The 61,621-nt window shown below is 40.0% G+C and overlaps 5 protein-coding genes across 5 annotated transcripts in view; 1 reads left to right on the forward strand and 4 right to left on the reverse strand.

Moving 5' to 3' along the window:
• Positions 1 to 88, reverse strand: part of LOC129728107 (presenilins-associated rhomboid-like protein, mitochondrial) — a 1,496-nt gene extending 1,408 nt beyond the window's left edge. Inside the window, exon 1 of the mRNA XM_055686499.1 lies at positions 1 to 88. This exon is cut by the window's left edge and continues 120 nt beyond it. The gene's annotated coding sequence lies outside the window, so the exon portion shown is untranslated.
• Positions 89 to 3,915: 3,827 nt separating this feature from the next.
• On the forward strand, positions 3,916 to 35,657 carry LOC129726847 (uncharacterized). The gene is made up of 6 exons (XM_055683995.1): positions 3,916 to 5,062; positions 19,350 to 19,459; positions 19,530 to 19,662; positions 19,734 to 19,929; positions 20,143 to 20,361; positions 22,262 to 35,657. The coding sequence occupies exons 1-6, from the start codon at positions 4,551 to 4,553 to the stop codon at positions 24,737 to 24,739; spliced, it is 3,648 nt and encodes a 1,215-aa protein (XP_055539970.1). The 5' UTR covers positions 3,916 to 4,550; the 3' UTR covers positions 24,740 to 35,657.
• Positions 28,918 to 30,159, reverse strand: LOC129729146 (uncharacterized). The gene has a single exon (XM_055687630.1). The coding sequence runs from the start codon at positions 30,157 to 30,159 to the stop codon at positions 28,918 to 28,920; it is 1,242 nt and encodes a 413-aa protein (XP_055543605.1).
• On the reverse strand, positions 31,106 to 32,529 carry LOC129729147 (uncharacterized). Its single transcript, XM_055687631.1, has 2 exons — positions 31,522 to 32,529; positions 31,106 to 31,474 (listed from the first exon to the last, which is right to left on the reverse strand). The coding sequence occupies exons 1-2, from the start codon at positions 32,527 to 32,529 to the stop codon at positions 31,106 to 31,108; spliced, it is 1,377 nt and encodes a 458-aa protein (XP_055543606.1).
• A 7,060-nt stretch (positions 35,658 to 42,717) lies between the features above and the next one.
• Positions 42,718 to 60,042, reverse strand: LOC129731869 (uncharacterized). Its single transcript, XM_055692228.1, has 3 exons — positions 59,276 to 60,042; positions 43,449 to 43,861; positions 42,718 to 43,392 (listed from the first exon to the last, which is right to left on the reverse strand). The coding sequence occupies exons 1-3, from the start codon at positions 59,476 to 59,478 to the stop codon at positions 42,824 to 42,826; spliced, it is 1,185 nt and encodes a 394-aa protein (XP_055548203.1). The 5' UTR covers positions 59,479 to 60,042; the 3' UTR covers positions 42,718 to 42,823.
• Positions 60,043 to 61,621: the final 1,579 nt, after the last annotated feature.

A 61,621-nucleotide genomic window follows, 5' to 3' on the forward strand; every position in this document is an offset into this window, starting at 1 on the left:
GAACATTTTGATTGCACAAGAATCGAATATGTTTACGTTCTTTCTGTTGTCCCGTCGACCCCGACGACTAAAGGGGATGCTGTTAACTGACAGTTGCCATTTTTTTGTTACAGTCCTAAATGTCATTTAACAGGGTTCATCGTGTTCATTTTTTTTAAACCAATGCAATCGCTAGAGGTCGAATACCAATTAGTCGAATTCAAAATGCATTGATTAGTGATTATTCCATAACTTTTTTCACAGCTATCAGCTATTTCCAAGTTTTGTGCCTTCGAAAATTTGAAGTGATGGCTCGAAATCAGCCATTTCTGGCTTCTCGATAGTTTTACCACAGACTAAAAGACATAACACTTCGAACAAAATTTCAATGAAATCATCGTTCGGATGATTCCAGTACTTTACGTTAGTAACACTAGCACCATCTGCTGCCGTGTTCGCGCAGCTTTATGTATTTCGATAGCAGCGCTAGCGTTACTGCATGTGTCAAATGGGGAACCACAAAATATGTATAAGATTGATGATGATGAATGAATGATCGTTTTTTGGGGCGATGGAGCTAGGTTCCAGTGTTACGTCTGTAAGTCTGTGGTTTCACCTTAAAAAGAACTGTACATGGGGTATTGGAGTCGATTCCTCGATTAGCTGAAACCAGGGATACCAGATGTGCAGATTTGTCTGCAAAACGCAGATTTTTAGAGTTCGTGTGCAGATTTTTATTGATTTGCAGATATTCACAGACTTTCCATAATTTCTGCAGATTTTTGTCAGAGTCTCCTTATATTTGCGCAGTTTTTCTCAAAATGTATGCAGATTTTTACAGACTTTTACCAGCGCGAGCGAAATTTTTTCGAATCACGAATAGATTTTTTTTCAGATTTCAAGCAGATTTTTCCGGTTTTTTTAGCAGTTGCAGACATTTTTCAAAAACATCTGGCATCTCTGGCTGAAACTGATTTTTGATATGAAACTTGTATTACTTATATGCTTGGCAGACACATCAGAGCGTATTGAAAAAAGCAAATTAAAGTCATCAGTAGGAACACAGTGTTTGTTGTGTGTATATTTTCATACTCTTACCCTTACGCTAGTTCCCCGTTGTTTTAAGCGAATTGTGCTCAGGCCAAGAAAACAACACGTATCGATGTGTGAGTGGTATATATTCTTTCATATATCGTATACAACAATCCTGTACCGGGTAGTTTTTGCAAACTCTTTGTACTCATTTCAGTGTTGGCGATAAGAAAATCGAAATAATTTTCTATTCGTAGGTTTTAACTGGAATAAATGGTGCGTCGGTTCTCCCAAGCAACCAACAGTGTACTTTCAAAATCAGTGCCCATTGATTGTGCACAGAAATTACGTCATTCTCCTTGTTCTTCGCGTGTACACGAGTGTTAAAAATTTCACGCGAAGAAAGAAAAATAGCAAACTCTGCATAAAGCATGCTCACACAACACAGTTTTGAGTAGTCAATATTGTCCGCGTCTGAGTTTTATACTATTTTATTCGAAAATAAATAAATTTTACTATATGGGCATCTTGATAAAATGAAAGATTTCAATTATTTTTTATGATAATTTTGTAAATTTACACACTTAAAAATTTTAGCCGAATCTCGGTAATTTTTTGCCGAGAACGGCACCACTGAGTGCTCAGTAATGATCTTGGTAAAAGAATAATTACCGAGACACTCGGTTTGAAACGAAAATGACAGCTGTTGCATTTTTTCGTAAATCTCGGTTTTACCTAACTGAAGTTTCGGCATGAAATATCCGAAATCTCGGTATTTAATGTAAACATTCAGATGAGATCTAACCGAAATTCAGCAAAGTTTGATAGATCTTGGTAGTCGCAAACTGATTATTCGGTATCATAGCAACCGTAATCTCGGCGAAATGTAAAAAGTACCGTATAAAACCAGCCGAGATTTCAGAAATATTTTTTGCTCATAAATGATTGTTGGGATAAACGAAGAGCAGATTTCAATTTTTTTACGCATTCCCGCATATTCAATAACCATAAAATGTGCCTAACAACTCGTTCGGGTTATAGCCCCAACTGTATGGGGTATCGTTAAACCATATGGATTATCATCCGTTTATGGTTATTGATTATGCGGGCTGTTTATTCCAATGTTACTTCAACAAAGTTGAGAAAAAAAATAACAAAACTTAGACTATTTATATGAGCACTTATTGAACTAATTAAGATTAATCCTTATACTAATAACAATGAAATTTAATCGAAAACAAAACAAGGAAAATTTAAGTTTAAAACGATTATCAATTTAATTGACTGAGAAACTTATTGCCAGTTGTACTCAGAGAACCGATTTTGAAGCAGTATGCGTAGAAGAACGAATAGAAAAGCTTATCAGATGGGCGACATTTTACGTTGCATACAACAAATGTTTGCAGCAACAGAACGAAAGCATTTAGAAGATCCGACCCCACAGGTACTACGATGTCTCTCCACACAATATTGCAATCACCAACGTCAAATGACGCTGCCAATGCAACGATGATTAGAAAATCGGGCTGTGGTAGTTCCATTCCCTGCTGTAAAAAAGAAGAAATATATACTAAATTTATCGGCATTGCACTCTTTTTTCACCACACGTATTTTTTGCACTATTCTTCGCGGCGCGTTCAATATTTTCAAAGCAATGAAAATGGCGGGTGACAGCTACAAAACCGGGTCTCGGAACAGAACGAACAGAAAAACCAAATTTCGGTATGTCACATAACCGATCTCGCAAAAAATCTCCTTACGTTGGCACTCGGTAAACTCTTTTGCTGAAACTTCGATAAAATGAGCAAACCACTGAAATTTCGGTATACAGTGATGCTGAATCATGGTTTTTATTATTTTTTTGCTGAATTCTCGGTAAAATTAAGTTGAACCGTGGTGGCTCGGTAATATGCATTACCGAGGTCGAGAATCATTTTTAAGTGTGTATATATTTTATAAATTTATAAAAAAATTTTTCTTGTTTTGTAACGACAATCTGATAGGGTCAGATGCACCGTCTTACAAATTTGAATGACTTTGTTAAGCTCGTTGAATGCTTATATGAACTTTTGAGTGTTTTGATTTTCAAACAAACAGTATTTCACAGACTAACAGACGTAACACTGAAACCTAGCTGCACAGACTAACAGACATAACACGTCGAACAAATATTCAATAAAATCATCGTTTGGATGATTCCAGTACTTTACGTTAGTAACACTAGCACCATCTGCTGTCGTGCTCGCGCTGCGTCATGTATTTCGACATCAGCGCCAGCTTTACTGCATGTGTCAAATGGTGAACTACAAAATATGTATGAGATTGCATAACAGCGCCCCAGACGACGTTTTCGCGCGATGACTGTTATTCGATTGAAAATTTGAAACGAACGTTTTTTGTGGCGATGGAGCTAGGTTCCAGTGTTACGTCTGTTAGTCTGTGCTAGCTCCATCGCCACAAAAAACGATCATTTCAAATTTCCAATCGAATAACAGTCATCGCGCAACTCCGTCTGGGGCGCTGTCATAAAATCTCATACATATTTTCTAGTTCCCTATTCGACACATGCAGTAACGCTAGCGCTGATATTGAAAAACAAGCCGTTGTGCGAACGAAGAGGGACAAACAATTATCTTTGACCAAACTTTTATCTGTCAAAAAGTGACAAATATTTGACACTAAGTCCAAGTCTTGGTCAAAGAGTGTAATACAGCCTTATGTTTTGTGAAACTTCCATAATCCATTGCGTATAATTTTTAAGCTTTTCCAATCTGCTGCAATTCGGCCCACACAGACCGATCCCCACCATACGTCAAGTTCATTCATAAAATTCATTCATACTGTTACTGCGCGATTCATTCTCGCTGTCATGTCATTCCCCATTTCCATCCAAAGCACGATCTATTCCGTGTTGTCTGGCAAGTTTGTCAGTCGCGAATTCGTGCGATTGTTCGCATCTGTTTCGGTTTCTCATAATCATCACTCTGTTTTTGAAGTTCTTCTACTATTTCGTCTTCTTTTCTGCCTGTTCGTGTGGTTCCAGAAAGTTTATCGTTCGCTGCGGGTTTCTAACGTATCGCTGAATATTCATCGGATAATGTAGTGGATGAAGCAGAAATTTGACTATCCATAAAAATATGTGACGTATTTTATCGAAAATTGATTGTGTCGAATAGTTTTTTTTTTTTGTCTCAAAAAGTTTTCTCGCCATCACGGCTTCAAAAGTGCGATGTAGCTTCTGACCCTAGTGTAGTCAAAGTTGAGAAAAGTTCTTTCTGCATATTCTTGTTGGTCAATATTTGCTCGAGCTCTTATTGGCAGGCAGGGGGTTATGACAAGGAGCCTTCATCTCATTTGCACATAAAAAAGGTGCAAAAATTAAGTTTTGTGAGTGTTCAAAATGTAAATGTGTAAGCGGAGTTGAAGTTAAAGCAGTCCGGTGAGTTCGAGTTGAAGAAAGAAGAGTGGAGAAAAAGAGTGGATGGTTTTTGGTGCAATACTCACTCAAGGCCAAAGTTTTGTGCAGTGGTTCGTGGGAAATGTCCCAACCCAATCATTTTCAACCGTGGAAGCAGGGTCGGCCGTTGGGCATGCCAATGCCAAATCCGGCTACTATCAGTTCTCATGGAAAACTACCAGCCGCAGCTCATCAAAATTTACATTCAATCCAGTTGCCACAGTCATCTTCCGGGCTTCACGGTCACCAAACCCTTCCGCGAGGTCCTCCGGTAGGACTTGCACCTCCCTTGGCTGTCCAAACAGCAGCGGCGTCCTCATCGACATCAACGATTTCTTCATCCACCGGTTCCTTTGGGCCTGGTGGAGGAATCAGTGGAATGAGTGATTTTCTTTCCCAACTTGGTGCTGACAAGCTGATGCTCAGCAAACTCAGTGCCAGCTACGGACTTACGAATCTGGCGATCGGAGATCAGCTGGTAAGCGGACAACAGCAACTACAGCAGCAGCAACAGCAACACTCACCGCTAGATGATTGTGCCAATGACAAGGAGCGAGAGCTTCGTATTCAGCAGATCTTCGAGAATGCTATCGGGTGAGTGTGATTTTTTTGTCGATACAATATCGTTTTAATGGTGAAATAGTGTCGCACATTGCAGCGGCCACCGCGACGTCGTGTCATTGAAAATGGTTATAATTCGTTTTTTGTTTTGAATTTTTTTCAGACACTTTTATTTTTCTTTTGCATCAGTTTACCGTTTTCGTGCCCATTGTGAACTTTTCAAACTTTGGATGGAATAACTTTTTTCACTTTTTTTGTTGACTACATTCTAGACTACATTCAATTTTGAAGATGTAAATTTGAACTTCTCTCGCATTACATTAAATATTACATTAAAGGGTTGAGTTTCGATGAAACGGGTTTTCATTTTTACCTTTTATTTTCAAACGGAAAGGTTATATATAAATTATGAGGGATTCTTTACGTTGATTAAACCACTTTTTGAATAATAACCAGACCCCAACCGAAACAGCAAAACAATAAAAACAATCCGAACAACGTTGACATTTTTGTATTAGGGTTAACATTTTTGTATCTTCGATATCATACGCCGTCAAATGTACAGCGAAGGATAGAAAAAGGTATCCATCCTTAAGAGAGATGAAATGTCCAGGGTCCATGCAAAATTATCAGAATTTCGATGACCGAAAGCGGGTCAAAATCGTCATAAACCTGTCCACGTGAAATGTGGATGGCCCATTTCAATTTTAGATCAATTGGTATCGGGAGTTCTTTGTCGATAAATTATTTGAATACTCAATACCAGAAAGGTACAGAAAAACATGTCAAGGAAGCAGAGGCCGCTCTTGGTATTTAAATCTATGAGCAGTTCCACAAAAAATGTCCCAGTTTTATTTTAACTGTCATTCGTGTAACCGTGACCAACATATATGGTTTGTTTTGGTTTTTGCCATTTCGTTCAAACTAAAATTTAATGTAATTGGAACGTTCTTTTTTGGCAGAACTCGATATATCGCGAAAAACTTTCATTAATGAATGTGAAATTTTGTAACAGTAACCTGTGTTTGGCGAAAAGTGATGAAGTTTTATCGACACACAGGTTATTTATCAAACGTCATGAGTTGATCTGCGATAACGCACACATATATGTAATTTGACAGCAGTAAATCCCCCCTGGCTGTTCATTAACCTACGACAAGAATCTCGCCCAATCGCTCGCGTTGGCGTTTAGCACGTTTCAGACCTTACAGTCTAAACAGTTTGTTCGATTGGCATAGTGTCTTTGGTAAAGTTGTAGATAATATTTTTTTCTTTTCAAAAAAATATTCCTTGTAGAAAAAAAAAATTATTTTTTTTCAAAAAACAATAACTTTTTTCCCTGATTTCTTCATTATCGGACAGTTTCCATGTTTAGGTAATCTTTTTTAGTTTTAATATTTTGTATACAGGTCGGACTCGATTATCCGGAGACTCGATTATCCGGGGGCTCGATTATCCGGAGAAAATGGTTCGATTATCCGGAGTATTTTTTGTTTCTGTATTTCTACAACGTACTTTTGTCTTCCGGGTCATTGGAAGGTTCGGTGTTGTTCATAATTTTAGCGGTACAAGCCCCGTTCCGCTTAGGCAGTTCGTTTTTGGCAGCTTTCTCGTCGTTCCTTCAACCAATTCTCACTCAATAACCTCCAAAATCAAGATATTATGGTTTTTTGTTGCCAATGAGGACTACCGCTGTTGGTAAACCGGTTTCGGAATTTTGGTAGGAACATATTCCTGTAATATAATGGCCATGAACATTGCAGTACTTAGAACCGCAAGCAGGCCTGTCCCGGTTCTGTTCCGGATACTCTCGGATTATTGAACCAAAACTCATCAAGCGAAATAAATAACGACTTGATATCCGCAAAGTAGTCCATATCGAGTGTTTAGGTCGTTATAGATCACTCAAGAAATGGAAAAAAACATGAGTGTTTGTTTTTACATCTTCGAGATAATCAATATAACATAATTTATTATTACGTATATATGTATAACAAATGCCGACAAACAGTCTAAAGACAATTTTCTATTTTTTTCGTCGGCACATGCATTCTATACAATTTATTATAATAGAAAACTGACTGTTCTAGATGACAGATATTAAAAATTTAAATAAAAAAATGGCTCGATTATCCGGAAGGTTCGATTATCCGGAGCGAAATGTTTTTCAAAACTCCGGATAATCGATTCCGATCTGTATTCGTATATTTTTTTTCGGTAATATGAAATTATTATCTACAACTTTTCCGAAGACGTCAAAAATGAGTCGTGTTCCAAAAAATAAAACCAATAGCACAAAAAAGCATCGTTTGCCCACAGAAACGCCTATGCAAAGTTTCAGTCAAATCAAAAGTGGTCGATTAAATTGGTTGTGGAATTGCACTAGTGTACTGATCTGCCACCGCTTCAAATGTTCTGCGGACACTGTCCACGTCATCCACAAAGCAGATTTATTGACCGAGTTTAACGAAAATCGTGCTCCGGATGTCTATTCCCAGTCGACTCACAACATTCTCTAGCGCAATATTGAACCGCAGGCAGGAAAGACCATCACCTTGTCGAAGTCTCCTGTGGGATCCGAATAGGTCGGATAGACCACACGAAATTCTCACACAACACTGCACATCCTCTATCGTAGCCTCTATCAGTCTGGTAAGCTTCCCGGGGAAAGCCGTTCTCGTCGAGTATTCTCCACAGCTTTCGTGGTAATCGTGTCATAGGCATCGATGAAGAGATGATGCGCAGTGACTTTGTATCCGCGGTTTTTCTGAAAGATCTGCCACAGAGTAAAGATCTGGTCCGTTGTCGACCAACCCTCCATTAAGCCGGCCTTGTAACCTCCCACAAATCTGTTGGTTAGTGGTGACGGTCGCTGGGAAATTATTTGGAATATCAACACAATCTAGCTTGTCGCCTTTCTTGTAGATGGGGCAAATAGCCCCATCCTTATACTCCTCCGGTAGGCATTTCGTTTCCCAAATCTTGACAATCAGCCGAGGCATCTTGAGAAGCTACGTTCCGATACCGTCCTTTCCAGCTACCGTGTTGTTTTCAAGCCGCTGGATAGCATAATTAACTTTGCCTTACTGATGAGGGTGGCACGTCTCCGTTGTTTGCCGCAGAGACAGAGTTTCCTGCGTCGCTGCTTTGGTCTCCTACCTGTACCCCATTCAGATGTTCTTCAAAGTGCTGTCTCCACCTTTCGATCACCTCACGATCATCTGTGAAGATACTCTCATTCTCATCCCTGCACGCTACGGCTCGCGGAACGCGTAGTTTCGGCGAGTATCCAATCGAAACCCGTAACACCTGTGAAAATCAGCACCCATACCTAAATAATTCATATCTCGATGGTTGTTTGACGGATTTCCGATCTTCGGGAATGTGGACATCTTTGAAAACTCAGAATGAGTTTATTAGCAACATATGAACCTAAAAAAACAAGATGTCAGAAAAAGTTATACGCGTTGTGAAAATGTACATTTGGATATATAGGTACTCCCAAAATACAAAACATTGCCGGTGTCCGCTGGTCACGTCAAGTTCTTAAGTAATACTTTCATCGGAATCGGCCATTTAGAAATTAACAATTTTTTGACTGCCTCAATCATTTTATCTACCCTCTGTATATGAAATTCCCCTGGGCGTACAAGGGTTATCTCTGACATCAACACGAATGTTGTAAAGTTGTATTTGATATTTTTGTTTATTGATTGATGTTATGCAACCCGACGTGGATAAGGTCGAGAACGTTATACCCTACAAGTCGCAAATTTATAAAAACAAGCAGCATTATTTCTCAGTTACCGTGTAGCGCCCCTATTTCTTGCACTTCGCATCAAACTGAACAAATCATCAAATAAATCAAGTAAAAAGGATGTTCTTATTATTATTTGCCATCCTGTGAACCTTTTTAGCGTTTTATTTCACGCAATGCCATGAAAGAAAAAGAAAACCACAATACGATCGACGATTTTTGAGTTTAACCTTCAAGCAAGTGTGTTGAGAACGCACCTAAAATACAACGGATGGTTTTACCTATAGAATATTTCGGTAAAAATTTTTTTGAATGTTTTTCCAAAATCTGGTTTGAAATTGCATGGTTTTTTAATGTTTTAATGATAAATTTCCCAATTTTCCGTTAGAAATATTGCGTCAATTCGAAAATCCGCGTAACAAAACCGCGTTAATTCAAAAATCTGCGTGAAGTAAACCACTAAGAAAAGCTTTCGAAAAAACCCAGGACGCTCTACCACCAGTATTCGAAATTGTCCTCTTTGACGGTCGTTTCGGATCTTTCGGAGGGCGCAGGGTTTTTTTACTAAGCCCTAAGCTTTGAGCCTCGAATGGTATTGAAATTTTAGTGATTTTTACAGTTGCATAAAATTACACACTTAAAATTTATTGCCGGGTCTCGGTAATTTATTGCCGAGAACGGCACCACTGAGTGCTGTCACATTTTTCCGTAAATTTCGGCTCACCGAACTGAAAATTCGACACACAATATCCGAAATCCGAGATTTCAGTTAGGTTGAACCGAGATTTACGAAAAAATATGACAGCTGTCATTTTTTCTTTATTTTCGACCTTTTCAAACACGAACCCGAAATTTTTTTCCACCCAACCCGAGCCCGACCCGTACTCGACACCTTCAAAAATTTTCAAAACCAAACCCGACACGAGCCCGACACTCAAAAATTTTCAAACCGAGCCCGACCCAAACCTAATAAGGGGCCGTTCAATATTTACGTTAGCAAATAGGGGGAAGGGGGGGTATGCAATATTCTTACGTTATCTTACAGGGGAGGGAGGGGGAGAATTGATTATCTTACGTAAGAAAAATATTGTTATTGCAGCTGTTCAAATACCCATGTTCATGAAAGTGTGGACGGTAAAATTCATGAAAGGAAATTACGGAATTACTCGAATAAAGGACAGGAGAGGAAACGAAGTACTGTGCTTGCTTTATAATGATAAAACTAAAATAAAAAAAACTATACATGCTGGCAGTAAGATCTTACTATGGGGGAGGGGGAGTATCAAAAAATCTTACGATGTCTTACAATGGGGGGAGGGAGGGTCCAAAAAGTTGAAAAATATGCTTACGTAATTATTGAACGGCCCCTAAGTACGGGTCGGGTTCGGGTTTTCAAACAATCTCTATTTGCGTACGTAATACAACAAAGTTGTGTTAAATCCCAGCGAGTACTCTGGAGGAGAGACGAAACATTCGGTATCATAATAAAACAGTTGAAAAGCCGCCCGTTTTTTCTCGAACGTAGAAAATGAAATCGAAAAAAAGGTGACAAACGTGGTTAGAGCAGGATTCCCCATTACAAATATCCATTGCTCAATATGTAAAAGCACTACAAATTGAGGACCCTTTCACGGATGGTGTTCTTGGCAAGAAGTGGGTAAGTGGTTTCATTGTATATCGTCACCCAAACGTATCTAAGAAAATTGTCAGTGCGTTATCTAAACAAAGACCTGCTGTAAATGAGTAATTACTTTCAAGAGGTGCAGGATTATCTCGTTAGCTTAGCTTAGCTTAGGTAGACTGCTCGTAGTTGCACTTTGTGATTGGTCGAACCAACAAAATTGCAAAAAGAACCAGATGTACGCTGCTTGGGACTAGCACTACATTCCCGTTGGGCAATTTTTACTGATTCACAATACTTTCACCATGACTCGAACCATAATAGTTAGAGGAATAAATGAAACTGTGTACTTATTTGTAGATAGCACCGAGACCCACGTCGCACAGCAGATTTTTTCCAGGGAAGCAGCACACCTAGAACGATGATCCTGCTTCACGAACTAACTCTTGGTACATACTACCAAAAACTTGAACCTTGGAAGCGTATTAGGAGCTAAGCACAATGCACTCCGCTACCGAAGTGCAGGATTATCTTGTTAACGAAAAATTGATGCAGGCAATTGAAACATCCATACAGAAATTTTCAACAGGCGCGAGTCAGAACCATTCCAACCAGAAAAATGATACTAGGAGGAATTTATTTGAAAAAAGTAAACTTTTCAAAATGCTTTTTGGAAACAATCATATTTTTGCCGACGCGGGGAATTAGGAGCCTCAATATACGGAATTTGGACTCTTCTCCGCACAGTGCACGGAACTGTGATCTAACAAATTCATCAAGTTAGCTCTTTTTATTATCCTTCATTGAATAGACAGTTGTGATTAGGGTTTGCAATGGAATCGATTTCCCGGGAAACGGGAATAAAAAATCACATTTCCCGGGAATTCCCGGGAACCGGGAACAGACAATTTTTTTAGCAAAATGAGATTTTTAATGAAGTTGATTAGTAAAAGGTAACAAAAAATTGTTTAAATTTAATTCTCAATTCGCATGAAAAACAAATGAAATACAAAACATATTCAAGTTAACATCAAAAATTCGTGAAGGATTTTTGTAGCATATTTTTGCAGAAGAGGAAAATTAAAGGACTTCATGTCGTCAAACAATCGCTTCAGATCCGCTGACAATTTTCCGTTAAGCTCAAAAAAATTATTTCCTTCTGTAAAACTTTGCTCAAGTCTGCTGAATCACCACTGATGTAGAATACTTTCGAATCACCGATTACAGCTTTTGCTACACTTAATTGAAAACTAGTGTCCAATTCTTTCAGTTTGTTGAAGAGAAAACTAAGTGTTAGGCAGGCATTGGACGCGGAAAATATTTGCTATATTCGGTACGGACTTTTTTAGCAAAATGTTTTTTACACTCCAGTAAATATTTACTGTTTACTTGAGCGGTGGCAATCCTATTCGCTTTTTTTTTTTTATTTAAATATATTTGCTATGCTATTGTTTTTTTTTTTAAATAAACTGCGTTTTAAATCTAGTTTTCATTGACAGAACAACATTTCAAACCCTTTTGGAGTTTATATCACTATTGATTAGAACGTAAGATTTCGGAGAAGAATTTTGGTTAATTAACTACGTTATTTCGTTATTTCGCCGTTCGGTGGTTTTCTGTGACCGAGACAAACCGGAAGGAAACGATAGAATACTAAATAATCAGTTCAATACGAGTCAAAATAGGTCAGTCTTAGAGCATTTGAAGGTTTGAAATTAACATGCAAAGATGATTTTTACGTTGAAATACTATACTGACTTTAAGTTTTATGAAATGATTTATTTCAGGTCGCACCACTTTGACGTATTTAATTTTATTGCAAAATTGCATAAGAAACTATAGTGAATCATACAAAATTTTTCGCGGAAGTCGGGAATCCCGGGATCCCGGGAATTAATATTTTTGTTCCCGGGATCCGGAAATCTCGGGAAAAGCTATTTCCCGGGAAATCGTTCCCGGGATTGCAAACCCTGGTTGTGATATTTTCCCTTGAAATAATACGAAATATGCTAACTAGTGTAAGGGACGGTGTTTTCGGCCGCGTTTAAAATAGAATTTCGTAGGAACAACCTACGAAACTAATTTTTTGCAGTGAGGTACATTGAGATGAGAAGAAGCTTCGTAGGTTGTTCCTAACCACTGAGATTCTATTTAATCACTACCGAAAATACCGCCCCTTGCCATAAATTATTTTCAGCATTATAAATACGATAAAATATTTGAAATTTTGACAGTTTCTAGAACTTTGATCTTTTCTAACTGCACGAAATTTGTGTGAATTTGCGTTTAAAAGCTTGTCAGGTACCGTGCTGGATCGAAATCCGTACACCTAAGCACATGATAATCTTCGACGGTCAATGTAAAATCAAGAAATCACATATTGCTATAAACTGACATGTTTAGTTATAGGTCTACTTATATTTCATCACTATTTTCCAGCAAAATGATTAAAATCACTCCGAAACTCGAAAAAATCATGTTTAAATAGAACATGTTTTGAATCGAAATCCGTACACAGTTTTTTGTCTGAATCAAAACCCGTACACTTCTGAATCGAAATCCGTACACACGTGATATAGACTGGATCAAAGTCCATACAACAATAAATCATACTCCGTATAGATGAAGAAGTACAAAAATGAACATCTTTTATTTATAATTTATCTTTAAATTACCGAATAAGTATATTTTGAGGATCAACTGGCTCCTAAAATTTCACACGGTTTTCTAATTTTTGATATCAGCTGAAATAGTGCAATTTTCGTAGCGTTTCGTAGTAACTGGAACGCTGGAACCTCTCGAAGCTTCCCGGCACGACTTTCCCTTGCGCACCTCAGTCACAGCTCGTTTAAAATTGTTTGCCGTATATTTATACTTGTTTTCTTCCATTATTTGCTGAAAACAAGAAGAAAGTTCAACAATATATGCATGATACCAGTGCTGATAAAAGTCATTTTCCCCAAAAAAATTCTTCGAAAATTACAGCCAATCATTTTCAATTTTCACTTCCAATGATAGCAGCACTCTTTCAGATACACTAGATTTTCGTCCTAGTAACGTGCTGTTATACTCATATGAAAAAGATCGCGCGCATCGTTCACGGTTACGGAATAAAATTTAACGACAAATCCAACCAAATGATCTTCACTTCAAAGTGAAAAAGAAAAACAAACAGTCCACTCAACCAAAATGAACCTCACCGAAACACTTTTTCACTGACACTAACCGATGCCTTGACAATCTTCGTTAACTGATAAACTGATTTTGTTGTCTTGCTTTCATCACATGAAATATGATGAGGTGTTTTGACAGTTCACTTCCATGCAAAAAGCGGGAAGGGAGAACTCTGAAAGGATTGTAAAAAAAATAATGTTTATGGAGGCTTTTTTTCATCTTCACTCAAGAGTGTCAACAAAATCAACCCTGCATGATACACACGCTGTACGAATTTCGATTCAAGCAAATAACAAGAATCAAAATCCGTACGGCACAGTTTTTGTTGAATAAATACAGCTTACACTATTTATTAGACAATATACAGCTCGAAAATAACAAAGACTTACCTTTTCCATCAATTTTAAAAAGATTCACAGAGTAAAACACTTATATCCCACTTGAAAATCGTTTCTATCTGAAGAACGTTTCCTTAGTAAATTCTCTAACGATACAACGAAATGACAACTGAAACCGATACACGATTGATTTTCCATTTTTAATATTTTTATTTCATGGCCTACTGGCGCATAGTTTAATTTAACAGAAGGTCAACAACTCAACGGATATGTACATGTAACTATCATATGAATTTTCACTTTTATAATGCTTAAAACTGAAGAAAAACATCAAGATGTACGGATTTCGATACTGTACGGGTTTCGATCCAGCACGGTATAACATACCCTGCTTGACTCACGCGGGGTTACAAACATCGTATCAACCGTTATTTTGTAATATGTGTAAGGAATTGCAATCTGATAACCGCATTTTGTTTCAAAAAAGGTCTAATTGAAAATTATTTCGAGCTTTTAACTCACAAAATATTGTTCGGATTTGTGTATTGATGACGAGTACAACTGATAAAGTATTGTTTGTAAATTAAAAAAAAAATCTTGATAGGATAGAAAGTGGATAAGAATAAATAGAAGGTTTTCTTGGTTATATATCTTGCTAAACTGAAAGTGAAACAATGAATTTTTAACTCGTGTTTTAACTTAATAAAAATTAATTAGAATTTATTTTTTGACATTATAATTCTGTTTAGAAATAGAACTTCACTGCGAGCCAAATTTCTTACGAATGCTTACGAAGGGGGAGAGGGAGATTTAAGAAAATCTTACGTAAGATTGAAAAATTTTAAAAACGCTAAGAAATTAGAAAACTAAAAAAAGTTAGTTGAAATATTTCTCGCTGCGATCTCAACAGTAAAATTTTAGAAAAGCAGTGAATTTACCATCTCTGTATAATCATACTTTACTTTACTTCATTTCTACTTCATTTAAAATTTTATTTACCTAATTTGATTTGGTTTTATCCTCTACGAATACGCTATATGTAAGAAAAATGTTTCCTCTTCGAAAATGATTTTGTCCCTAAGAAGAAAATCTTACGTAAGATTCGAGGGGGGAGGGGGGGTAATGCAAAATATTACTAAGTCTTATTATGGAGGAGGGGTGGGGGAGTTTAAAATTTCGAAAAAAATCCTTACATAATTTATGGATGACGCCTAAGGTAGATTCGTTGAGTTGCGTATTTGGGGTACAAATGGAGTCGAGTGGTTGTTCAGAAACGTTTGTTTTTTTTTTTTCGACGCAATGTGATGATATTTTATTTGGCCAAAACTACTTTTCATCGGTTTGGTTTTTTGGAATCATAATGTTGTTTAAACATTCGTTCTGGTATACATTTTGATTGATAGCCAATCCACTAGGCTCGACACCATGATTTTGACAGAAAGGAATAAGTCCTTTTCTACTCTCTACTCTGGTCTTCTACTACCTTGCTGGCAAATTGTAGTTGAGGCTTGCAGGAAATCATACACAGCAGAGACCGAAAGCAGCCTAAATCTTTGCAATTACTTATTAGGAAACATGTTATAAAATTTTGGTTCAGAAATATCTAAACGGTAAAACGACCATTTTCTGGATAGAACTTACTCTCATTTAGGAAATTATGAATTGTGGAATTTCGGAAATTATGAAAAATCGTGGTGCCGACCGGAATACGAGTAACCTTAGCGGAGATCGGGTAACCAACCCCGGTGGAAACTATGGTCGTATGCTGACTGGGAAGGGGGTCGTACGCGGCTGTATCCCCATAGGGGCGGCGTACAACAGCGTCTGACCCGGAGCGGGCGGCTGAATTATGGAATGCTGTATCCCGCCAGCTACACCTAAGATGGCAGCCCCATCAGCAGGATGTAGGTATCGCGACCCTGGTAAGGTAGCATACCGAAACCTTTCACCAACCACGAACAACGATTTTAGAAATACGGAACGGATCAATCGGCAAAGACCTAGGCTACGAACAGGAAAAAGATTAAAGTTAACGATTGGAAATTGGGTACTTGGAACGTCCGATCTCTCAATGAACCGGCGCGGGCTGGCTTGCTTGCTCGAGAACTACAGCGGCAGGGAGTCGAAATCGCAGCGATTCAGGAGGTTCGGTGGCCAAATTCCGGAGAAAGGGAATTCCGTGCAGTAGACCCTATTGCACGCACTTCTTTGAAGTACCACATCTACTACAGTGGCGGCAAAGCAGCGGAACGGGGCGTCGGTTTCGTAGTGCTGGGAAATCAGAAAACAAGAGTCATCCGGTGGAGGCCCGTAGATGACCGTATATGCGTGTTGAGGATTAAGGGCAAATTCTTCAACTACAGTTTAATCAACACCTACGCACCGACAAACGACAAATCCGATGAAGTCAAAGATGAGTTCTATGACAAGCTTGAGCGAATCTTTGACGAGTGCCCAAAACACGACGTAAAAGTCGTCATCGGAGACGCAAACGCACAGGTTGGGAGGGAGGAATTCTTCCGTCCGGTCATTGGAAGGCATAGCCTCCATTCGTCAACCAATGAAAACGGCCTGAGGCTGATAAACTTTGCCGCGGCCAGAGGAATGGCCATATGTAGCTCCTATTTTCCACGTTTGAATATTCGGAAACACACCTGGAGGCATCCAAATGGAGAAGCCTGCTCCCAGATCGATCACGTACTGATTGACGGTCGGCACTTTTCGGATGTTACTGATGTTAGGTCTTTTCGGGGACCAAACATTGACTCTGACCATTATCTCGTCGTTTGTAAGATCCGCGCACGGTTGTCGAACGTGCTGAAATCTCGCACAGAGAGGACGACGCGTTTCAACATTCAGCGGTTGAAAGCTGATGGCGGCAGCAGAATACGCCAGAGAGCTGGATCAACGGATCGCAGAACAGCAGGAGGAAGGAGTGGAAGACATAAATGGGCTGTGGAGCAGTATTCACGGCGCCATCGAAACGACTGCGAGAGAGGTGGTAGGTACGACGCGTGGAAGGCAGCCTAACGGCTGGTTCGATGCCGAGTGCCAGAGAGCGACAGATGAGAAGAACCGTGCCAGGAGCCGCATGCTCACTGCGGCTACGCGTCAGAACAGAGAGAGGTACAGGGTGGCAAGAGCTGCTGAAAATAGAACCCACCGTCGGAAGAAGCGCGAGTACGAGGAGCAGGTGTTCGCCAGCGCAGAGGACAGCTATGCTCAAAACGACGTGCGGAGATTCTATAGAACTGTCAACAGAGTCAGAAGCAGGAATTTCCCGGTGCCGGTCATGTGTAATGACAAGGACGGCAACCTGCTTACTGATAAACCGACGGTTGCAGCCAGGTGGAAGGAGCATTTTCAGGCGCTATTGAACGGTGAGGTACCGGATGAGCAGAGCAGGAACAGGATGACGATTATGAGTGACGAACAAGCTGTGGAGCCACCAACACAGGAGGAGGTGAAAAAGGCGATTAATGAGCTGAAAAACGGCAAGGCTGCTGGTAAGGACGGTATCCCGGCCGAACTTCTAAAAGCGGGAAGCGAGCGGCTGTACTATGCGGTCCACCAGATAATACTAAGAATCTGGGCGGACGAACAAATGCCGAACGACTGGTTGGAAGGCCTCATATGCCCTATCTATAAGAAGGGCCATCGATTGGATTGTGGCAACTATCGAGGGATAACGTTGCTCAACTCCGCATATAAAGTGCTCTCCCGTATCCTGTTCTTTAGATTGAGACCGCTAGCGGAATCTTTTGTTGGCGAATACCAGGCTGGTTTCCGACAAGGGCGTTCCACGACGGATCAAATTTTCACCCTGCGACAGATCCTCGATAAGTTCCGCGAGTACAACTTATCGACTCACCATCTTTTTGTGGACTTCAGGGCGGCATACGACTCAGTGAAAAGAAACGAGCTGTGGCAGATCATGCTGGAACACGGTTTCCCTGCGAAACTAATGAAGCTGAGTCGTTTGACACTGGAGGGATCAAAATCGTGCGTGCGGATAGCTGGCGAGACATCAGCCGCGTTCGTAACGTTGGATGGACTGAAGCAGGGGGATGCGCTCTCCAACCTACTGTTTAACATCGCTCTTGAAGGTGCAGTACGAAGAGCAAACGTCGAAAGAAACGGTACGATCATCACAAAATCTCACATGCTTCTTGGCTTTGCGGACGACGTCGATATCATCGGTATCAACCGTAAGGCCGTGGAGGAGGCCTTCGTACCTTTCAAGAGAGAAGCAGCGAGATTGGGACTTGTCATTAACTCTGCCAAAACGAAGTACATGGTAGCTGGCAGAGAGCGTGGGAGTCCCCGTGGTGTTGGTGCTGAGGTGGAGATAGATGGGGAACGATTTGAAGTGGTTGACGAATTCGTTTATCTTGGTACGCTTGTGACATGTGACAACGATATGAGCCGTGAAGTGAAACAACGAGTTGCAGCTGCGAACAGGGCTTTCTACGGACTGCGTAACCAGCTAAGGTCCCGTAGTTTGCAAACTCGCACAAAACTAGCGCTGTATAGGACGCTGATACTCCCAGTGGCCCTTTACGGACATGAAGCATGAACGCTGAAGGAAGCTGATCGACGAGTGCTCGGAGTTTTTGAGCGTAAAATTCTGCGATCGATACTTGGCGGTAAACTGGAAGACGGAGTGTGGCGCAGACGCATAAATCACGAGTTGTACCAGGTATACAAACATGCTGATATAGTGAAGGTAATACAGCGGGGCAGGCTGCAGTGGGCTGGACATGTAGCCAGGATGCCTGACGAGAAAGCCGCCAAAACTATCTTCAGTAGAGAACCAGGAAGAGGCCGTCGACTCCGTGGTAGGCCTCGCACGCGGTGGAAGAAGATGCACGATCTGCTGGTGTACGGGGAGACTGGAGAACGGCTGCTCAAGACAGAAGAAGATGGACATCTCTAATTCGTTCGGCCCTGGACCGGTGAACGGTCCGTTAGCCAAAAAAGTAAAGTAAGTAAAGTAAGTTTGAAAAATCGTTAAAAATGTTAACAAAGATCCCAATAAAAGTTGAAAACTAATCTTGCTCTCACTAACGGTGGGTATGTGTCTTCCTCACGCAGCGCGTGTCTAATCAGTCAATGAAATGAATTTCGAAAACTTTGGTAAAGGGTTTCCAGCGTTTACAGCTGATTTGATCCGCTATTTTGATTTCTTATCAAGCATCGGCTTCTTATCGTTCCATTTCTGTATGTGTGTAGAATAATTTTCGAGTCCACAGCGCAAGAGGTACTGATAAGAGGATGCCCACTAGGGTGGTCCGAATTCTTATCAAAGCGTAGAGATAAGCAAACAATTGATCTGACATTTTCTAGCACGTGCGACGGATTCGCAAGTTTACAACTTTAGCGTGATATTGCTAGCATTGTAATATATGCATGTACTTGTTTTCGTTCCAGCGATAACTCTAAAAAGCAAATTGTGGATTTACTGGAGAAGATTTCTAATCTTCGGCCCCCAGAACGATTACTTCTGTACCTGCGAATGCCTGGTGGATATCCTGAAACAGGTAATGTTTTACTGTTTGATAGATAGTGTAGCACTGTAACTAACTCTGGCAATTACATCCTAAAACGTAGACCCACTGCGTCAGTCTCAGAACCCACTCGGTACCCGTTCCGAGATTAATCACACCATAAACTGGGTACGATCGCACCTCGAACCAGATCCAAATGTTTCCATCCCGAAGCAGGAAGTGTATGAAGATTACACGTAAGTTTCCTAACCTCAATCATCTGAAGAAACCTTAATAGTAATAATGGATTCTTTGTTTTCACAACCAGTGCCTACTGCGAACGAATTGACATCAAACCGTTGTCAACGGCGGACTTCGGTAAGGTAATGAAGCAGGTGTTTCCCGGTATTCGTCCCCGGCGTTTGGGAACACGCGGTCACTCCCGTTACTGCTACGCAGCAATGCGCAAAGCCACCAAACTGGCTGCTCCCAAACTGCCTGATCTCATCGCCAGCACCGGAGAGGTAAATATCATGGTCGACTTACGGTTCTACACCAGCGATCGACGTCGGAACGACATGTTAGGTTTAAGTTCTGGTCCAGTCCGTTCCATTTCTGGAATTTCAGTACTTGTGATCTGTTCTACTGTTGAAAGTGCACATGTCCGATGTCGATCACTATTCTACACTTAGACAGACATTGTTGGTAACCAACCTGTGCCTATTATTCGTTCACAGAAACTCACACCGGAAGATCACGTACCCAGTGACGAGGAAGCGTGGAAGGTGATAAAGGTGTGGGCCGAAGCGATGCTACCGAATTCGTTCGGTTCCATCAACGAACTGGCCAGCTTCATCACAAAAAACAATCTCAATTCACCGGCCAGCATCGCCAGCCGACAGTTGCTGCAGAAAAAACTTTTACAACGTGAGATTAAGGAGCGGAAGAAACTCACCGTAAGTACAATTTTTTTTCGATTATTGATAGGTTGTTGTCGATTTTTTGGCTTGAGTTGACCGGTAATATAATTAAGTACAATGCAGTCGCTTTCTGGTGAGGGTTATCACGACATAGAGCATGTGGTTTGGTCATGCCCTGTACACCGTGACGCCAGGTCTAAATTAATAGCTTCCCTGCAGGCCGAAAGTAGGCAGCCGGCTGTTCTTGTTCGTGATGTCTTGGCGAGCCGTGACCTATCCTACATGTCCCTTATATACGTTTTCCTGAAATCCATCCACGCCCCAGTTTAATCCTATTCCCTTCCGCCTACATCCAACCAAACGACAAGAACACGTTAAGACCCCGGATCCGGAAACAGCAACTAGACCCGCACGATACTCTTAGGTCCCGAGGGAGACAACCCAATATGCCAGTCCGTAATATCTTGGCCCAGCAGCGGAACATATTCAATATGCTGCTTACCTCTGGCGATGGAAAACCATCAAACAACAAATCAGTGCTTTTAATGCAAAACATTCTAGCTTTAAGTTAGATTTAGTTTCAGCTCGTAGTCGGCAGCGAGGATAAAAAATTTGCTTTTATTTATTAAGATACTTTAGAAAGTAAGTTACCAGATATAATTGGCGCCGTTAAACATTAAATTGTATTTGTGCCGTGTCAAATGAATTATAGATGAAGAAAGAAAAAATGCAGTCGCTTTTACGCGGCTTTTGGAATTAATTCCTAATTTGTCAGGAAGATTTTTTTAAAGTTACGCGAATTTTAATCACGTGCATTTCAGAATTGACAGGATTTTTACACGGATCGTTCTACATCGCGTTTATCGATATTGTTCATATACGAGTTTCCGCTTATTACTATCAATTGAAACATAAGCATCTGAATGACTAACAATTAACATATAGTAAAGCTTCTATTTGAACGCTATAGAATTTAAATTCAAAACTTGAATGCTTTTTCACAAAAAACCTTTTTTTGTCCAATTTCATTAATTTATGTTAACAGAAACCGTACAGTATCCCGCAGGCTGTTTGGATGAAATGTGTTTGCTTCCAGGTTGACTGCAAACGCGTCTTTTTTAACGTTCATCAGCACATACATACTACATAAACTGCAAACGACAGCAGAAACGTGACCTTGCAGACACTAGTATAGGGTTTGTTTTCCGTTGTTCTGTCCTTTGTTCGAGCCTTTCGGATCGCACACACACAGTGCCGGATACTTTGCTAATCTATTCCTAATCCTTGCTGGGATTTGGAATGTTTTGCTTCTCGTTTGATTAGTCCAATAGTAACGAGGGTGTTGATAGCGGACTGGCGACTGCATTTTGTCGTACTGATAACGTATTGCAAACTGCAGCCGATTTCACTTTTCCTTTCCCCCCAAGCGAAGGTACACACGTACGCGCACTGCCGGTCGGAAGTGTGCGGTAATCTCGAAAGTTTGTACCTACGATTTCGTCGTAAAGATGGGGAATATCCTCCTAATGAGCGGATAAATTTTCTAGTTTAGAGTCAAATAAAATCATGATTATGTGCCAAAGTCTAATGCAGCGTTATTTCCTAGCATTATGCATATGTTATTTATAAATTTAAGCATGTTATAGGCTATCAGTCTGTTGCATGTCTATGGCTTATCTTTTTAACAGTAGAGTGATGTGTTGATTGATATATTGTTCACGGACAAATTAGTTTGAATCCTCGCATTTATACTTAAAAGCCAGAAGATGACAATAGAAGAATCGCTAAATACATCAGTTCTTTTTTCTTATATGAAGAGTTTCAGGCGAACTAGTTGTAATATTATTCGAATTTCATAAAGAAAAATTAGATTTGATTAAAATAAAAATCTTTATTTTGGTCGTAGTCAAATACAATATTTTCTTTCCACCACCAGGCCGCCGCTTTGAAGAAACGTCGAAGGAAACGCCGTAAGACTCTTTCCACCAGCATCGACTCCGAGGTTGGTCCATCCGAACCGCAGCCGTCATCATCGACGACATCCACTCAGCTCCAATCATCACGACACCATACCCTCTTGCAGCATGCAACCAGTAGAAGCCCAGCCTGTGCCATTCCTGCTGGCAGCCCGGCTATGCCTTCCGCTGTCCTCTTACATCAGGTCATCAAGCACGAGCGGCAGGATTTTACCGACGACGATAACAATAATACGTCCCTCGGGGCCGAAGCGATGAAACAACAGCAGCAACAACCACCTTCGCACCAGCAGTGCCATCTAAGTACAAAACTGAACTGTGATACAGGCAACGGTGTCTTGGCCTCAACAGCGGCGGTCATGCCAGCATCAATTGCGGGGAATGCGATGCCTGCCACCGGTCGAGAGATGCGCAGCCCTGCCGAGGAGTATAACATCTTCTGCAAGAAAGTCCGCCAGGCGCAACAGTTGAAGGCCGCCGCACAGAACCAAGCCTTGCAAATCATACCGAGCTCAAGTCTGAGACCCCCGAGCGCTGCGGCAAAGCGTGCAGCCTCGATAGCGCATTTAACTCGTCAAAAGCGTTTCCGCATGCTCCAACAGCAACAGCAGCAAGCGATTGAGGCGCAAAATAATTCCGCTCCGCATTACGACGAAATGGGAAATTTGATACTGATTGAGTCGCAAGATTTAGTTACAAGCAGTAGAGAGGACTTTATTATCCCGAGGGAACGAGTGATCAGCATTTGTAATATGGACAAAAACGCACTGGATGACTACTTGAACTGCGAGGAAGAGAATTCACAAGATCAAGATCAGGAACTGTTGCAGTACTTTCCGGAGGAGAATCATCCGGATGGACAGCCTGCGGGATCAACGCCATCGTCGTCGTCGGGACAGCATGCTGTGTCTTCTGTCGGACAGGTAGGCGGAGGCTATGGTGGAATATTCGACGATAGTGATACGAATTTAAAGATATCACAGTTAAGAAGCATGCTAGAGCAAAACATGGCACAATCTGGTGGCATAGACAAACCGCAGGTAGGTGGGCAACTTGACGGGTTTGATGGCTCGATTGGTGGACAGCAGCTAGGTTTGCAGCCGGGATCAGCAGCCGCTTCGCTGGCAATGCTATCTCAACGTCACCATGGAAATGGTATCGCTAGTACGGATGGAACGTCATGCATTAACATGGATGGAAAGAAGGGTTCCAATTCTGGATCGAAATTAACACTCGAAAATTGTTTAAATAATTTAGGTAACGGATTGGCGGTGGGGACAGCAGCCAATGGCGGAGTTACTTTACAGAGTCCTAATGGAAGACGAAAAAATTACAATTTCGTGCCGATTTCGGCCGGTCCGCAGTCTCCGCGAGTTCAAGCGCAAACACGACAGCCGGCTCGCAGTGGCACTCCCAATGCTAGTCCGTTTGTTAGTCCAAGAAACACTCCAATCCATCGCAAAACAAAAGCTGCTAATAATGGCCTTACACTTAATATACTCCAGCAGAATCAGCAGTCTCTCCAGTTATCTGGATACCAGCAACGTCCGTCATATGTCAAGAATGAGCTTTCTGCCTCTGCTCCTCCCAGTCCCTCTCTAGCGCAAAACTATAGGTTCGGATTAAACCCAAATCCATTGAACTCGAACACAATGCCTTCTTTTCAACCGATATGCGGGCCTTCGGCTCACATGCAACCTCAGCCGAATATGGTCAATTCGTTGGAGTCTCGCTCCAGTAGTGTGCCACTAATTCCCAACTACGATGGGTACAATCATTCCAATTTCACATCAGTTTCTCAAACACCCGTTCCTTCCGAGTGCGATGATTTCTCCGATCCCAACAACATCTTGGACATGCTGAACGAACCTTCCTCAGCTCCAAACAATCTGCCTCACTCAATCAAACTCGAAGCCTCAGACCCAATCATGTCCGATATTTTGGATTCGGAAGACATGTTTCCTAAGGCACCGTACAATAGTATCTCGCGTTCGGTTCCTTCCACTCCACTTCCCCATCAGATGTCGTACAATCAAGCAAATCCGAACTGTGCCTCTTTGCTTGGTTCCAACGGCCTTTCCTCCAAGTCCCTCTTCGAGCTTCCCAAGTCAGTCCCAACAACACCGATAGCCCTTAACAATGGTCGAGATCAATTATTCCAATACAGTCCGGAAACCCCACGTGACTGCCTAATCAATGGAAACTCAATCGAACGCGGAAGCGGCAAAATTACATCCTTTTATCAGCGAAACCCGACTAATAACAACAACATCAGTGTTACCGACGGTACTACGGTGAATATTACGGCAAAAACCGCCGAAAACGCTGCTGCCCCACCGCCTTCTACAGGGTCGGGAACGGAAATGTCCGTTCTGGGCGAAGGGATCGAAAGCCTTACCGATGCTTTTATCGGATCCGATACGCTACGATATTTGTAGGACACAGAACTAAGAAGCTAGCAGACTGGTAGGGTAGGCTAAGGGCAGATATTTGTGCGTGTTACGAAACCGCGTGCGCCACACTCCAAGTTGGTGCGCCCATTCACTCAGCAGCTTACAATGTAACTACAAAGTGTACTGGTTTTATTAGCAACTTATTCTCCACGTGCCGTCGCTAAACCCAGACGGGGGGTCCACTATCACCCTTTTCCGCATCTTTCGTTAACGCAGATTGTGTGCATGATGTTGTTGCTCCCAACTGGTCCCTAGTGGGAAGAACGGTACGTCGGACCGGTGTTGGTGACCAAAAAATTTTCGAGAATAATCAAATTGCATTTATTTTTCGTTAACATCACTGAGCCGGTGGTTGAAAATGTATAAAAGTCTTTCGAAACAATTTCCTTTTTTGGAACAACGTTTGCTCAGATTGCACGTACGTACTCTTCCCATGTTGACCTTGAATATGACGGTGCTTGCCAAACGCGCTGTTGATGGTTCTCTTCTCTGTGCTCGCTACTTGCTTGACTATTTTGTGCATCCTCAAACTAAAATGACTAGCGCAACAAATTAAAGATTATTCCGTCCAAGAAAAAGTGAAATGTATATCGTGCTCACGGAGTTTTGATTTCAATGAACTAACTAGAACAATGTGAAAATAGGTGCTGATTTAATAGGCTTAATTTTTTATTTTTTTTAATAATCTTTCGTTCGTAAGATGTTATCATACTGTGTGGTAATTAACACATTTTAAATTTCAGCACGTGTTAAAATTTGCCTACCGGTTCGATTCGAACTACACGTAAACAAGACAGACTAGACAGCCAATGTATCAGTGATACTCATTCGCAGCGGATTACATTGTTGAATTAACACTAAATCGGTATGTTTACAATGTTTGTCAACCTGCCCCAGCCGCGAGCACTATCGTGGGCGGTGTTTCGAGTACTGTAGTAAACTGTACTTTGCCAACTAAACTATGCTGTATTGTTGGACATTCCACGTTAGGTTGTCTCGTCTAGTCTCGGGAATGCCGGGTTTATTCAAGTCGAGTACCTTCACGTGTTTGACATAGTTTTGAACTTGGAAAGCAAAAAAAAAATCAAATATTCTCATACGATTTTATCGCTTGCCGGAAATAGGGCATGTACAGCAGCCCTGCATCGAGAGTTTACTAGCTTATTTCACTTTTCCTCAAGTGCACTTTTATCGCTCGCGCGTGTGGTAATGTAAACTAGTGCCGGTGCACCCCGCACGTCACGTACCTAGCTCTGCTTTTGCCCCATTTCAAATGCACTTTCATGTGACTGTGCATAGATCGCAATACCGCACCGCAATTCCGTGAAGCCGGCTGCCGGGTGTTCGCATGACTGTGACCTTGAACTAGAGTAAGTAGTTCAACGACTCGCCGCCATGATGTGTGATGTAAAAGTTTATAGCTCAGCGAGCGGTTCTAAAAAGATTTGCTAGTTTTCTGAGCGTGTGGCTTTTCGCGCTTGATAAGAACTGTCTAGGATTGAGCGCCTGCGTCCTATAGGCGGCAGGGTGGTGTACACCGCTGTGCAAAAGTGTGATTTGATCGCCTAGGCGGCCGTTTTTAAATTTACATGATCTGCGTCATCTTGTTTGTTTCGCAGCATGGTATGACGTACGGTCTTCCACGTGTGTGCGAATGTAGATATATTTTCCTTGGGTGTTGATTAGCAGGAGATTATTGCTGAATAAAAGATGCCAAAGAATCGTTGTAAAGTAAATGATAGTGTATACGTGCGTTACAACGAAAAGATGTAAATTTTTTGCAGAAGGCCTTTTGCTATGTACAATTCAATTTTTGTTTTTCTAAAATGAAGCTAAGTACGTTTTAAACTGTTTGTCAAAGCCATACTGTTGATACTTAGTTAGGTATCAATTACAATTGTGGTCTTTAAAATAGTTAAATATCTCCTTCGCTTTGATACTCTCAAAGATGTTCCTTCCGGTATTGTGAATAAAACGTTCTCCAGATTGGTTGTACAACAGTATACACAAATCGAATGCTGTGCTGATTTTTTAGGGGTTTTAATGATGCAACTGCTCTTTCAAAGGTGCTCATCAAGAATTTGGTTCCCCACTGTACTGTCATCTCATGCATATTTATCCCATATAGTTAATAGGAAGATTTCTTCTGTTCGGCCCAATCTCATCGGCCCAATTTTTCGTCACCGTACTTTCGTGACTAAGATAATATGGCAAATGTAGGAATGCTGGCTGCAAGCTCAGAATAGTTTTATTTTTGGTTCGTAAATTTCATTACCAGTTTCTCTCATATTATAGAATTTTTCAGCTCAAATACCAAATGGGTATGCTTTGGCCTGTTTTTAATTGGAATGAAATTTCGCTACCATTTGGGTGCCACTCAAGATTTAGTTTTTTATTAAACATATATTTGAAATAATTATTGAAAGGGTTACAAAAAGATGAGATTTTTTTTCAACGTATAACTAGTTGAAACTAGCAAATCAGAATGGCGTAAAAGAAAAAATATTACAGAAAAGCTTTAAAAAAAATGTACTGAAAGGCAAAAAAATCGACGTTTATGTGTAACATACTATTTGTGGTTTTGATCACCGTTTAATTTTATATTTTCTCTGGATAGTTTATTCGTTTCGGTGAATCGAATCAACTATCCAGAGAAAATAAAATTTTAAGTAACATATACACAATTTTCAGTAACTTAATAAGCTGAACCTAGGTAAAAAATGTTTACATGAGTAAATTGGTTTAAAAGGTAAAATTTAGAATTCTGCAAAAATTGTTTTAATTTCCAAAATTATGTTTGGCGAACAAAAATATGTGCACTGGTAAATGACCGGCATTTTTGCCTGCGTTTTTAACCGTTAGTTCTTCGGGGTTTTCCATTATTTTACGATGGTACGACGAGTCTCCAAATTTTGTAATTTATTTTTACGAGTAAAGTAAATGATATTATTTTTTTTTCCGTGTTGGGTATTCTCGTCCCTGCGACCAATTTTTTGATATTTTGTGACATATTCCCCCTTTTTAATTTTGCTAAGTCAGGATAACGTATCACTATTGGAAGTGGTCGTTACAGTCTGGCCAATAGCATTAGTCCAGTCCGGTATTATACTTCGTATGAAGCGCACAACCGTACTGGGATTTGTTCTCCAGATTTCAAAGGGTTCCAGAAGACCTCTCTCGAAGAACTTATATCTTTTGATAAAAATTGCCGGACATCAGCATAACAGATGTTCCGAGTCTTCTTTTTACATGCCACATACTCGACATGTATCATCTTGAAGTTTTTTCATAACCTTCAAATGATAACGGCTCGGACAATGCCCTGTTATTAAACCAGTATACGTGCTTAGATCTTTTTTTGAAAGATCCAGTATTCTACGAGTCATAGAAACGTTCGGAGTGATGAAACGTACTGCCTACCGATGTAGGCGTTTGTCCAGTTGGATTCCACTTTCATAGTTTCCCATGCTTTTAGTTCCATTCTAAGTGTTTCTTCGGAACTCAGCGAATAAAAATAAACGTAATGGACTGTATTTAATTTGCGACTATATTTCTCGAAATCTCGTTTTTAAGTGTTTTTCTTTCTCTACGGCGTTGCCAATCTTACAAGGCGCGCAACAAAACCCACTGCAAAAAAGCTTACATATGAATGACCATACACTGACGTAAATTATCTCCCTGAAACTACACACCGTAACATACACCCCCCGGAGCCGGATGGCTCTACTCCACATCATCGTGGACAGGTAACACAGCGATCTGAGTAGTTGGTCGTTTGAATACAGAAGTACTCGTCTTAACGGTAACTACACGTACAATCCCGTCGTTGCCGGGGTGCGTCTCAACAATTCTTGCTAATTTCCATATTTGTGGGGGCAGGTTTTCTTCCTTGAGCAATACAAGAAGTCCGTTTCGCAGTAGATCAGGATGTTTATACCACTTCCCACGTTTCTGTAACCCAGTGATGTATTCGTTCGACCACCTTGACCAAAACGACTGCTTCCGATGTTGAACCAGTTCATACCTAGAGAGCAGCGATTCCTTCCGATCAGTATACAATGGCTCAGCAACCGCCGTTAACTCTCGGCCGACCAAAAAATGTCCAGGGCTAAGAGCTTCGTAGTCTGCTGGATCCTTGCTCTGTTCAACCAACGGTCGTGAGTTTAATATGGCCTTGATTTGATTAAGAGGGTGTTCATTTCCTCGTATGTCAAATACGCCTCCTTCAACGTTCGGTGAAGGTGAGTTTTCATAGCCTTGACACCAGCTTCCCACAGCCCACCCTGGTGGGGAGCCTTCGGTGGTACCAAATGCCAGTTTATTCCACGTGGCTGACAGAAGCCTGCTATCTTCTCTTGCAGAATTTGCGACTTCAGAAGCTGAAACAATTCCTGAAGTTCTCGTTTGGCCCCAATAAAATTGGTGCCATTATCAGAATATATGTCTGACACATTTCCACGCCGTCCAACGAAACGCAGCAGAGCCTGTAAGAACCCTTCTGTCGTCAATGAAGTCACAAGTTCCAAATGAATAGCCTTCGTACATATGCATACGAAAACACAGACATACGCCTTGCACGGAGCCTTCGATCGCCCTTGCTTGATGAAAAAAGGGCCCGCGTAGTCCTCACCCATACGTGAAAATGGTTGGGTGATGGTGACTCGGACACTGGGCAGATCTCCCATGAATTGCTGCACATCCCGAGGATTCGCACGAAAGCATTTCACACATCTTCTGACTAATCGATTGATAGTGCGTTTAGCGTTGACTGGCCAGAATTGTCTTCTTATCTTTGCCATCAGGCCGTTCAATCCGACGTGCAGCTCCTCTTGGTGCAGCGCCTCAATAACGATTTCTGTGAAATGGTGACGTTCAGGGATGATCATCGGCTGTTTCTGATCTCTCGGCGAATCGGAGTACTTGATCCGACCGCCGACTCTCAGCAGTCTCTCTTGCTCATCGAAGAAAGGGTTAAAGTTTCTTAGTTTTCCCTCCACACGTTCACCTCGTTGAATGTTGCTGATCTTTTCGTAGTACACAACCCGCTGAACTATGCGTACCATACAATATACAGCGTCACGCCAATCCATCACACCAATAGCTCCGGATCTCTTTTTCTTGCCAAGCCCTTTCGCCCGACAGTTGTAAATGAACCGACACACGTAAGCAAATCTTCGCTGCAGCCTTCTGAAGCTGCTACACGCCATGATAAGTTCGTATTGATAGTTACCGTTGGCCGAAGCCGTCACTATTCCAACCACAACACAATCTTCTTCTGAAAGGTCATCTTCATTATCCTCGGCTCTTGGATCCGACATATCGTTAGTAACACGGAGGAAGCCCGGTCCGTTCCACCACAAATCACTACGCATCAATTCATTTGGTTGCACACCACGCGATACCATGTCCGCCGGATTTTCCTATGGCTAACATAGCTCCACTCAACGTCGGGGTTTAATCTTAGTACTTCATTCACACGATTTCGCACAGATACTGATTGTTCTGGTTTAGTCTTCTTCAGCCACGAGAGCACTATTTTCGAGTCTGACCATAGAACAACACGACTTATGTCAAAGTCTAGGGTTTCGCGCACTGTTTTGATCTGCCTGGATAACAATCTTGCAGCACATAGCTCCAACCTGGGGATAGTCATTTCCGCTGGTAATGCTCCATCCATTTCCTTCCGCTCCGACTCCTTCAATAGAGTAACTCTCGATTTCCCGCAAAGAAGCCGCACTTTGATTGCACCGTTAGCAGTTACGTTCTTCAAATACACGCAACATCCATACGCCTTCTGAGATGCGTCCGAAAAACCATGGAGTTCCAAAGCTATCGTATTATCCACAGTCACTCGTCTCGGGATCTTCATATCGTTGATGTTGCACAATTCTGTCCTCAGTCTGCTCCAGACGTCGAGCTCCTCATCAGGGATCGGGTCATCCCAATCTACATTTTTACGCCAGAGTTGCTGTAACACCAACTTGGCAACTACTACTATCGGCCCTAGTACTCCGAGGGGTTCAAATAGTTTTGCAATTTCGGATAGTACTTCAAGCTTCGTCGGTACTTCTGTATTAGTCATTGTTCTAACGCGAAACAGGAAGCTGTCTCTCTCTGAGTCCCAAAGAAGCCCCAGCGTCTTGATGACCCCGTTGGTATCGTCGAAATTAAGCTGTTTCTCTCGATCCTCTATGGGCACCCCATGAAGCAACTGTGGGTCATTAGCGCACCACTTATGCAGTTTGAAACCACCTTTGTTTAGTAGCTGCTGTAGATCCTCTCGCAATCGTTTAGCCCCTTCCAGGGTATCTGCTCCCGAAAGTACGCCATCTACATAAAAGGACTTCATTACTACGGCGCTTGCTTCAGGTTCCGCTCATCCTGGGCCAATTGATTCAGGCATCGTGTTGCCAAGAATCCTGCTGGTCCAATACCATATGTCACACGCAGCAGTTCGATATCTTGGATGGGCTGAGTCCTGTCGTCTCTCCACAAACATCGCTGATACTTTGTATGGGCGCCGTCTATCTTCACTTGTCGATACGTGCGCTGAGCGTCAGCCGTAAAGGCGTATTTAAGTAGCCGCCACTGCAGCATGATATCAAAAAGAGGTTTTTGCACTGTCGGAGCATCCATCAAAATGTCATTCAATGATGCACCGTTAGTGGTCTTTGCGGAGGCATTAAATACTACCCGAAACCTTGTCGTTGAGCTTTCAGGCTTTAACACACAATGATGCGAAGATAATATCCCTTTTCAAGATTTACTTCTTTAGGCTCCAGTATCCTAGCATGATCAAGCTCCAGATACTCGTGGATAAAATCCGAATAGAGCTTTTTCATTTCAGGCCGCCTTTCAAGCCTGTTCTCCAGCGCCTTGAACATCTTCTCCGCTTGATTCCTGGAGTCTCCAAGCTGACCAGGATCGTCTCGAAATGGTTGCTGAACGGTATATCGTCCATCCTCTCCTCTGGAATACGTTTCAAGGAAGTGTCTTTCACAGTCATTGTTCAAGGGCTCGGCCGTTTGTTCATCGATCATCCAAAAGCGTTCCAACAGAGTGTTAAGTTGTTCGTCCCTGGGATCGGATGTTGTAGCTTGCAAAACCTTTACACTGCCAACGTTTCGATCGGCGCTGACTGTTCCAGCGTCTAGCCATCCTAGAAGGCTCTCCTGCAACAGTGGAAGATCGTTTGACATCCGTATCTTGCCGCTTCCCATCAGGTCGTAGAAAACTTCGGCTCCAATAAGCATGTCCACTCGGCTGTAACAAAAAAACCTTGGATCTGCCAACAGTATCTGCTTCGGAATCGGCCACTTTGAAGCATCCAGCTCCATCGGAGGTAGCGCACCAGTTATACGAGGAACTATCAAAAAGTCTACAGAGAAATCGCAATTTGTTCTCCTGGACTTCACGGTGGCGTTCACCTTGAATTTCACCGTTGTTCGGGTTCCGTTCACTCCAATTACTGGCACGTTTACACATTTCTCATGAAGACGCAGCACATCACTAATTCTCTGGGATATGAAGTTCGCCATTGCACCAGAGTCTAGCAACGCACGACATCTATGCGCTACACCGCTTCTGTCAATTACATCGATGACTGCCGTTGCCAGCATCACCTGCGTATGCGCCGATACCGTCAAGACTGGAACTTCGCATTTTGCAACGATCTTCGGTGTCTCCTGTGTTGTAGTAGAGCTTCTAGCGATTGGTCTCGTCTCAGCATTGCTCGTTGCTGTCTCCGTTATCTCGCACTTCTCCTCGAAGTGCATCAGGGGATGGTGCTTCTTCTGGCATTAACATAATCTGCTGGTATCAGTCTTGCAGTTAACAGTCCGATGTCCTCTCTTCAGGCACGCGAAGCAAAGGCCATACTGCTTCGCCTTCGCATATCGGCTCTTCACGCTCAACTTCCTGAACCCGTCACAAGTTTCAATTGGATGGTCGCTATCGCAGATAGGACAATTGCTTTGCTGTACTGTAGCCGTGTGCACCTTAGTTGGAACGGCGGGGGCACTACTCCGGAGATTGGTTGTTACTGCTCCTTTCGGTCGTCCCGAGATTGAGGAATCCTCGCATCTCTCCAGAATGTAGGAGTGATTTCGGAGAAACGTCATCATATCTTTGTAGATAGGTAGGCTACCATGGTCAATTGTAGCCTCCAATGCCTTTCGGGTGTCCGGATCAAGTTTCGAAATCACCAAGTTGATACGATTGCCTCGGACAACTTGTCTTTCATTTTCAAATCGTGAAACGCAAGAGATTCAAGGCGCTTCTCTACGACGTCCAGCAAATTTCGCTATTCTACATGCGTTTCCTTGGGCATCGGCTTCACATTCAGCAGTTGTGTTACATGCCCCTGAACAACCATACGAAAATTCTCAAATCGTTTCGACAAAATCCTCCAAGCACCTTCGTAATTGTTATCATTCAGCATTTGCTGATCAATAGCCCCTGCTGCTTTTCCCACCAGGGCTTTATCTAGGTAATGGAGCCTTGTAGCAGGAGAGTCCCCTACACACTTATCAACGATATCCGTAAACCTGTCTCGAATTTTGTACCAATTTTAATACCGACCGTCAAATGTCGGCAGAGGGATTTGTTGTAATAAAAGAGACGGTAAAACTTGGTATGGAACACTCCCACCACTGCCGCTAGGTTGGCTAGTGGTTGCAACCTCCATCAATTTCCGATTCGTCAACTTCTCATTAACAATTGCTTGTATAGTACGACTGATTCGTTCTACCTTACCTTGTTTTGACGCAAGGCACTGCTCAAGAGCAACCACCGATTCGGCCATCTTAACTTGGTCTCGGTGGTGTTTCTGCAGCTCTTTCTGCTCACGAATACTCACGAATGGTGTCGCTCCGCCAATCGGTGTGTAGAATATAGGCGACGCTAATGGAGAAACAACGGGCGACGAGAACAAGATTCGCTTCATCTTGCCAGACCGCAGTTGCATATCACTTCACTTCTTTCGTGTTCGATTTTAGCTTTCACGTCGTTGTCGAAATTTTTGCCAATCACCACAATCTAACATCAGTGTTAAATTTCCTCACTCTTGTAAAAGGGATCACTAAAACTGATGTCACACATACCACCACCAAAATGGCGTCTTATTCACTTCTGCAAATATTCTTCAGAGCAGCACCACCGCTTGCTTCGAATCACTATATCCAGAATGCAAAATTCTGAATCAACAGTTTCTTAGCAACTATCACTTTTCCGTTGTGCTGTTACACGATACGGAACCACTTTTTGTTCGCCGCGTTACTGACGGTCAGAACAAAATCAAATTCTCGACGCACACACACGTTTGCGTCGAAATCAACTTTCACTAGTATGGTAGCCAAGCGATCTCAAAGCGCTCATTCAAAATGGCTACCACGCTTCACTATTCGGCTGCTTTCCGGTTCCGGCTTCTGAAATTGGGCTGCCCCTGTGGCTAGCTTCTTTCTTTCCTAACTTCTTCCAGAGCCAGGAATCACAATTTTCTCCAGCAAGCAGAAATCACTTTCACTGAATTCGCGTAGTATATCCGGCTCTGACGGACCATGTTTCTTCGGAACTCAGCGAATAAAAATAAACGTAATGGACTGTATTTAATTTGCGACTATATTTCTCGAAATCTCGTTTTTAAGTGTTTTTCTTTCTCTACGGTGTTGCCAATCTTACAAGGCGCGCAACAAAACCCACTGCAAAAAAGCTTACATATGAATGATCATACACTGACGTAAATTATCTCCCCAAAACTACACACCGTAACACTAAGGGAACAAGCGGATAGACCACAGAAGGGTTCTGGTCCTATGAACTGATGAGACGATCCAAGTCTTGCCAGTTCATCGGCTCTTTCGTTCCCATCTATTCCACAGTGACCAGGAACCCAGTATAAGTCTACTTGATTATTACAACCCAGTGTTTGGAGTGATTGAACACACTCCCAAACTAGTTTTGATGTGCATGTCGCAGACTTCAAAGCCTTCAACGCTGCTTGACTGTCGGACATCATGCAAATGTTTGAGTGTCTGCATTTCCTGCGTGGGCATATTTCAGAACATTCTAGTTTTGCTTGGTTATCAGCTTGGAAGACAGTTGGCCATTGGCCCATTGGAACTGACAGGTCTATTCCTGGGCCAGTTACTCCTGCTCCCACTCGATTGTTCATTTTTGAACCATCTGTGTAGAAAATGATTGATCCTGGGCGGAGATCAGGACCACCGCGTTCCCAAACATCACGCTCAGGTTCAAACATTCGAAATCGTCTTTCAATATTGTAGCTTTTCTCCATCCGGTCTTCATTGTTGATCACTAGGGGATTGATACGAATAGTTTTTAGAATACCTAGATGACCCGTTAAATCACCCTCAAAGAGCTTTAATGATCTTTTGATCCGTAAGGCACTCTCTTCGGTTTCTTATTGTATGAATTGATGCAGTGGAAGCATAAACAGTGGAGCTTCCAATGCCTTGGTGGGTGTGCTTCTTATTGCACCCGTTATTGAGAGAGTGGCTAGCCGTTGAAGTTTTTCCAACTTATCTTGAGCACCTTTCTCCCTTGTTTTTGTCCACCAGACTAGTGAAGCATAGGTAATTCTGGGTCTCACAATAGCCGAATAAATCCAATGGATCATTTTCGGTTTGAGTCCCCATTGTTTACCAAAAGTTTTATTACATATCCATAGAGTATTCGTAGCTTTTTTTATTGCCTGCTCTAGATGTGTATTCCAGTTAAGTTTTTTGTCAAGAGTTACCCCAAGGTATTTGACGTTATCTGAGAGAAGGATTTGAAGGAAATGATATTACAAAAGTTCACATCGTTGGACCACGTAATTCTATTCCCCCAATAAAAAAAGTAAATTTCAATCGACAATTTATGCATAACTAATTACTTGTATATTCTGGAATCAAGAAAAAAAAATTGGAGAAACTTAGAAACACTGTTACCGAAAATTCTTTTTTTTTTCCGTTTAAATATTTCTTCCATTTTGGGGATAGATTTTTTGAAATTTTTATGTCTTCCGCTTACCTGTAATGCCCAATTTTACCCCGAGTCACGCACCTTCTAATGACAGGGTGTCAAAACCTGGAAAATCAGGGAATGTCAGGGATTTCATTTTTCGATCAGGGAATATCAGGTAAAACTGGAAAATAATTAGGGAAAATATATTAACCGACTCGCGATTCTTTTTTAAACGGTTCTTTAGCGCAAAAACTGATTTTTCTAGCCTAAAAGGCTGATTCGGGACCGCCACACTTCGGTTCCTTATCTGATCGAATACTTTTTCCACTGAGATTTCAGAGCTGCGTTCATCTTCGTTGCATTTTTTTTACGACGAATACTAAAAATATCAGGGAAATTATGTTATATTTCAGGGAAAATCAGGGAATTTGATTTTAAAAAATTTTTCGCCACCCTGAATGAAATCTACAAAAATTACATTTTTGCTCGCTATGTGTACAAAAAACTATAGACAATGATAGTTGAACAAAAAAAAAAGAAATTTCATTTCGCAATTTGTAAAAAATCTGGAAAACAATCCACGAAAATGTTTACAGACGAGAAGGTTGCAAAGAAAAAAAAACTATGGGAAAGTTTTCTTTTTCTGTATCTTTTGCCTAATAAACTAGTTTTTGTGTTCTTTTTATCCAAAGAATAAACCCTTACGGCAGTGGTTCCCGAATGGCGGGGTTGATGAAAAATTCTTTTTTTTAAGAGCAGATTACCGTACAGTGCCGATTCACCGTGAGGATTCCATTCACCGCTCGCCTTTCACTCAAAAACTATTTTTTGTGTAACAAAACACACTTCACGAAAAATATTTTCCCCAATCCTTCAGTAAGGCGTTACTGAAGTATCGGTGAACATATTTTTGAAAAAGTGTGTTTTCTTAAGGAAAAATATAACTTCCAAGTAAAAAGTGAGCGGTGAATGGAACCCTCGCGGTGAATGGGCACTGTACGGTAATTATCTTTCTACAAATTAGGACTCAACATGAAAAAAATGCAGGACGACACGACAGTCTCGTCTATAGAGGCCGTGAGTTCTTTGTGCTTTGTGAAAACATTGTGTTTAGCGAAAAAGTTTGAGAACCACTGCTTCAGGGCAAATATAAAAAATTACTTTGTTCTGTAAACGGAATATTTTTCTATTTTAATATTTATCCACCAATTTTTTACTTTCTATTTAGGCCGTTACAAATTTTATTTTCGTTCTATGTCACCCCATCCCCCCTCGAAAAAAAAGTACAAAACTTTTATAAAAGATATTCCTTTTTTTTCTTCAAGGTGTTATTTATTTTTCGCTACCAACCCCTCCCCCCACCATGGATAGCTTTGTTAACTTTGGACATAAAAAGAGTTCGAAATTCGCATCAACCTTAATTAATTTTGAATATTGAAAGCATGGAAGCTCCTAATTGATTCCACATACATCCAAAAATTAATCTAGCGATTTGTTCATATTTATCATTTCATCATAGAAACATTTTTTGTGCTCTAAAATCCTCACATTCCAAATTTGGTTCCATTTGCTTGACTGGTTCTATAGTACAATATTCTATAGTAGAAATTCGTGTTTCATTTATATGGAAGCTCTCCCTTTCTGAAGAAGGAGCGGTATCAAACCATCATAAAAACCTGTCTTGTCTCCTGAAACCTCCTCATTGATTAGTTCTCGAGTTATATAAAAAAAAGTTTCATTTATATGAGACCCTCCAGAGGAAGCAGGGGTCTTGAACTACCACATAAATATTTCTTGCTCCCAAAAATCTCCACATGTCAAATTTGGTTCCATTTGCTTGATTAGTTCTTGAGTTATGCAGACATTTGTGTTATATTTTTATGACAACTCTCCCTTCCACAGGAGCGAGGGGTCTCATACCAGCATAATAACCTTCCTTGGTCCCAGAAACCCTTACATACAAGTTTTCTCGCTGATCCGCTGATGCATTCTTGAGTTAAATCGTGATTTGCGGACTCCAGCTTATTTTTATTCTACAATTTAGGAAAATAACTTTGCAAACTGAAAAAAATTAAATGTTTTTCATATATTCTATTCTTACCTTCTCATTATTTCTTCAATGGAAAACATTGTCTTTATTATTAAAACATTTAAATTTACCTTGAAACGACAATTTGGACAGTTTTCATGTGTCGTGCAAAAAAAAACGAGTTAAATATCGTGTTTTCATCGTGAAAACCGCGTTATTAAAAAAACATGTTAAAACCCGCGTTATTTGAATGTATTTGGTATTTGAGCCATCCGGAAAAAATTATAAGCATTTTTTAGGAAAATTATCCATATACTCTAGTTTTTCACTCCAACAAAAACCTGTTTGGTTATATCAAGCGGAAAAAACACTTATACGTCGATAATTATCAGAAATTTTTTTAATAAGCAATGGTAAGTTCTTCAGAAATCTTGTAGATTTTCTAAGGAAAACTAATTAAGTTGAGAAATTTATATTGGCCTGAAAATTTTCTAATATTCATTTAATTTATCAGACGAAATGTGTAAAATGGCCAAAATACACCCGTTACCCTATCTGTAAAAAGAAATTTTCTAAATAAGAAGTCACGAGCATTTTCACCCTTTTCTTCGTGCCACAGGCAAGCCATGGAAGCCACAATCGAAACTAAACGGCGAAGCTTCACAATGCAACACAGTTGCGAATTTCTTTATTCCACCAGCTGCCCTCGTTTTGACCTGGACTCGCCCGAACTGCTGTCAAAACCCTTCTTTATTCGCTTGAGATTGACCCAGAATTGGCCTGGAAGCGCCTGCAAAACAGACAGGTTCGCACTGTAACTTTTGTAAGTTTTGCGAGTGGGTTCACCAATACTATTACATCGTCAAAATGGTCGAAACACGCGGGTGATGCTGAAAACAAAAAAATAATGTGATTTGTCACTCTGTGCAGTGAAATCATGAAACGCAAAGAAGAAATAATTGCTGCAGCAAATGTGTTTGTTATGGAACTAATGGAATCGGATTTAGATTTGAATTCCGATTTCGAGTTCGAAAGTGCTTCAATCACAATTTTCAGTAAGGGACCATACTTGAATGACGTAGCATTTATGGGGGGAGGGGGGATATCTTCATTTTGAGACAAGCTGTGACAAGGGGCCCCCCTCCCCCCTTGTAGTAAAGTCGACGTAGCATTTTTTTTAAAGACTGATTTTTTTGCAGGAAAAATGTATTCTAAAAATACACTAAAACATTGCACAAAGTATTGTAGCGAGAACTGTCGAAATGTTTTTATCTGTGGCATTCTGAATTCTTCTAAAAGCTCTACTACATAAACAATCACTTGGATTTCCAAACACACAATCTGTTTTGAATACAAAAATCGTTGCTTTTTTGTGGCTTTTAATAGTGAAAATTACATGATACTCGTTTCATTTCCGGAATAGTTTCTGTGTTTTCTACAGACATGGATCATACTAAGTTGTTCAAACACCTTTACTCCTTGTACCAAAACACAAGCCCTTCGAAGCAGAAGATGCAGTCACGAGTCTATAAGTTGTAAATAATTTTTTTTTATTCTCGCTTATTTTCCGTCGGTCTAGTTCCGCCACTGTTGTGGCCAATTACCGACGCCCAGGGAGGCGACTCCACACCCAGGTCCCTAACTCACGACCCGTTTATTAACGGACCGGCGCCAACGGCTTTACTTCCTCATGCGATGGAAGGCGTGATCCCAGAGATTTTTCGCCTCAGAAAATCTCCCGGTGTCGGTTAGGATTGAATCTAGACCAGATGGGTTGGTTGTGAGTGGATCACGCCACCCCACAACCATCGACACCTATGTCGGCGGTGGGATTCGAACCCAGGCGTCGAGCGTGGTTGGCGGAGACGTTACCAACAACACTAGGCCCCCGCTCAAGTTGTGAATAAATTGAATTTGACACGTTTTTTAAGTATTTTTTGTATGTATGTTACTACAGTCAGATTTTTATTACGTACCTCGTAAAAAACCGCGTTAATTCGAAAATCCACGTAAAAAAACGCGCTAATTCAAAAATCCGCGTAAAAAACCGCATTAGTATTTAAAATTGTCCTCTTTGACGGTCATTCCGGATCTTTCGGAGGGCGGTGGGTATTTTTTGGACTAAGTCTTATACTAGATAAACACTTAAACGTTTCTGGTTCGAACCCACGTTAATTCGAAAATTCGCGAAAAATTTTTTGAATTATCGCGGTATCGCGTAAAAAACCGCGTTAATTCAAAAATCCGCGTAAAAAAGAACCTCGTAAAAAATTCCGCGCATAAAAAACCGCGTAAAAAACCTGACTGCACGTATTTCTGTACGTTTTTTCAGAAGCGGAGAAGGGGGGGGGGGTATTCGGATGCTACGTTTTCTTCAGGGGGGGGTTTAGGTTCTGTGACCAAATGCCACGAGGGGGGAGGGGGGCTTAAAAATCATGAAAAAAATGCTACGTCATTTAAGTATGTTCCCTAAGCCATCGAGAACAAGCAGGAGTCGGGTGGCGAATTTTGTCATCAACGTAGTTTTTTTTCTCTCTCCTTGTTTATAGCTAAGACCTATCGGTCCATTAAGCATCAACGTAGTTGATAAATGTACGGATATACGGAAGAAGCATTTTGACAGCATTATATTTACATCGCACATCGCATCTCACGCACACCAACGCAAGGCTTTAGATCGTAGATCGAAATCGTTTTTTTATTCCACCCGAAAGTTGGCACTAACCCCGTGGTATAAATAAATTCGCTATTTTAGTTTGAGAGCTGTAACGACCTAAAAAGTATGATTAATCGATTTTGGAGAAAGGAAGCTTGGTCTTGATTTTTTCAGCTATTTTTGTCTTTCTTCACTATGATAAAGTGAATTCTGTAAAAACTAAAATGAGCATGTGTGTCAAATATCCCCAAACTCATTCCTTCGAACAAAAATTTAAAATGGCGTCCTATTTCATCCATCACCAAACTGACAATCGTGTTGAACTATATTATTTAGTATCAAATACTCGATACTAATTTTTTGAAAAAAAAAAAAATGCTTGGAACAAACAGTTGTAAGCAAATTCAAACACGAGTGGATGTTTTGTTTACCATTTCTCAAAGTCATAGGGTAATCGTTCTATTATTCATCTCAACATCCTATATTCATGTTATTTCTCTCATTTGTCCAATTTACCGTCAAATTTCTAGAAATTTTTCAAAGTAATTTGTTTCTCGATTTTGTCAAGTGGTTGAAAGTTTTACGTTGAAAATATAATAAAACTTGACGATAAATCGATCAAAAAGACGTGATGAGATGAATATAGGTTCTGAGATGAATATAGGAGCGATTACCCTAATAAAAGGGGAATTTGAAAGTCAAGTAGCTTACGATTATAGATATTCAAATTAACAATCAGCTTTCAATAAGAGTTGACTATATTGAATGTATATTTGTCGTGCCAACATGCCCGTATTGTTCCACAATCTATACTTTTGATATCCTGCTGAGTGAATGGCGACTTTCGGAGGAGAAAAGAGTATACAACGTTTAAATCTTAACACTTGTTAAGATTTACCAACAAAAACAACCGTACTACACAGCAACCGCGTTTTACAACCTTGGCCGGTGGATTTTTCTGCGTCACAGAAGTTGGACCAAATTTTTTACTAGATAGTTAAGCAAACTGAACACGTGATTGACCACTGAACAAGTTTTAACTGAACTTAGAGCATTACTCCCGATGGACAATGCTGCCTGCCGACTGGGCCAGAAAATCTATTATCATTTGTATCGAAGAGAGCTAAGCAGGTCCACAAATTATACAACCCTCTAATCCGTAGGTTTCTGTGCGACCTAAACAAGTTCTGACAAATTATTATATATATATTGTAACGACTGAATGTTATTTTTCATACAACAGAACCGATCATGGTTGCGTGAGCTAGGAATTCGTCTAGATCCGAACAGGCAAGAATATAGCGTAAAAATATTGTGTTTCCTTCGTGAACATGTGTTGTTGCAGTGTTTTCCTGAATGTCGAGCAAGATTGAGGTTCATAATGCGTTCACAGTTAGCAGGAAACAAAACGAAAAAGTGCAAATTAATTTTTAAGTGTTGATTTTATATATACATCATAGGCGTTTAAAAGTAACTGGAAAGTGAAAAATGTTTTCTTTTGCTCGGAATTTATTTCAAATTTGTTTATGTTTTATATAGTCACCATAAAACAACTGCTTGGCACTTGTAAAAAAAGTGCTTTACAATGTTATTAGCTTGTGTTTTTTTAACGCTTTAAACAAAAAAAAAAGAAATTTAATTAAAAGTCTGCCGAAATTAATTTTGGTTTGTACGCATAAATATATATTGATATATATTTAACATTGCAGCAGACGAATGCCAGATTGATTGTGAATCATCAGACAGCGTCTTAGTACTATTAAAATGCAGAAAAAAAAAACAAAGTTATTCAAAATAATCAATAAAAATATTCATATAATGGATGTGCCTAATACAGAATGAAAAACAATAACTGGCTTTTGTTGTTCTATTCTAAATCTATCTGAAATGTTCTGGTTCATGATTTGTCCTTCCACAAATCTGTTTGTGCTTACCGTACTTACTAATCGAAGTAGTCTGATTCAACTACAATTGACAGCAAATATCAGCAGCTAAACGAAAAAATGTCCCTCTTGGTAAGTTTTCTCCGTCCAGGATTGACAACGCGTACACCGATTACGGTTCTGCAAAAGCGTTTATTTTTTGCAAAGAAATGTCCCAAACCAGTGGAACCGGAGTGCAAATCTGCAGCAACACCCGGAAATAACATTCACCCCGGCTACCAGCGAATCAAAGAAAAGCAAGCGAAATTTCAAGCTAAAGATGGCCTTCCCGTGTGGCTCAAGGGAGGCCCAACGGATCGTGTTCTGTACCTGTCAACACTAGGACTGGCGGTTTTCGGCATCCTAGGATGCTTCAGATGTTTCATAATGGAGATTGTTAAATAAACTTTATTATCTCATCGCACACTCTCTTAAACAAGTTTCAATAAATTATCGTGTATTGTACGAACCTATAAACTAACCTTACTTCTCATCAACTAATCTAACTTCAGCTGTTTCGCAATACGGGAAATCTCATTATCCAGAGATTTACTTCTAAGTTCACAAATGTAGTTGAACCTCGCGGAGCAATCCTGTCCGGTGTACCCGTACGTATAAAGTGCGCTGTTATACGTCAGCTTTAGGCATCGTCCTGTACCTGTTATCTCCAGTGTGGGTCCCGTTTGCTTTGAGGGCTGAGCGGGGTTGTTGACAATTTTAGAATCTTCTTTTTTCGAAAAATCCACCTTACTGGCACTCCCAGACCCTTGGCTGCTTGATGTGATCGAAGTTAGATTCGTGTTGGGATTAACCGGTTTGGCGGACTGAGTCCAAATCCAGAGCAGTCCCGGATTCAAACCACCCAACCAGTACTCTTTGCCCCGGTTCAGTTGATTGTTCAATATGTAGGCTACAACATCCTGAAATTCTATACCAGTTTCAAACTCCGCCAAATGGCCGCCATAGGATTTGCACATCGTACTGGCCGATTTCCAGTTCAATCCACGATCGACTCCAAATAGGTAGCAAATGTCGTGCACTCTGGTGAAGTTATCCGGGCATGAATCTGAATATATTCAAAGGTGAGTAAATATTTAATATCCAATTTAATACCAATCAAACCTATTTTCTGATTATTTCCAGCCATTAAATAGTAGATAATTTGCTCGGCTCTTCGCAGTCTATTCTCCATGTAATCCACTCGATAGACTAGCTTCTCAATCGCTCCCAGCAAATAAAGGTCCGTTTCAGAGACCTCGCGAGGTGACGCAAGCATCTCTGTAGGAGTTGCACCGCCAAAACTCTGACGCATTGGCGTGAACGAACCTTGCCCGCTGGGACCGCTGTTGAGCTGATTTTCAGCATAACCTGAAGGTCCAATAACCTTTCCGATGGGTGATCCCATTTCGACAGCTTCACCGATTCGTTTGTTGATGTAAAAACTGGACGTCGGTATGTATTGATGGGTTTGACCGACGGCCACAGCAGCGGCGGTGGCTTGCATCACTCGAGCGCTGCGGGACGATGTGTTGAATCTGCAAGATAAAGGCGTTTAGCAAGAAGGTAACTCAAACACCACTTGGTGGTACAGGTACTGTATTTAACTTGGTTAAATAATAAACATGCAAAGCAGAGCCGCTTTGCGTGGTGGGGCACAGAAATTTCACTGACGATTTTTTATTAAAGAAGTAATTTAAAAGTGATACATTTAGCTTAAATATTCAAAAGCTAATCTAGAATATGTGAATAGGTAAAGTATTCGCTTTATTTATACGAGTTATAAAAAATTCGCTAGCGGCAATGAAAACGCGGGGGGGCTAAGCCCCCCCTAGCCCCTATGCTAGCTACGGGCCTGATGCAAAGGACGATCGGATAATGTTGTTTGACATTCCTATAGCCCGCGACTATTCCAACACTTCATGTAGAAAAAACTAAAGATCTAGGATTAGAGAATATTGTAGATTTTCGATTCTTCGAAGCGACTGTTCATCAACTCGGAATTTCATACTTTTTGAGAGTTTCCCTCCCTTGCTCCTTGACAAACCTTTAAATGCTGTTAGTATTACTAGGTAGATAAGGGCTACGTAAAAAAATTCTAAGAGAGGTAGAGCACTACTTTCTATGTGAAATAGAATGTGAGAAAGTTGCTAAGACCTTCCTTTTAACGTCTAAATGCATTTTATGGAACAGTTCAGAGATAATCAAAATCTTGCTGAAATAAAAATATCTAAAATCAACCTTTTTCTAAATTGCTGGTATGGTTTACAAGTTTTTCATCGAAAATTCTTGGAACAAATTATTATATGCTGACTAAGGGTGTGCGAAATTTCGCGAAACCTCGAGTTTCTCGAAATTAAACGAAGTTTATCGAAATTAAGCACACATTTTTTCAATGAATAGTAACAACTTATGATTTCTGAACCAATTTTTTTGTTGTTATAAACTCTAATTAATGTCCGAAAATGCTTCAAAACTTTAGGCCCTAAGAAGTTTAAAAAAATCTAGACTTAACCATATTTTTCTTGATTTCCGGATTTTTTATAACATTTTCCACTTAATTAAACTCAAAATATCTCTAAACCTTCTTTACACATATGAATCAAATTTACAGAAAAATCCTACATTGTTGTCATTTTTTGAAGAATGTCGAAAAATTTCGTTCAGTTTCGGAAACCTCGAAATTTCGCACAGCCTTGCTGACGAACAAAAAACGTAAACGTTCAAAACAAGCTTTTGACATATTATAACCAATAATATTTCAGAAATTTTTGTGAATTTTAGCGTTTTTTAATTTTGTTTATTGAAACAGCTTTACAAGACTTTTCATCAACCTCTTGATGACTTTTTTAGGAACATTTATCGTTGTTTGGACGATTTTCAAACGACGATATTATGGCTCCTATAACAGAGGGCGAGGCGAGCAAAATGTTGTACTAGGGAACGCGAGTGAAGCTTGGCTGGTGACAGACGAGCTACTCGTCCAAAATCCAACCAAATTGCCATCTGCAATACCAAAATTGGTCAGACAAGTAACTAGCCGCTCGCCTCGTGTGGTTCCGAAATTTTACTGATTGATGACACTACCTTTCGATTAGTTAATATGTGATCATTGTAAACGTTATTGAAAGCATTCTTAATACCCTCTACTAAGTCGTGATATAGTCGATTTTTCTTTGCTCTAAGTTGTCTCTTGCATGCGTGAGAATGTAGGTAGAATTTTTAATAGCGATGGTTTGCTGGGATTGGAAGCTTAGGAATAGTACGTTCAGAAATGATAACCGAATGATTGTTATGCGATACGATTTTTCCATCCTTGTTTGTATATAATCATTTCTGTTATGAGTAATTGGAGGGAGCTGACATCGCTGGCGACGTGTGTAGACGCTTTATTTATTGTGTCCGTGGTGATCGCGTTTTATTGTGGTATATAGCACGAAAAATTGTGAATATCGTGTGGTAATTGTGGGTAAAAGTGTTTCGAGTGTTATAACAGTGTTTTAAAAGTGATTTGGAAGTAAAACGGTCTGGAAATTTAAAGTTTTATTGCCGTTTTTTTCACAATTTGTCGCCTAGCAAATGGCTGCTTTTAAAGCGCAGTGTTGTGTTGGTGACTTTCCTTTGATACGGTAGTGTGCAAGCTTATTCTCCGCCGACGGCACGATCTGCTGTGAGGCAGAAACTGAGAGAGCGGCAGTTGTAACCATAGAAACAAGTTGCCTATACTTGTTTGCGTGCGAGCGGAGAGGGAGTCATGTTTGGTTTGCTGAAAGCTGATTCAATGGCTAAGATAAGTGCATACATTTACAGACATGTTTGTTCATTTATAAATGACTCGAAGGTAGTAGTTTTCACCGACAAGAATCAAATAGTTTTTTTTTTATATATATATTTCGTGTTGTAGTGTGTGCAGTACAGTATGATTTTTTAGCGATGAATTTGTACATCATTTAATGGCGAATTCATCTTTCATGTGTAGCTACCACAGCGTAGTATTTTCGTACTGTTCTGTCATTCATTTATGCACCGCATGAAAAGGTGTACCAGACGATTGCTGTTTATCTATTTTGCGATATTTCATAATGTTAAAATTGTCTTGAATTTCCGAACTGAAATATATCTGATGACTATGTTTTAATATCCATTGTCATTCCTTTTCTATTTATGACTTCACTAGCTTTTGAATAATTATTTTTACGCCATAGCTAAGTTTTGTTAAATATGCTAAATTTTTATAGGCGCAGATCCAAAACGGTGAAATGAATAATAATTGTTCTGGCATTTTGTAAAGGGTTCAGGAATACTGTAATGGTGTGTCAAGCTCGTTTCCGCAGCTGTGCTACACCGTTCTGGACTACACTTTACAGCACGAAAACGAACACGCAAGCGACGCTACACTCAGTTGTCATATTTTTCGTACGGCATTTGAGAGCATTTGTTTTTGTTATTAGTGTTTTGAGACTGCACCCTGTTTCTTTCGGGTGTAGTCCAGGATAAAGTGTGTAGTCGGATACAGAAAAAGTATAGTCCGGAAAGTGAAAAAAAAGTACAGGACAAAACTGTAGTCCGGGTGTGAACGTGCCGCGGAGACGAGTTCGACATTACTTATGCTTTTACGCATGTCGTTTGACAAAAAGGTCCCTATTGCTCAGCTTAATAATGAGCCAACATAACGCGTAACATTACTTGAACTCGTCACCCAGAGAGTACTGGTGTGGTTTGTGGAATTCAGAGTATGGTGCATTGTTGCTAGTCGAAGTCGAAATCTTATAATTCAATTTTTTCGATTTGTCTAGTTTTTGAGCAGAGGTTTTTGCATACTATGTCCCAATAATGACTAGTTCGGCATTTTGTCAACAAACTTAAGATATATATTTTGATCAATCTGCGTATCTGCATTTTTCAAATTATTGGGGCTTTGGATGCATGAAACTTTGCCAATTTTTCTATTTGATAGGCAACACTCACATCGACAGCTAATAGAGAATCGGCGTGAAATATCGTGCTCCCGAGCGTCTCCGTCGGTAGTAGGGGATTGAGCGGTCGTGCATAATGTTTGGTAAAACGCGTCTCCGGCCCGGGAGAGTTTTATGATATCTTAGTTCGAATCGTCCACTTAGTGTGGTATACCATTTTGCGTTTCACTAGGATGTACCACACTTACCTGTGCGTGACCCTACAACACTCTTTAGTTTATTACTGCTTTAAATCGGTCTCAAATCAAAAAATCGCTTTTTTAGAACAGACGAACAGTATAAAAGAAACGTCGTTAGTCGACCTGTTAGGCTCAAAGCCAGATGCCCGGGTGACCGAATATCTAGAGACTTCGCGTCGATACCTTTCATGAGGTCGTATTTTCTACAGATTGGTTATAACCATGTTATAATTTTCGATATAAATAGGGTCACTTCACGAAGAAGTGATAGGAGTCGCGAGGCGTTAACGTGGACTCAACTCTTGTAGCTTTCGTAACATTGTGTAGTCAGCTGAGATCAATCAATGGGAGATACGTTTCGGTAGTTGCATAATAACTGCATAAACAGTTGTTCAAATATTTGAGTCGGTCTTGATTGAGTCATAGGTCCGGTATCCTCGCGTGCGCTTTATTTTTGCGGTGTTACTTCATCTAACATATTGATCGCGTTATGACTTCCGTAGAAGGTATAATGAACTCGTACGTGCGATATTTATTATTATGAACCCGGTACTCGAACTCAGCGCATCGTTTACCAAAACGAAACCTGCTGCAAACCTTAACCTTTTCTCCAACATCCCAGTGATTTCTCGTGGAAGTGCAGAGGTGTTCTCGGCTTCCAATAAAGCGAGTATCATGTCAACATATTCCTATACACACTCCTTTTTTGACCTGCATTCGGATGCGGCCGGCGCTGGTATTGCCTAATATAAAGATTAAGGTCACCAGTTTTTACACATTGAAGATGAATGTTAGTCCCAAGCATCATCTGTTGGTTCTCTGTGTAATTACAGCTGATCTGGCAATAACGGAGTAGCAACCGCGGGCGGTCAATCATGCTCATGCTCATGCTCTACTAAGTCGTGATATAGTCGTTTCTTTTAATTCTACCGAGTGACAACAAGAATCTTCTCATGGAGATACATTAATTATTATAAAAAAAAATGAGAAAGATCTATAGATCTATAGATGTTTCCGGCGTAGCCTTTTCAGGATACCAGCGATAACGCATCTTCTTCTTGGATGAGTCTCGGAGAGCCATTTTTACATGATACATTTTTTTACCGATTTTTTTTACACAGAAATCGCAATTTAACAAACACATGCGGATTTTTCAAATTTTACCTTTTTCGGTCTAATTCTAACACTGTCTGATTTTCCAAAAAAAAAACTAATGTTTAGTATGTTTCTTCTACTACCAAAATCCATCAAACTACATGTTTTTACGTTTAGCTGAAGAAGGCTTTTTTATCTCGTAAAGAAAAATGTTTACATCATTATCGTTTTTAATTTCAATGAAAAGTTTTATATCGTCGCTATAAATAAGGGTTTTTACATGTTTCAGAATAGAGGAAATGTCGTTTGCAAATAATATAAAAAGTAGATGCCCCAAGTGAGAGCCTTGAGGAACTCCTGAGGTTACCTGAATAGGTTTCGAAAGTCTACCTTTGGAGTGGGGAAGTTAGGTCTTCAGCTGAATGTTTCATAAATGTTGGCAGAATTCCGTCTGGTCCCGGACCTTTGGACGCAAAGCAAAGCTTGACCTTCTGTTTGTTATACACAGACTTCGCAGCCAACTGTTTGATGTACAGGACACAATTGCGGGGCTGGCGCTACGATACAACTGACACTAACAGTCTCTCCCGAGCTGAGACTCGAACCTATGACGACTGACTTGTTAGGCCGGCATCGTAACTCGAGATCAACTGGAAGGTTAGGTCTTCAGCTGACGCATTCAAATCTTCTAGAGTATCTTCAATTTCGTGTGCGCAGACATGTTCAGTGTTGAAATAGTTGGAAAACTCAGGAAAGTTGGTGAAGAATGTATAGTCACGATCTGATTCTGAGAAAGTTATATAATTTTGCTGAGAAAAGTCTGCAAATACATCGGAGATGTCTGCCGGGTTTTCTTCAACTTTTTCATGAAGTTGGATTTTTGCAAGAAAATTTTAAAATTTTAACAGATTTAACATATTCAAAAAAAAATTAGGGCAAGATTCGAATTCAAGCCCAGTTTTTAGTGTGAACTTATCAACAGCGTTATTTATGACATCGTATAATTCGCAACTAGTTTTGTTACGTAGGATAATGAACAGCTTCAGCAGTGGTGCCTAATTTGATCAGTCGAAGAAAACGGGCCTCAAACTCCCGAATTTCGATATATATCGAAAGTAACGGCTTATATATCAATAACCATATCGACAGTTTCAATAACGAGAACTAAAACTCTGATTTACTGGCTGTCTTACGAATATATAAGATACCGATCAACACGCAAAATCTTTGTAAAAACATTGATTGAATTAACCAAAATTGCAGCCAATCAGTCACCATTCGTATGATGCAAAATAAACTGCTTAAAATAGGTTGGGGTGAACATATTTGTTACATATTTAGAGTATTGCGTCTCAATACACAAGAGGCTTTAAGAGTTGCTTGAAATAGGTTACATACCTTATGTTGGATACTAATGGGATCGAATGGTTATTCAGCAAAGTCTGGCCAAAACACATACCATTCTTCAGCACGGTGTTTTTGAAGAAATGGAATCAAAATTTTAATTCAAACATTCGTTCTGGTACATAAATATCTTGATTGATAGCCAAACCTTGAACCATGATTTTGAAAGTCATATGCTGCCCATTACATTAGTCCGCCTTATACTTCCCTGGGGAATTATTGTTAAGGTTTACCGGAAATTATGCACAGTCGAAACCGGCAGGTTTTACTTTTACAATGGTTTACCGTGACTTCCACCAAATTTTTTGTGTCTATTGTCATACTCGAAAAGTGTATCGTGTTGTTAATATCAACTGAGCAGTTCCACAAAAAATGTCCTAGTTTTATTATCTTTTTCAACTGTCATTTTTGATTTGGCTGGAATGACATTTCTATAGGCAAAAGATGCCATCTTGTGCTGTTGGCTTAATTTTTTAGAACACGACTCATTTTTGAAAAGCTATTGAAAAATGTCATTTTGGGATGGTATTGATGATTACAAATATAGTTAGGGCCTGAAAAAAAATGACTGCGCTCAAAACCTGTCCAAACCAAAAACTTTTCCCTGGTTTTCTCTGGTTGAATTACTAGATTTTCAAATTCAGGCGCCTAACTTCGATATAGACGTTAGTCAAACGTCAACAAAAGGTTTTTTGATACACTATTGAAAAATTATCAAATAACATGGAGTTTCTAAATCAAACCGAGCGACCTTTCACAGCCGACACTAAAGTATTCAAACGATTAGACTTTGTAAACAATTTGTTGTTATCATTTTGCTCGCTCGAATGCATAACGACGCGCATACCGAATGTATAACTCTCAGTAGTCACGTATAAAAGCTAGCATGCAGAAATTTAGTCTGCATTACCTATTCGATCACTGTAGCAAGAAAATATATCTGGAACGATCAGCAGCAAGCAAGCAGAGCTGTGGCAAATCACAGTGCAGCACTGCCGTGAGATGACATTGTGACGTAGATCCGAGTGAACAGTTTTTCAGTACGGCCCAAAAACGAAATAATTCTTCGTCACTTTTGTATGGAAATGTGTGCCAACGTCACTTTGTTTTTTTGATTTTATGCAACGTACGAATAAGTAACAACGAAAAGGAAGATACCAAAAGATAGGAATAATGAACAAATTGGCATGAAAAACTCATATTCGAGAAAGTGGCACTTACGTCACTTAGTCATCTCACGGCAGTGCAGGCAGCGATTTCAGATACATTTTGTATGGTTTTTGGTATAATCCAGATTTTATCGAATTTAAGCTATTTTAAAACAGAAAAAAAGATGATCTTCAACTCTTTACATTTTGCAATTCTTTCATTTCAAATGTTGCGGACCTCAGGGGTAAAATCTTTTGTCCCACGACCGCCGAATATTTTTCAATTTTTGTTTCTTTTATTAGATTGCGATGAAATCGATCTGTTAACGCTGGCTGCAAGACCTATTTGCTTCATCACAGCCTTCAATAGCGGGCGGATCAACAGCAAATATCGGTGGACCCAAGGGAATGGTATGGTAGCCTTCAAGCGTTACGAACATCTATTTCTGTACCGTTTGTCCCAAAACTTCGTTTTCTGCTGTCACAATTTGCTTCACTTTGCTCTGGGACACAATTAATGTACTAAATATCACTTAGAATATCATAAACCATGTGGAAACCTTAAGAAATTGTTCAAAACTGTCTGATATGCTATTAATAATTGAAGTCAACATTTAGCCGGTTTGCCCGAATCAACATAAGATAAGGGTAAACTGCCCATTTTTCGGGTGCCAGTGATGTTGGTAACGCGTCAAATGTATGGTAGCTGACAGCGATGCCATTCCCGTGGGTGGACCGCACTAATGATTTTAGATCACTTATATTCTAGCGCTAGATTTTGGATCCCTGGTCAAACAGACATGTCTGTAGTACACATGTCTGTAAACATGTCCAGACAAATTAGTGATTCTGTCCTGATCTGACACGTTCGCTTTTAGCCGTTTGTCCACTGTTAATAGTTATGCGTGCGCTGGTAGCGTGTGTTTACTTGTTATATGTGCTTGCTTGCAGTGTGTGTTCAGAAATGACAAGAGGACTGGAATCATCTAGGGTCAAAGGGCAGGTGGCAATCCGGAACGACGAAAAAATAATCAAACTTGCCGCTGTAAATACAACGAAACACCAATGACGCTTTTCAGCGCCCAAAATTAAATAATTGAATTTTTGTTATTTCTTCTTAGTATTCGTTTTTTGATCACGACCGGTACAGCTACCGAAAATGTTTTACTTTCCTTTCCATTTCATAGTCTTTCAAACTGCTTTTCCACCACCACCAAAACCCTGATATAAAAGGTAGCATGCAGAAATTTCACCTCCATTTTCATTGCTAAGACAGTACCATATGGACGTTAGGAATTGGGTCTAACTGTGGCAAAGAAAGAAAAGACAAAGTCGCGTTCATCTCGTGCCGGGTTTCAATTTTCGATAGGTCGTGCTGCGCATATTGGTGCTTAAGGGGTTTTATACCTTTTTGGTCGAGAAAAATGAGGGAAGTTTGAACTTATTTTTAAGTGCAAAGCATCATTTTTATTGCATTAAAGTGGTAATTTTCTGAAAGTACAGTTTATCAACAACAAAAAATACGTTTGATTTTGAGATATACCAATTACTACTGGAGTAATGGCCGTTTCCCCGAAACGCTTTTTTTTTCGCAGAGACTTGCGGTGATCCTGATAGAAACTCAGCGGGTCAACTGAATTAAAAAAACTCATATTATTTCATTAGTATAGAAGTGTGCCGTGTCCTTGAACGATCGCTTTTATGAGTATTTTGTTTTCAGTGCAAACGGGAACGTTTTTCCTAAAAAATGCACGTTTTGAGCGCTGAAAAATGCATGTTTGTATGTTTCAAAAAGCGATCGTTCAAGGACCGGCGAATTCAATAACGAAAATTAGAAAAAAAGATGAAGGAAATCGGTTCAGTAGTTTTCCCGCAATCAGGATCACGGCAGTCATTTTTCGAAAAACACTATTCCGAGATAATCGCTAAAGTTTCAAGTTTAGCTTATGCGGCCGCAGCGAGGCGTGTTGCAAATCGCTCTAACTTTCTCCCTATTGCTCTGATCTTTATGAAAATTTGCAAAAATGTTATCAAGATGTTGTAGTTCCAGATAATGTAATAAAAAAAAATTCGATTTTTTGAAAACTAAAAAGGTTAATAACCCCTTAAGTACCCGTCTATCTCGGAGGTTGTTAAGGAGTTTTTGGTAACGTCAAAAAGGCTGAAAATGGGAGGAAATGGCCATAAATATCAAGATAACTTGAATCCTCCCGTGTCATCGGTGAATGGCAACCAGAAATGAAGATAAATTGAGTAAACTTGCCACTTATGTATGTAAATGGCACTTTTTAGCGCCCCAAAAGCATATAATTGAAGTATTCGATATTTTTCTGCCACTCCCTAAAACGTTGCTGATAGCGATAAAACTATAGTGGTTTTACGTCAAATTTTTAAGCTTTTTCCTGGTATTGACTTTTACAATACAGGGTCTTTTCGATTTTACAGCTTGTAGTCGGCAGCGAGGATAAAAAATTTGCCTTTAGCTTATAAGATATTAGATTTAATTGGCTCCGTAAAACATTAATTTGTAATGTGACGTGTCAAATAAATGTTGTGTGAACAAAAAAAAGGCGTTTTCGATTTTATCTCGGTCAAAACAAAGTTCATCGTCTTTTTTTGTTGGATACAATCTAAATAAATGATATTTTGTGTAAAATAATTCACTTTCATAATTCAATGAAATAAAAATTTCAGATTCAAACGAAATAGCAAAAAAGAAGCTGGTTTTTAATATTTTTTCCATAGCATTTTCGCGAAATTTCTCGAGACAATTATGCATGCAAGATTTAAGAGAGACTAATGCTTGTTAGTTTGTAACTGCGGAACCACTAGATTTCAATCTTTTCAAATCGACGTTCTATGAACATCAAACTGCTCGGTAATTTGAGCTTTGAGTAGATCTGCTTTCTCAACTGCTGTAATACGGAAATTCTGCTCCAAATTCAATGAAATACTCCTTTTACGATTCATTTTTCACAAAATTATGAAACAAATGAATTAGGACAGACATGATACTTAGTTGCCCTATCCAGAAATATGAGCAAATAAATTGAGTTCATAAAATTATACTTATGCAATAAGGACAAAATGAACATATAAGAATAATGTTTTCGAAGTACTTCGTACAACTGAAATCCACTAGTCTTGATTTAAAATTCTTTTGAAGCAGCGTGAGAATACCGATCGTGAATTTTGCGTGTAGTGATAAAAACGAATGTTGATCAAATCGAAAAAGCACTGTAGTTCCAAAGACGCTAATATTCAATTATTCAAAGTATAAAACTCTGTGATAGCTTCCATGTTTAAAATGACCACTCGAGCCAAATTTTAAGTAGGTATTACATTGGTCTACAAGATGAAAAAAGTATCCCTAGAGCTCAAACTAGAAAATCTAGAAAGATAGTTTTTAACCATTCCTGTGAATTTTGACCCCTTGGCCGCAGAATGATTGCTCGTTAGGTCCATCGTTTCTCCGTTTGCTTACGGAAAAACTTTATTCAAGTCTCCAAAGACTTGACGCACTTTCGAGGCTGCTAGGGGCTCCACAATTTACAGGAAGAATTAAAAAGCTACCTTATCTTTCTTTTTTCCAGTTTGAGCTCTAGGGCCAGACCTGTGTTCCCCAGTGTTACATATATTTTCTTAGTAATTAAATATATTTTATTTCCTAAGTATTCTTTATTCAATGTATTTAAGTAAATTTCGCATAATAACACTCCGTACGGCATTGAAGCCGTGAAAACATTTTTAACCCTCCGTCATATGTTCACTAAGTCACATTCGGACCGCATTAACCCTCTAGTGGCCAGTGCCAGTTTCCAGTTGAACCTCTAAAAAGCTACAATAAGAACTTGAAAAATGTTTATGAAGCTTCATAATGATTTTTTCGAAGTCCTTTTAAAAATTAATTTGGGCACTAGAGGGTTAATCTGGCCAGACCTATATACATTAGGGTGGGGAAGCGTTATACGGAAAAAAACGCAACTTGATAACAGAAAGCCAGAACCAAGTTTTTTTGTTCTATTTGGGGCCCCAAACAACCCTAAATTTATCGGAAGTCGATTGGTTTAGTCTCCGCTTGGCGCATTGCATTTCAAATTTATATGGAGATTTGTATGGAAAAACCAACGTTTTTGCATTTTCCATTCTAAAGAGCTCAAAGCGGCTCGAACCATAGGTTTAATGACTTCAAATTGTAGGTTTTTTGATGCCTAACAACTTGGCCGAAGACATCAAAGAGCTAGGGTATCCCAAAAAAATACTGGAGCTGTTTAAAGTTGAGTATGCCGAAATTTATGTAGCAAATCATTTTTTCTGTCAACACTGCCACCGTACCGACGTTAGTCAGATTTCCATCAGAAGTAACCTCTGAAACACGTTGTAGATTCTAACTACGCCTAAAATATTGACCTGAATTTGTTTGTTTGATCCAGCTGAATGTATAAACTCGTTACAACAGGTTACTTCTGATGGGAATCCTACTGGCGCCGGTACATTGGTAATGTTGGCAGAAAACAAGATTTTCTGCATTTAAATCGACATACTCAACTTTAAACAACCATAGCACTTCTTAGGGACATCCTAGCTCTTCAGTGCCTTCTGCAAAAATGTTAGGAATCTAAAATACTATACTTATACATAATGTAGTTATTAGATCATTATTGAGCCCTCTAGAAAGGTAAATGCAAAAAAGTAGGTTTTCCCATATAAATTTGCATACAAATTTGAATAGCAATGCGCCAAGCGGAGACAAAACCAATCGACTTCCGGTAAGTTTAGAATTGTTTGGGACCCCAAAAGGAACCAAAAAAACTTGGTTCTGGAAAATCGATCATTTTTCCCCACCCTAATATACATTTACATACATTCACCCGTTTTTATCCTAGAAAGGCACTTTAATCACTTTGAAAACGATGCCTACGTTGAGTCATAAAACATGAGAATAAGTTTTTCTAGTTTCTTTATTTCCTGTGAGTGCGTATGTAATTGTAAAAATAATACTCATTGTCTTTCTTTATTTTCTCAGAAATGACTAGGCTGGTTTTAACGATCTCCTCTTAAGACTGAGTTACTTTTCGAATTAATGCCTATAGTTTTGCCTTTCTCCTAGAAAGGTATTGCAAAACCGAAAGTATAAAAGTGCTCCAAAGGGCCGAATGACATATATCACTCGACTCAGCTCGACGAGCTGAGCATTTTTTGTATGTGTGTGTGTGTATGTGTGTGTGTGTGTGTGTATGTGCAGATTTTTATTCTCACTCACTTTTCTCAGAGATGGCTGGACCGATTTTCATGTCTTGTTGCCCCATAAGACCCTATTGAATTTAATTGTAATCGGATTTTAAGTTTAGAGGTTATGTTAAAAAATGTGAAAATCATGAAACATCAATATCTCAGAAACTACACAACCGATTTGAACAAAATTGGTCAAAAGAACGGGCTACCTAGAAAACCCTTAAGTTTTGAATTTCATAAAGATTGAACTTGTGGTTCAAAAGTTATGAAAAAAAACGTGTTCTGAAGACTGTTTTATCTCACTCACGTTTCTCAGAGATGGCTGTACCGATTTTCATAAAATCAGTGTCAAATGGAAGGTCTAATTGCCCTATGAGACCCTATTGATTTGTTTTGCAGTCGGACTTTTACTTTGCCTGTTATGTTTAAAAATGTGAAATCCACCTATGCAAAGGAACATATTCCGAAGACTACTTGGACTCACTCACTTTTCTCAGAGATGGCCGACCCGATTTCCACGAAATTAGTGTCGAATGAATGGTCTAGATGCCTCAGAAGACCCTATTGAATTTTACTGTAATCGAACTGTAACTTCATTTGAAATGTGCCGACTTGTGAAAATCACGAAACTTCATTATCTCAGAAACTACACAACCGATTTGAATATTATTATCAGATGAGCGGGCTAGTTAAGGGTTAACTGATGAATTATGATTGAACACGTGGTTTCAAAGTTTGGCTGCCGTACACGTTCCCATTTCATTTGATTATAATCGAACTTAAGCAACCGTTATGTATTAAATTGTTAATAAAACAACGAAAGTCTATTATCTCAAAGATTACATGACTTATTTGAACATATCTAGTGTCATACGAACGAGTCATCTCTCAAACTTACAAATAACATAACAATTTGATATGTGGCTCAAAAGTTATGGAAAGAAAAGAAATTCAAAGGCTATTTAAAACTATACCTGTTTTGATTGATATATGTGGTCTCAACATAATTTAAATGTAGTTTTGTACTATTTGAACGGTCCAAATTCATTGATTCCTTGCGATGTGTTTAAAGTCTGCAAATGCACGACGAATCGGCCACAGGATATGATCAAAGTCAAAAGACAAATCGTTTGAAATGATTGGTTTTATCGAAATGACAAAATCTTCGACTTTTGGCTTTTGGTGCCCTAATTCTTTATGATTTCGGTCATTTTCAGCAAATTTTCTGGCATCAATCTGACACCGGAAATACTCATATTGGGAGGTATTTAGTTATTTTGGTTGTTTTCCAGAAACTAACAGTGGTCGTCTTTAAATTCAAAATGGTGTCAAGGGTCAATGTTTGGTTTCTATGCATCATCTCGATTACGGAAATATCCATGTTGAGTATTATTTGGTCATTTTCGACTGTTTCCTAAAAGTTACCATTTAGCGATTCAAAATGGTGCCTGAGGTCAATTGTTAGCTCATTGCATCATTCTGGTTACAGAGATACTCATATTGGATGGTATTTGGTTATTTTAGGCTGTTTTTCACAAACCAGAAGTCGCCATCTTGGATTTCAAAATGGTATTTAAAATAATTTCTGGCCTCTGAGCGTCATTCTGGTTGAAGAAACACCCATATTGGGTGTAATTCGATCATTTTCCGCTGTTTCCCAGGAACCGGAAGTCGCCAACCTAGATTCTAAAATGGGGTCTGTGGTCGATTTCAGCTGTTGTGTATCATTAAAGATTCGGAGATACTCATGTTAGACGGAAATCGGCCATCTTTGGCTCTTTCCAGAAAACACAAGTTGCCATCCTACAATTCATAATGGTGTCTGAAGTCGATTTGTGGTTCCAGTGCATCATTACGATTCCGAAAATACCCATATTGGGTGGTATTTGGTCGTTTGCCGCTGTTTTTTCCGAAACCGGAAGTCGCCATCTCAGAATTCAAATTTGTATCTGTGGTCGAATTTAGCTCCTGTGTATCTTTCTTTATCCGGATATTATTATATTGGGTGGAAATAGTCCATTTTTGGCTGTTTTCCAGAATCCGGAATTTGCCATCTTACAATCCAAAATGTTGCCTGAGGTCGATTATGGAACATGTTTGTTACCACTAAAAACATTCACCTGCCAAATATGGTTCCATTTAGTTGATTAGTTCGCGAGATGTGCAGAAATTTGTGCAGAAACATGTGATCAAACAGACAGACAGACCGGACTACATTTTTATATGTATAGATTACAACATCAATATTTTAGAACCTAAAGAGTGAATATACATTTTTTGGATTGAAACGTTCATGTAAATCTAATTTTACAAATAAAAGTTTGAATGAGAAAGGCTGGGTCTGACCGCTAGGTGGATTAATTTAGGTTTTATTGAAATCGGTCACTAAATTTCCGAGAGAAAAATGTTTGATACGTTACATCGTTAAAAGCTCTGTGCCATCTCTGAGAGACAACGGTGAGCAAACCCCAGCTTGGAAATCGTTGTTATAGTAATTGCTATGACCTTGACGGAAAAAAATGAGCAAACAAATAGGAGTGTATGGGTCCGACCAGTCCCACGTAGTATCAATGTAATGTTAATATCAAAATGTATTCAAAACAAAATTGGAAAGCTACAAAAACATTCGAACTATTTGGTCAATATTGAATATATTAAAATGAAATTCAAAATCTTTTTTTTTTCTGATGAATAGGGTATCGGCACTATTTTCGTCAGGTTTTACCTATTATCGTCCGGAGGGTGAATAATGTCCTAGAGCATTAATTTCTTGTATGATGGTTCTTCATAATTAGACAAACCTGACCAAAATAGAGCCGATACCCTGATTGATAATTTAACGCCTCATTTTATCTCTAAAGCTGACCCTATAATGTACCAGATTAACATACGCAAACAAAAGCAGCGTTTCTTACCCCAGCGTGTACTCTTCCAACAGCGAGGACCACAGTCCATTCTCGTCCGGTTCGGTCCACTGTGCGGGACTGAGCTTGACCAAGGATTTGCGTCCACCTTTTTCCACCACGTAAATTCCATCGACATGTACCAACAGCTGCAATGCTAGCACCGTTAACCAGCTGGTTAACCTCATTTTGCGTGTCCCACAGGTTGCACTCATACCTTCGCGCCGCGCCTTCAGTAATTTTCCTTCTCCGGCGCGCGGTTTATGAAAACACCCTAAAATAAATTCACTTTCTGCGAAAGCTCGATGACGCCGTGTTTTTGTCGTCGCCGTCGTTGTCGTCTGTCGCAAGGTATTATCTCATGGCAATTTTCTCTTCACTTTCATTTACGCGTTAGCGTTAGTAGCACCCCTTGCGGTCCCTTTTGTCAGCACCGACATACGCTGAAGGCGCCTATTACTCAACACACGCGACAACACTGACTTAACCGGAACCGTGACACTTGCGACACCGTTACTAGTGCAGATCAAAGACCTTGCGCAGCGCCCGATTGGAGTGAATGAGTGATGCGCTCAGATTATCGAAGATGACACATTTAGGTTAAGCGAGCAATACCGGTTGAAGTTTTGCACGGCCTAAACGAGTTTCCGAAGGAACTACTCATAAAGATGTTTACTATCCACGCGTGTGGAGCGCAAAATCGCGTGTGCACACTGGTTAGTTGATCGTTCGCGTCTGAGCGATGGTAAACTGCATGCGCGAGACCCAAGCTCCGGCCCCCTTCGAGTGCGACTAGCAAAAGGTGTGGGACAGGGTCGTACGCCATCGGAAATACCCTGCAACACCGTGTAAGCGCCAACGGTGGAGGAGACAAAATTTGCATCGAATGTTTTGATAGAGCAGAAATACGACTTTCTTTCGAAACCGATTGCTATCTCTGTCATACCGGGTCTCTTTCTCTCTCTTTTTTTTTTAATCTCTGGCGATAAATCGTGTTTGATTGGCAGCCGATGGAAAGCGACAGATTTTTTTTTTTGTCGTTGTAAGATGAACATGGTTGTCACAAAACGGTACATGAGATTGGTTTGCGTAAGTGTTTGGTTGCAAATGTCAAATTCCTCGACTAATTTGTTTTTAATTTTCCGTTAGATGACCACGATATTACATTAAGCTGTAGAGCATAGGAATTACCTCACACCATTTCAAGATGGAGGCTATGATACATGTTTCGGTGTTAGAGCTGGAAGTAAACTGAATTTCCATAACACCTAATTATTAGTTGTGTCATATGTACGCGAGTGATCAGGAACAAGATGTTCATAAAACTATTATCTGATTGAGGAAGACCAACATTCGATTGTCATTATATTTTTTGTTGTTGGGATTTTAGACTCAAATTGAATCTCTATAAAAATTATTGATTTCAAATCTACAACAGGAGCAGCTTATAGTTTGTATAAAAAAGGCGCCTAAATATGTCTCGTGCTCTCAGCAATCATCATTCTAAATCAGTATGATGGTTGTGACACACTAAAACTTATTCGAAATCAAAATCCATGTTACTCCTAGCGATATTTTGTGATCTAGAGTTCTTAATTTCGTGTCTTTGACGTCACACATACAGATTTAATGATTCTTTTTATGGCTTCTTCCGTCATCTATGATTGAAATACCGAGGGATTCAATTTTCCATTCAACCGAATCATATAAAGATAAGCTCTCAATGACTGAAATGTGCAAGAAATAATATTGCTTATGACTCTAAAAGGGTTGTGATAAGTTTTTGAATTTCACCTTTTTTAATTCAATTGTATAATTTTTAAATGTGGAATAATTTCAAAAACCGTCATTCTGATCTTCATATTTCTTGTTACAGAAAACATTCTCAGTTCCTCAAAAAAACGCTAAATTTGTACAAAATAATAAACTGAATCAACTGATGCAACACTTTTCGCTCGAAGACCGAAGACCGCTACAGGAATAGTCTATATCTCATGGCCATAGAGGACTGCCGGTCTGATCAGTGTCCTGTAGATGTTCAAGTTGGTGCGGCGGCGAATTATACTCATTTTTTTTTATTCTCGCTTATTTTTCGTCGGTCTAGCTCCGCCACTGTTGTTGTGCCTATCACCGACGCCAAGGGAGGCGACTCCACCCAGGACCCTAACTTACGACCTGTTTATTAACGGACCGGCGCCAACGGCTTTACTTTCTCATGCGATGGAAGGCGTGATCCCAGAGATTTTTCGCCTCAAAAAATCTCCCGGTGCCGGCTAAGATTGAATCTAGACCAGTTTGGTTGGTTGTGAGTGGATCACGCCACCCCACAACCATCGACACCTATGTCGGTGGTGGGAT

The sequence above is a fragment of the Wyeomyia smithii genome, chromosome 3 (assembly GCF_029784165.1).
Source record: "Wyeomyia smithii strain HCP4-BCI-WySm-NY-G18 chromosome 3, ASM2978416v1, whole genome shotgun sequence".
In the NCBI taxonomy this organism is placed as follows: domain Eukaryota; kingdom Metazoa; phylum Arthropoda; class Insecta; order Diptera; family Culicidae; genus Wyeomyia; species Wyeomyia smithii.

Excerpts from the sequence above, each read along its gene's own strand:
- LOC129731869 (XM_055692228.1), bottom strand. The coding sequence starts at position 59,478 with ATGAGTGCAACCTGTGGGACACGCAAAATGAGGTTAACCAGCTGGTTA. Across the intron at positions 43,862-59,275 it reads TTGGAAGAGTACACGCTGGG|ATTCAACACATCGTCCCGCA; the intron begins GTAAGAAACGCT and ends TTTATCTTGCAG. Across the intron at positions 43,393-43,448 it reads TGGAAATAATCAGAAAATAG|ATTCATGCCCGGATAACTTC; the intron begins GTTTGATTGGTA and ends GAATATATTCAG.
- LOC129729147 (XM_055687631.1), bottom strand. The coding sequence starts at position 32,529 with ATGCACTTCGAGGAGAAGTGCGAGATAACGGAGACAGCAACGAGCAAT. Across the intron at positions 31,475-31,521 it reads GGATACTGGAGCCTAAAGAA|CCTGAAAGCTCAACGACAAG; the intron begins GTAAATCTTGAA and ends TGTGTGTTAAAG.
- LOC129729146 (XM_055687630.1), bottom strand. The coding sequence starts at position 30,159 with ATGGTATCGCGTGGTGTGCAACCAAATGAATTGATGCGTAGTGATTTG.
- LOC129726847 (XM_055683995.1), top strand. The coding sequence starts at position 4,551 with ATGTCCCAACCCAATCATTTTCAACCGTGGAAGCAGGGTCGGCCGTTG. Across the intron at positions 5,063-19,349 it reads ATCTTCGAGAATGCTATCGG|CGATAACTCTAAAAAGCAAA; the intron begins GTGAGTGTGATT and ends TTTTCGTTCCAG. Across the intron at positions 20,362-22,261 it reads AGGAGCGGAAGAAACTCACC|GCCGCCGCTTTGAAGAAACG; the intron begins GTAAGTACAATT and ends TTCCACCACCAG.